We start from the raw sequence: 72,089 nt of genomic DNA, 5'->3' as shown, positions 1-72,089 counted from the left end.
TTTGTCACCAACTTTTCTATAGTCATGCTAAACCATACTCTTTATGGCACTCACATGATTATTTAACATACGCAATTTTCGATGGAGAACTATTCAACACAGTTCTCCGAGGAAATCAAGCTTCAGAGCTTGGTCTGCAGGCATATTCTCCGCCTTTCAGGCGCGACAGCCATGTACCAGCAAGAGATAAAAAATATTGGCTGAGTGACGACATTGCGCGTTTCGTAAAGAGGGCAACACTGTTTTCTGGAACGCTCGAGCTGTGTCCTCTGGACGGTCTCTGGAGTGCAGACGCGACATCTAGTCGCAACACCTGGTTTGAAACAGGCTAGATGCGATAAAGCGGACCTACACGCATGGGATCGCATTGTATTTTTTTTTCCTTGTTCGCCGCCGCAGATTCGGCAGCTGCTATCCCACTCTGTAACATGTGGCTTGGGGTTTATACACAAGTCTATTGCCGTCTGCACGTTTAGTAAAGAAATAAAATTGACTCATCTTCTATCCACTTAACATCATTGTGCTAATTCTTTTTACTATTAACAAAAAGAAACACCTATTGTCTGTTAACAATTACTAACGCATTGATAAACTGAGGTGAAATAAGGTTTTCATCCTCTGCGAACAAATGGTCGAAGGTAAGAATGCAAACATCAGCGTTTCCATTATTGCATTCCTGCAACAGCGCATCACTTCAGGTAGAGACAAGCGCTCGTTGCTTCGCGGAAAGTAAGCTTGAATGAAGCATAGCAACAAGTGTGACCCCTAGCGCTTGTAGGTCCAGCTCTCAGGAAAGAACATGGAAGTCTGCTGTGGCAATGCTAAAGCATTCTGCGCAGTGCGATTCCAAATAAAAAGCGTCTCAGTGGTCACAAAAATAGCTTTATGCTGTGGGAGAACGCTACAGCGTACAAAACATCTTCCAAACGATGAGGCCACGAAAATACCTAGATTATACAAAGCAGTCTCTGCAGAATTTTTTCAAGCCAATAGGCATAAATGTAGCACGTCGAAAAATATACATTTATATCCAGCATAGTGTAGCGCTTCTCTGACCTTCTTCTTCTGTCCTTCTCAGGAGCGCGCGATGAAGCTTGGGAATGACATCTACCTTCCCGCTAGTCTTTTTCGCCCTTAACCTAGCGCTTTTCTTCTCCATGGGAACGACAGCACGATTTGTTTGTCATTCCTATGATTTATACTTAGTTTTTGAAATTTTTCTTCAGGTCTTTTCGATTCCCATCGTCTGAATTATTTCCTTGAGAGCGGAGGGAGGGAAGGGAGGAAACACAGGCCCGAAAATAAAATATGTAAAAAATTTCAAAATGAATTTACAGTCATGCACATAAGTTGGCGGAATGCGGTTTCCCGGAAAAAAATTTATTTCTTAACTCTCTCGCTAGCCAGTTAGGTTTAGTTTTGTTTCCATCGGAATGAGCACGCATGCATCCTCATACATCTATGTTTTTCATTGATCTGATTTTTCTCATCGCGCAAAAATTTTTTATCGCAAATCTGCTTCCCGTGTACAAATGAATATAACTTATTAGACCAAATATGATGCGCGATATATGCCACAAGCACAAAATATAATGTGGACTCTACTCAGTAGGACTTGGAACTAAATGAAACGGACCACTGACCTTAAAAAACTGTCCTCAAAAAGTACTGGGAGCCTGGGTGGGTCTGAAAAGTTCTCTCTCTGGCTTCCAGTCGAAAGAGTATATATATTTTCAGACTTCATGCATGCTCGTTTTCCTACCGTGCATCACTGCACATTCACTTCTTTAGAGGGAGAACCTGCGCGTTGCAGGTCATACTTAGACCAAAGATACCCATTTCCCAGTGACGCGAGTCCCAGTAAGGCTACTGGGACTCGGTGAACTTCGCAAAAATATGACCCGATGACACAGAATAACCGTGTGATCATGGCCATGATAAAAACAAAATACAGGGGAAGGAAATGAGAACAATACTGGAGCAAGAAATGAAATGTGTTCATAAAAAGGCAAAAAAGAACAGGCCCAAAAGGGCCCCGCTGTCAACATAAGCATCCAGTGGACGCGAAGAACTGCCACAGGCCAGCCTTGTTTTCCGCTTTGTCGCCATTCATCGGCTCCGTCCACGATTCCGCTACCCTACACGCGGATCGAAACTGACACCGTCAACGCCTCATCGCCTAATGCCGACCACGCTACGCTGCTTCTTCGCCTGGCACTACCACTGTTTCGCTTACACTGTTATCGTGTCTTCTGTACTTCCAGGCTTTCGTGTGGCACAGCTTTAAATGTGTGAAAAGGAGAAACGTATTCCCTGTGACTGTCAAGACTTTACTTTGTGTAAAGGGCTGTTACTGTACCGTAGCTGAAACTCATGCTTCTTCCTTTAAGGCTCGGCATTTATAATGCAACGAAAGGCACTGGAGAATGTAAGACACTGAAGTTGTTCGGCTCTTTCTTCGGACTGCAGAATGCATAGAAATAATATGTAAACACTTAGTTGCGCAGCACTATTACCACCGAATAACATTTGTTACAGGAAGTATCTCCCCCTTTTTTGACCACAGAAATAAAACGCCCACATTTCCTCGCAATATCCGGTTTTACCCGCGTCATAAATTTTCGCAAAAGGGTAAAACAAGGGGAAGCTTTGGGCCAGTTGGTCAGACATGTTGGGGAGGGGGGGGAGGACAGGACCGCTCGTCCTGTCCTCTTCTCGATCTTCAGTCCTGTCAAGTTTGCGGTTATTCCTCCTCCCCAAAACGGTAAAACACCTCGCAGTGAAGAAAATGCAGAGCTTGACGCTTTTCTGAAATCTACAAGGGTTTGGTTCGTTACACACCAGGTTGTCAACACATGAGGACAGCTATGATGACGGTCTACGCGCTCTAACCCAATACAGGCTACGCGCTCGCAAACTAGATTCTTTAACCGGCGTGAAGTGCCAATCCCCAGCCTTGTGTCGTAAGTGTATAGTGGCTGTGACCAGAAGACAATTATTTTTGTCAAATATTGTCAAGCTGTAGAGTAAAAATATTCTTCGGAAGCCTACAGTAACCGGATTTAAAATGCTGTAAAATTCAGGTTGCGAACAACTAATCCGCTTTTCACGGCGCGTGTTTTTGTAAATAATGAATTGCTTTTTTTCCTTTATTACATTCGCTTTTCATCCCACTTCAGACTCTCGAAGAGTGCGGTTTTTCAAACAGTCACTATTCTTTTTGTTAGGTTTCCAGTTATAATTACTTAGTTTTTTACCGGTTTCCCAAGCTTAGCTCGAACTTTGCATGTAAAGGGTATAAAGAAATTTGGTAGCGAGAGCTACATTGGCCGTATTCTCGCCGTTTCGCTGGGACCGGTGGCGATACCGCGAGCTGAGCCGCTGCCTAGTAGCAACCGCCGCGAGTGGCAGCGCCGCTCGCCGTGCCGTCTGGCATGACGTCAGAGGAGGAGCCTGTGAAACAGCGTTGCAATAACAGAGGAGGTGCCGGCGTTGCATTGTATATATAGACGGGGCGGCTCGGTGGAATTCGTCGGCAGATATGGGAAGTGAGTTGGAGAGACTGAGAGAAGCTAGACTTCGTCGTTGCCGAGGAACTGTGTGTCGTGGCAGGAGACTTGGACCGGACCTCGCACTCGCTTAACGTTCCACTTAAAGATAAGTTCAACTTGGATCTGGCCAGTGACCCTAACATGCAGACTACTCAATGGAGAACGGCGATCGACTTGGTTTACCAGAGACAAACCTTGGACTCAAAGTACTGTGTTGCCATTGAGACGGCTGCTTGCTACTTCACTGACCATCAGGCCGTCTTTGTGGCAATTGAGAAACAACAAGATGAAGACTGAAAATCAATGCGTTACACTTTAAAAATTTCTAGCCTTTAATGTAACGATAACTTAACGATAGGTAACAACAAAACCTTAACACTGACGCGTATCAAGCTAAACAATAAAGATGTAACCGTAGAGATAACCAAGCTAAACAATAAGATTAACCGTACCTCTCGCTACGCACATCCACGCGTAACTGAGTAAAGCCACAGCCAATTTTTTGTCAGAAGAGTGGCGTGTAAGGACTCCTTTACGCTGCGCATGGAACACGTAGACTGATTTGAAATATTTCCACTCAAGGGGAGTGGCCCAACAAGCTTTTCGTATCCGTCCGGCCTTCAGGACTGAAAATTAGAGGACAGCGATAAGCAAAAAGCTTACATAACGGGTAGATTAGCTTCAGTGTTGTTGTTCCAGGATTGAGCTCGCCAGAATACAAAGGCACACCTTGCTACCGCGCATTTGGTAACAAGCAACTCTCAAACCAGACAACACTGCTCAATGTTATGCTTCCAAATGAGTCGTGAGTAAAACCAAAAATCTATGAGTTTCCCCGTCTCCTAAAGCAAAGAGGTGCTAGCAAGAGGGGCAGAATAGCCATTTTACGACCTGCTTCTGACAGTGGGGACTCCCACTCTAATAAACTACTCCAAGGCCCAAGAACTGGTTACAGTGGTTAAGCAGAACGAGACGAGGCGAATTTTTGCAAGTCCCATTGGCCATCCGCTGAACGACGCAATTCCCAGATTTTATTTTCTACGCCGACGCCGTTTCCTTCAGAAGGAAGCCTCTTTATAAATATCATCGTAAAATAACCATACCAAACCCCAAAGCATGTTATGGTTGAACAAAATAGTTGATGCAACAACTGCCCTCAAGAGGACAAATCAGGAAAGCACTCAAACCCAAGGATGATTCTGCGCGAAACCAAATGCAATACATCGATTGTGGCCTCAGCCTGGTTGCGACCGATTGCGGTTTAGGAAGCCAATCTTAAAAGGTTTCGTTTATTACCCTGACAGACACACGGCTAACTCGACGGAACCATGTACGTCTCATCAAACGAGGGTCGATCTTCTAGCGTGGTGGGGTTAAAAGATGGTGGCGCAAGCCCCCGCCGCCGCCCAAGCGTGTTGCGTGAACGTGGTCGGTTGCACTCGACAGCGCGTTCAATACCGCACTAGAAAGATTGGTTTGTTGCGCAAGTGATCGCTTACACGTGTAGCCGGACTAAAGCAAAAACCCGAGCAGAAGGCCGAGAGGTGAAACCAAAATAGCAGAGGTTGTGCACCAGGGCATAGAAGTCTGAGGAAACGCTTGCCTTCCTCTCCGAACTTAACACAATTTCTTCTCAAAAAACATAAACGCTGGGCTAAGTGAAAATGTATCGATAGCTCAGAGCCAGCAGGAACGTGGGGATATTCACATGTCATTTTGAGATAGTTTCCATGAATAGAGACAGCCACGCAGTGGTGACAAAGTGATTGTTTATGTAGTTCATTCTTTTATTATGTACTGCTACTTATAAGGATGGAACTAAACGCAAGGTAAGAAGTCCTTAAAGACAATGAACGAAGGGATTCTTGCTGGTGACCAGACCCGAATGTCTTCCCGAGTGCTCAAGTGGTTCACTTGTAACAGCCTGTTGCTTTTATAATCATACGATGATCCTTAATTACCCCCGTTGTGATTCATCTTCTCATCAGAATGATGCTTTGACTGGTGGCCCTGTGTGGAAACCAGGCAGCTACCGCTCTCTCCCTTCTCTTTCGTTTGATGGGTACTTTCTTTGAGAGGGTAGGCGGATGCCTGTCGGCAACTAATTAGTGATGGCACAAGCGAGTGCCAAGGTAACACTAATGGCAGTCAGGTATGCTGACCAAGTCTTTTTCTGCTCATGTTTTTTTTTGCGCTTGTACGTGTCTGCTACGCACCAACTAGCCCAAAGGTCTGCGCTTTTGAGGTCTGTGGGACCGGCTAATGGTATATGGTTATAGTTTCAGTAACCAATATAGACGCGGAATGCTTCCTATTCATCTTGAAGACAGCAGCCATTCCGTCGGAACCATGAAAGCCTCCTCAGAATAGAATATGAATTTTTTACAATTTTTTTTTTCAGACGCAAAGCATAATTGTGCTCTCGAAGCATTATTTCGAGTTTTTTTTGCTACATTTCGCACCCCTGGCTATGTGCTGGGTGTAGTTCAATGAAAGAAAACTAGTAAAGTTGCTAAGAAATGGTCGATTTTGTGTTCTTCTTGACCTGTAACCAGAGCTAAAAGATGTTATAATTGTGTTAGCGCGTGATAAAAATATGCATCAGTCCTATCGATTTTTTTAATGTCGCCGTAAATATTGCTCACGTTGATTTCCATCTTTCTGAGTGGTCCAAAAAAGAAGTGAACTGATGCCACTTGGAAAACACTCACTTGATTCTGAACGAAGCTGAGAAACTGCTTTTTCATGACTTTCATGAAGTCATGAAGCGTGCTTTCATGAGTTCCATGCTTCCCAATTTGTTGGCCAACACACAGGACAATTTTTCCATCGCTTTTCTCAGGAAGATATCTATAGTACCACATGCGCCGTAAGGGTAATATTCGGGAGCGTAAAAAAGTTTACTGAGATACAATGTAACTCAGGTACAGCGCCTTATTGAAAGAACCCAGAATCTGCTAAGCTCTGCGCAAAGAAAGCGAACCACTTGAGCCATGCGCCACAGTTGTAGTAGATGCTGCACTATTTCACCTAAAGAAGCAGGTACGACAGTTATGAATCCTTTTATTGCGTGTGTTTTAGAGGTGCACTTTATATGTTTCGTTCTTAAGGTTAAGTTTTAGCCTGATGTTCGAAATAAACAAAAAGTTGTGAAAATATTCTTGGTTGCACTCCAGAAATAGAGAGAATAAAGACGCGATGCTCCGTCCAAAGTCTCATGCATAGAGAACAGAGGTTTAAGTGGCTATTGATCACCGTCTTCAGAAATGACTGGATGGGAAAGAGAAGAGCGTTTATAAACCTTTTTTTTTGCCCACTACCACCTTTCGCGGAAGAGGTCGCTACCGTTTGAACCACCTGAGCCAGGTTCGAACAATGCGTATCCGTGGGACAGCGGGGTCTTTCCCTCGCGGTGTCGCGAAGGCGGTGTGCCAATGCTGGTGGAAGCCAGCCGTGCCAGCAGCCGTAGTCGATCCCCAGTCCAGTGCCACCGGATACCAAGCGTTGATATCATGGGTACAAGCTTTTTGCTTATTTCTGCACCGGCTTACCTGGAGTGAAATGTATGGGGAATGGGCTTTGGATCCCGCCTTGTGTAACGAATATACCTCGTGCCATTGCTCTCTATGGCCAAAACTTCCCTTGTGACATTAAAAATTCCCCATTATACACATAAAGGCCAGCTCTGAGGTCTGTTAATGTTTCCGGGTGTGTATTGACTATGCCAGAGCAGACGTGGGGACGCTCACAAACATTGTTTCATAGAGTTCGACAAAATTGAAGCAAATCAGTTACTCCATGCATACGCACAAAAGAATTGACGAGTCGAAGATAACAGCTTTAGTTTCGCGCAGCCAGAACGTAACCAGACGATGCAATTTAAAATAAAAGCAGGCAGCTTGTCACTGTTTCCGCTACCCTATCGACCGCCACTTTAAATCCTTTATTCCATTAGACAAGCTGCTGAAGTCCTTTCAAAACAAGTAAAAGTGAGAGAGGGCGTGAAAAGCTCGCGGGATAAAACGTTCTCGGATGCAGCGATCTCGTTTTCGTGTTGTTATTCGCACAGCGTAATTGGTTTGAACACTGCCTTTAGAAACTTCACCCTCCCTTCTCCGTTCCCTTTCATGCTGCGTTTCACCAAAAATATTCTTCAATTTTTAAAACTGGGGCTTTTGAGTCAGAAGAGCACTTCTTTCGACAGAGCATTGCCAGTTGTGTAGCGCATCAGAATAAAGCTAAGACGAGCTAACTAGTAGGCTGATTAACTAACACCGAGTAGTTAACTTTTAACTATTACTGTTAGTATCCTTATTTATTTAGAGGCGTGTGGCCCACCGCAATTAAAATTCATAACAGTTTTTGATTATAGAAAACGCAGTTATCCTGTGCGCAGTGGCTCAATTATATTTGCCTACATCGCGACAAAATAGATGCGCTTTCGAAAAGCTGGCCGGTTGAGCAACCTCTTCTGTGCACATAAGTCGTCCAAGTAGCCACTGTGCCGACGCTAACTGGGCTCAGCTTCACCCTCACCCGCGCCTGCTAGTGCTAAGAGATCCAAGTGCGCCGGCACTGAGCATTTCCCTCAGCTTTCAAAGTCCACCGCCACCCTCACTCGGGCGCTGCACACGCGTGCATCTCGAGGAACACCCCATGAGGAGCTGAGAGAACTCACTGTATGCAACGAATAAATAATAAAGCAAGCAACGAATGGCACCATACACTGCGGATGCATGCACGCTAGTAACCCTTGAAAAAAGAAATTGCCTTTGAAAGCTGGGCTTATAACATACAGAACACGAAATTATAAAAAAAAACTTTAAACGAAAGCGTGCGCATAACCTAATTTTAGTGCGGTTATCCAGGGCTGTTTAAGACACAGAGCAAAAACGCCAACCTTTGTCAGCCGCTCACGAGAACCCGCAGAAGTGTAATTAAATATGTGAGCCCACCCAAACTACGGTCTAATTGTGTTGGAATCATTCAAAAGATACAACGCTCGTCTGGCCCTTAGAATTTTGCTAGTGCAACAAGGGTTCCGCTTTACTCATACACGGTATGCTGCTTTTTATTAAAATTATAATGACCCTCGCTTCTTATGGCTTTAATATCATCCGTGTAATGATAGCGGGAAGCCACAGGCCTCATTTTTTTTTCCTGAAATTTCTTTTTGTCCGCAATGGAACCAGTAGCACCCATATGTTTTTGGGCCTTCGCCCAGTGGCGCTTAATATTATCTGGCGGAAAGTGCGTTCAATGGGCGCATATGCGTAGGAATTAGTTTTTGAAAGTATCTTTTCACTAGTTTTCACTTTATTTTAGGAAACTGAAGCTGAGAGAAGCCACCAACAAGAAACGTTTTCAGACTTGGCATTCGGGAGCACAAAATCTATGCTTTCAACCTATTTTGTTTATTTACATATATGTGGGAAGCATATCAAAGAGCGCAATCTCTAATGCATTTTTCCTTTCTCTGGCTTTTTTACAGAGCTTCTTGCACTGAATATTGTCATTAGCCACCGCGGCACATTATAGCGATGTAGTGTAGATGTCTCCCATTTCTCCGAGAAGAAAGGACAACCATTAAAGTTCTGTTAGTGTTTTATCGGAACCATTCATAGAATTCTTTCCGACAGCCCACCTATTGTCAAATAAACTTGCGTAGACGCCGTTTTTTTTATAGTTAGCTTATGCAAGCCCGTGAAGTAGAGCTAGATGGCTGTCCATATCCGCAGAATTAGCGGGAAAAAAATGGGACGTAGAGATGCAAAAAATGAAGTGAACGTGCATGTTATATCTCCTTTTCTTTTCATTCATTCCTTGCGCTAGTTCGGCAGTGAAAGGTTATTGTATTTTTTGCTTCACAACAACCTTAACAAATTGAGCCACAAGTTTCAAGTAATGACCAGCCCAGGAGCAATTTTTCGCAAGACACTTTCTGTTTGGCCGACATTTTGTATCTCAGCATTCTGAATATAAGCCAGGTCATCAGTTTAAGATAAGCATGCAACGCAGCGAGGCTGAACTGACAATGGACAAAACGTAAACCTTTTTCCTTTTTAAATATACTTTATACTCAATATTACAGATTCATGGCGCTATAATAAGACAGGCTCATGGGTGCGAAGCTGCACAGGAGAAAAAAAGTTTTCATTTCAATTTTCCTCTCTGCACTTTCCGATTATAATTTCGCAGCCATTCAAACACACGTTAAGGAGATGATAACGGCTGCTGAGGTCTTAACGAGCATCCTGACCAGCTCTGATGCAAAGCGGTCCTATTAAATGCCATGGCCGGACTCTTTACTAACTGCGCCTGCTCCACATTTATAATCAGTGTCAACAAACCTGATACAGAGTATGTGGGCTCTACCTGTTAGAACATAAAAAAACAACGCATTTTCTGTGAATGCCTCTTTGCTCTATATTTACCCCGCAGCTATGGAAATTAACCCCTTTCTCTAGCTTTCTATGTGGAATGTTTGCATGCTATATAGACTTTAAAATAAGGGCGTAGTCCCTTTAATCAAAAATAGCAAGCGTAACGTTTGCGTTGCTGGCTATAATGCTCGCCGCATGAACTGAAAAGATATCAACAGACTTCTTGTTATTTTACTACTGCATTGTTATATTACTTTGAAATCATCCGGAGGAGGAATTACCGGTGCCGCTTATGCAAACAGAGCGTGAAGTAAGTGTTGCACAGAAAAATAATCGACAGGTCTGGCGGGTACTCAAATCAACTTCATGCTCAATTTACACTTTCGGATGTTAGGCTTCTTGGACAGGTGCAGTACGTTGCAGAAGAAAGTGTGTGACGAAAACAAAAGCAGTCGGTTTGAAAAAAAAAGTAATAAAATTTTTTACGCATGGCCCAAATCTTTTCCAAATTTTTTTTGAAATTGCCGCGTAAACAATTCTTGTTATCAAGAACACTGAGCAAAATATTTGCCAAAACCACTCACTGCAACTCGCACGCTTTCTTGTAACGTTATTAGGAATAAATTTATCCGTTTGGAAAATATGTAGTCGCACGCTTACAGCAAAGAAGAGTGTAATACTTTCATGGAGGAATAATCACCAGCTAATGGTACTGGTTACATGCAATATGTAAAAAGCAAACCCCATGGGCTGTACGGTTTTGACGGGGGGTATACCTTGCAAGAAGTGAACCAACTCGCCATAGAAAAGTATTAGTGAAATATTGGACTACCTCTGCGTTCATCAGTCGATATTCAACCCCAAGTTTTAGCGTGCAGTGCAAATAAAACATTAACATGCGAGATATTTACGCAGCCTTCTCTTTTTCAGCCATATCACTCTTGCGACAAATTGCTCGATTCCCTTGGCGATTAATATTCGATATATATTATGCCGTCAACGGGTTGTTTCTGCCTGCAGTTTAGTTCAATGTTGCTCTGTTGGAAAGCGTCGACATTAATTATCTTTTCTTGAAGCACTTTCGGGCACTCGTTGTGTTACTTGCTTGCCTTCCTTGGACATGCTACGGCTGATAAACTACTGCCAGGGTGTGGTGTGCACACCGCGTTATGAAGAACGAGCAGGTTTTGAAACGAATTGCGCGAGCGTGTAGCTAGTGCAGGGGCACTCATTAGATAATGGAGGAACTCCAACCTGGGAGGAAATGACTGGACAGAATCCTCGTTAGCATGTACCTTTATGGCGCAATTAGAGCTCCAACGCCATATGTCAAGCGAAACGAGCTTAACATTGATATGTATATAAAGTAAGCGGACGGAAGCAATAATACAGCCCTGAGATGTGCTTTACTTCTTTCTAACGAATATTGTTGAAAATTGGCGCGCCGACTATTAATCAATCCTGACGCAGTTGCATGGGACGGCTCAAGGATCGCAGTCCGCTTTAGAGCGTGGATGTGCAGTGCCAAGTTACGCAACTCATTATGGAGCAAGTTATGTAACTAATTCTAATGTCACGGTTCCTGTTATAAAATCGACTTAGATTAATAATGCAAGGGAGTTTTGCCGCAAGAGAAATAACCCTGCGGTTGTTTGCATACCACAGGCTACGCGATCGTGCTTCACATATTTCCAAAAACACATTGAGTTCAAGGTGCAACACGCATTGCCGCATTGCCGCATTGCCAGCATTGCCAGCAGCACGCATTTGGTCACGTCGTCTTAGAATGAATCGGCACATTTTTTTTTTTAATCCTGGCTGAAGTAAGCTAGGACACAGTGTTTATCGAGGGTGTTTCAGCGAACACTTTCCAAAAACCTTGAAGATAGGCTTAACGCGAAGAAAAGAAAACCTCTAAAAGTGGAAACCTTCACCTGCAGCGGACGTCAGTATACGGAAAAAAATGTGCTAATTAGATCCATAATACCCTAAATTTACTAATGGAGCTTTTAAATAACGGAGGTTTGGCGATTATTGCCAATGAGGAGATTGTAGCCACGGAGCGAAGAAAAAGTCAGTATAAAAAGTCTTGCAGGGAATCCAAACCCAAACTCAGTGCATCAGATGTGCCGGAGGTCTAGTGCAAACAGGACATCCGCTGGTGATGTGTTCCAATGACTGCCGCTGCCAGTTTGTATTTGACGCGCCCTTTTCCTTGGTTAGCAGTCTTCGTAGCAGAGCTTAGACCGCGGCCGGCGTGATCTCTTGCTTCGTTGCTCTGCGCAAGGAAAAGGCCAGTCAGCGTCAAGTACGAGGCCAAATAAACGCTCTTCCTGTTAAATTACCTCCCCCCCCCCCCCGCGAAAGCAAGATTTTTTCTTTTGTTTTATTTATTTTTTCAAATATACAAGATTGGTACATATGAATATTTTAGATGGTTTCATCATGATTCTGGCACTCTCCCTTGAAAGAATATCATTTGCGCCAAAACACATAATTATTACATGATGTACTGAGATTGCTTTCTCGCTATTGCAATGCACACAAGGTGGCCTTTCACGCCCTTCAGTGCAGGAGGGGGCTCCGTCGTGTAGGAAGCACTTTTTTTTTTCGGCACTACAAGTGCGAGCCGTGAAGCAAATTCAGAGATGAAGCCCTTTAGAACGCTGTCTCTGTACTTCTTTCCAGTTAGGCATCCGCTAATGCAGCAACAGCCAACAACACAGCCGTTATAAATGCCACAACAAACATTTGCTGGCCATGTTACCTAATGCTTGTGTTCACATAGCCAGTGTGCGTTCTGGTAACTCCAATAATGGGCAGTGCGCAAACTGATATTCGAATGACTGCAAAGGAAGTTGTCAGTGTAAATCACTCTGCGAAGCAAGTCCAGGTCTTCGTGCTACTGAATCAGGCACCAGTTGCAAAAATCGAGTCGTTCCTAAAAGTCATTTTTACTCAGCTCCTGGTGAAAACACATGGTATGATTGGTAGCTTTGTATTAAAAGTGCCCTCTGAACTAAAGCTTGGCCAGTGGACTTAAATCGATTAAATATCAATATAAATGTGGAAGAGGGGTCACGCGACGGCCAGAATGCTGAGCAGCATACAGTCCGGATGCCAGCTCCGCGTCCATTTGCGCGCTCATACTACCCATAAAAACATCCACCTTCTCAGCAACAGACTGCTGGAGTAGCGCCGGCGTCACCATTCTCACAATATTCTCGCTGCGACGTTGACGTTTTGGTGTTTACGTCGGTGCGGTTACACTTCCGCACATTTACGTAATTTTTAACCCAGACACTGCAATGGTTATGTAGCGCGCACCATCAAAACAAGCACCTCAAATGCGAACGTCAACGCTTTTTGTGAAACTGGTGCTACTAAACACAATAACTCTTTAATGGCCCACAACCACTGCCGTGCAACCTCTGCTTGTATTGTGGACGAAACTTTGTTCGTCGGATGCACTTAACACGCAGTGATTATACACGAACAGTAGCCACACCTGGTGAATAAATGAACGAATGATGATGCCTCACATCTTGTCCCGCATGATAGTCGCATCAAAAGCTGAGGAGGCTAAGAAAAAGAAAACTGCAAGCTGCGCTTATCAGGGCTCTTAGAATCGACAGCCCCATAGCTAACTATGACAAGCCTTACTCTTGCGTCCAGCGACTAAACAAAGGAAAACGCCACCTGCCTTCTATGCTGAGGCTCCCTGGTCGGAGAAATATCCACAGACGTTTCGAGTTGGCCGTTGCAGTGATTGCAACACGTCGCCAGCGCACGTTCCGTTTCCACTAGACTTACGGCGCTAATCAAGCGCGGAGTTTCGGTTTGATATGGAAAGAAACCGACTGTCTCGCTCTGTAGGACTTGAGAAAAGGCCTTTTTTTTGCTTTAAAAAATGATTCCACATCGCCTAATCCTTTGCTACAAACTAGTCATTGGCATTAACCGCCTACTTTGTGAACAAAAGATAATAAATTCTGGTTGTTCACCTAGCTATATAGCATTTTTTTTTTTCTAATTCATGACGTCCACAGCAGCTGGGCTGAAAGTTACCGTTTTTTTTTCGAGTCTATTTTGAAGAATGTTTTAAAGTGTTCGCTGGAACACCGTGCGTGTGCCCGTGCGTGTATGTGTGACAGCTTGAGTGTGTGTGTGCGTATGTGTGACAGCATGCGTGTGCGTATGTGTGCGCGTGTGCATGCGCGCGTGTGTGCGTGTGCGTATGTGTGCGCGTGTGCATGCGCGCGTATGTGCGTGTGCGCGTGTGTGCGTGTGTGTGCGCGTGTGTGCGTGCGTGTGCGCGTGTGTGCGTGTGTGTGTGTGTGTGTGCGTGCGTGCGTGCGCGTGTGTGTGTGCGTGCGTGCGTGCGTGCGTGCGTGCGTGCGCGCGCGCGAGCGCGTGTGTGTGTGTGTGTGTGTGTGTGTGTGTGTCTGTGTGCGTGCGTGCGTGCGTGCGTGTGTGTGCGTGCGCGCGCGTGTGTGCGTGTGTTTGTGTTCGTGTGTGCGTGCGTGCGTGTTCCCAAGGGTGCATAAGCTGGACTTGCTAAAGTTTACCTTCGACTTCTGTCATCGGTAATTGTTTGAGAAAAATACGTGTTTCTTTACAAGCAGTTATTTGGATCTTGTTCCCTGCACAAACTACTTTTACCTGACCTGGCAATGTTGTAAATCATTTTCCGCGAGGCAAACCTACATCGTAATGCCTTTGCAAAATGCTGGTTCAAAGCCCTCCACAGCCCGCATACTACTTGCTATATGCAGCCCAATTTCTTTAAACCTTAGTCATCAGAAAACTGGCTCCCGCTACGGCATTATGATGTTTTACAGAAATTGTGTTTAGTGCGCAATTATAAATATCATGAATTTTTTGTATATTCATTTCCCTTGGAACCAGTCGCTATTAGACAGCGAACGGCTTCACCGATTTCCCTGATTACCGTGGTAGAAACTTGAGAAGCTCAACTACATGGGGACAGAAAAAAGCAAAGAAGTACTCAAATTTGCACTGACAGAACCCTTCTTCTTGGAAAGAAAAAGCAAAAAAATACACCCGACGAAGAAGTGTAGTTTGGCGCGAAAAGTGCGAAATCCTGCTTAGAAACCTTAGAAATTAAAGTTATTTGAGACTCAAGGGGATGCTTTATATAAAAAAGATTGTGAAGGCCCGCAAAATAGTCTAGACGCGGTAGAACTTTGTTTTTAGCTTTACTCGTTCACGGCTACATGCAGCAAGCTTACGTTTCCTTCTCCGGATGATAGAAATCATTACAGCTCCGGCGCGTCATGTGTCCATGGAGTGTAAACTGAAACCACACTCTCTTCTATGTTTGTAGTCATGGTTTACGTTAACTGAGTGCAGTAACGTGCGCATTATAGTGCTAGCTAAAAAAGACACTACATATTTTGCAGCTACTGTTAAAAACATCCTTCCTCGGGGAACATAGACGAACTACCGCGCTTTGATAAATGTGTCCCAGCCTCATACGCGCATGAGCAAGAGAAGGGGAGCGGGGCCTCTCTTCCCCCTAAAAATTGGCTGTAAAGAAGCTTGGTTTGCACTCCCGTTTGAAAGTTGGTAAGGAGTTTGCGGATAAATAAGAACAGCCATGAGCTACTGACCAAGATTGGGACTAGCTGATTAAGTAAATACTTTTTTTAAGAAAGCACGCGCTTTCGTTTTGTTTCCAGATAGAGACCGGTGTTGTTCCTGTAGATACAACGCGCGAAAGTAAAAAAAAAAGGGGGGGGGGGCACACTCAACCTCCGCCTTAAGGGTATGACGCGATAGCGTAGTGGGCTAGGCTTTCCATTCTGGGCAGTTTGATAGCTTTGAAGGCAATGTTCATTTTTTAATTGTTTCAATTAATTAACAGATCAGCTTCAAGCTCCAAATTTTCGTAAGTAGCATCCTCACGCACTAGCTTTTCATTCTGAGCATTATGACACCTTTGAACCCCTTTTTATAATTGTTTTCTTTTTTCACTTCTTTAATGAATCAATTAATTACAATAATTTCATCAACTCGTCATTGTCTATCACACACCAATAAATCATTAGTCACTAGAACCAGAAATTATAATGATGCGATTTTTTTCGCAGCCCCCAATTATTTCCCATACGCGATGCCGACTTCTACTACGTCGACGGCTTTTTGACCGTAGAGCTATATACCCTATCGCGAAAAAGAAATGACCAGAACGTGACAAAGTTCCCAGAAAATTATTCTTTTACCAATTTCTCATACACCTCTCCTAGTCCGCACCCCAATCCGTACTCCCTTACACCTCCAATCTATCCTCCCCACTCCACGCTTCCAATTTAACTCCCCCCCCCCCCCCCCTCCACACCTAAAAAAATCTAGCTTAGCACAGCTAGCGGCTCAGCGGCAGTTGCCGATTCATGCGCTGCATGCGAGATGGCACTGGTGGGCATGTGCACTACGCTGTCGTACAGAGAATAGCATGGCACTTGGTTCTGCAGGACACCACAGCTGGCCACGTCCGAGCATCACCGCCATTTGCAAGCCATCGCTGTACTTGAACGTGGAAAGTGGCAGTGGGACGCTTCGTTGAAGGCTTTTGCTCTGGCTTTCGAGCAATGAAAACAAACAAGCAACAGAAGCAACAGCTAAGCAACAGCTTTTGCTCACTTCAGCGCGCTACGCAGAAGAGCGCGACTGCTCCATAATATTTTGTTTTCGTTTATTTTTTTTTAACTATTAATGCCTCAGATATCGCACATGTTATAAAAGCAAGTCAGATGCGACAGGCATTGAGTCTTGAAAAAAAAAAAAACTTAGTAACCTCCTACAATGAAACGGAGAAGAGTGACAGAACACACGATTCATTTAAATACGCGTGCTGGAATGAGAACTCTGCGTAAAACCAGAAGTGTCATTTATTTGCATAATTCAGGGCTTCGGAGGAATGGATCTAGGAGCCCCAGCAGGCTACGAAAATTCCTGCAATATATCTAGAGACCAGCACGCAATCACTAAAAACTTCCAAGAACATCTGCGCTCGTGAAAAGCCATCCATCGCACGTGCGTCGGCTCTTCCACCTGCAAGAAGGACGAGTTTTCGAACAAGAAGAAGCAGAGTCGGGATTTTGTAGCGTCAGCCTAACGGCAGAAAAAGTAGTTCCTGCAGCAGGCAGCATCCGCATACGCGTAAAGCTGTACACCCAGAGCGCAGACAGGACGTGTCAGGAACTCCCTTGCACTGCATTTATTTCCATCCTCTTAGGCCAGCTCAGGAGTTCGGATCCGCACGGCAGTGTATTTGCGCTCTTCGCTTGACAGACACTAGCGAGAAGCGTTGCGTTGTTTTCTTTAGCAACTTGACGGCTGCTCCATGTGATTCCCTTCCAGCTACGGGCAGGTTCTGCGCTCTTCCTGTTGCGAAACTTCAGGAATTCTTTCGCGACGCGAACCGGCTGCCTTCGGCTTACAGATTGGTGAGTAAATCGGGCAGACGTTGATATCTTGTGACTAGGCACTAGGCTTGTTGGACGCCCTACCCGTCTCCTCAGAAGTGAGACTTCCGGTCTTGATTGAGGTGTGATATGATTGTTGCTCCTCGCCTTCCTCACACACTTTTATGTGTGTTGCTGATTGGTGGTCTTCTTGGTGCCTCTTCTTTTTCAAAATACAAATAATAAACTGCTAATGTTTTGGTGTGGATTATACAGTGTTTACGGAACAAAAGTATGACACGTTTTTAATGAAAATAATACACATTTTTAGGCTGCTCCGCATTACGTTCCCGAGAATAAGGCCACCAGTGAACAAAAGCTGTTAAATGATTTGACGGGTAACGCGGCTCTAGGTAGAGCTTTGCTCCAAGAATAGAATCCAGAGTATGCTCGTAAAAAAAAAAAAAATTCTGCAATTTCAACCGATCGGTGTGAATTAGCTGCGGGAATGCATGTGTGGTATTTCTACAGTTTCCGCACCTCCACGATAACAGCACCGGCAGGGGTCAAGCCAATTGGTATAACGTGACCACACGCAACGTATTTACGAGGACTCTCACTCGCGGTCCCACCTGAATACTAATCCTATCGGCCTGCTGATGATAGCGGGAGTTTTCAGTGTACAAAACACTTAGAACCACACTACCGTGGAGCTCACTTTAGGAAAACGTTCCAATATTAAATTTACTGGAAAAATTGTGTCCTCGACCTTGAGCTTGACCTTTAGTCCTTCGAATGCTCCATCTCCGTTTTTTGTTCCCGCAAAAACCAAAAATGTAAATGTTTGATCAGGCGGTCATTGTGGCGTTCTGTAATTCATAAGTGTTTTTGCTGTAGGCTGAGCATGATGGCGGGGCTAAATGTATTCCAGGTCGCGTGTGCTTCGTCGTGCGCAAACGCGGGCAAGTTATGCAAGATGAGTAAAGTAGACTGTCTGCAACTCATACTCAAAATCGATCATACGTTTTCTTTTTTTTTTTCGACAACGGGGGAATGCGCTTTTGAATCATGGAAACATATGTTCCGCGGCCTTGAACTCTGTTATGACACTGCCGTGCGGGCTATCTTTGTACGATATGTAAGAGCAGTTTCAGCTTCTCGCAGGTTCCATACAAAACAAACTATTGAGAGAACTCCCTGGTCTTGCTTGCATTCATAAACTTTTGCGCTCCTATACTTGATGAACACAACAGAGTTATTTTATTATTTCAGGTTCTTTTGAAAATGTTGCAGCATGAGCCTATCGTGGTAGCTAAGATGCTTTTCGCAACGGAAGCATTTGTTGCATTATCCAGTGCTCATCCTGCTTTATGACTCAACTGGCTGAGCTGAGACGGTCGCAGCACTGTAAAACGTAAAAACCTCTGTGCTCTTTGACAAGACTGTGTTGTTTCGAAAAGGTGGACAGAAATTTTCAACTGGTTGATAAGGATTACTGCGCGGTGTCGCATTGAGACTGTGCGGTGTCTATCTGCAGCTGATACGCCTCACAAAAGTGGCTTATATTGCGAAGGCAAGAAAATCAAAGAAAAACAAAGTTGCCTTCTTTGCTGTAAATTTTTATGCTATGATGCAGAAATATTATGCTCCGATCGATATCTAGTAACTGTTCGTGGCCACTCCCTTTCGCGCTGACGGTCTCTTTCTTGCCTGCCGCTGTTTCCACGGCCCAGTAACCGGCAAAATAGGACACAAGCAGAGCGGCGAATCCCGTTTAAAAACAAAAATCCTTCTGCCCTCCCAACTGCATGACACCGTCGTATGATGTTACTTTATAAACTAAATTCTTCTGTGCATTTGCCCTTCGTAGTGTTCGCTCACTCGGTGGACAAAGAGGTTTCGCTTTCACTTCCCCCTGTGACTCCGCCACTTTCGCCAGGCCGCACGTGCTTTCAAATTAGAATCCGTACGTGTCCCTTTTTTCCGCTCTGCAGAAACTCGCGCGCTGAGTGCCACTCGGTGTTCGTTAGGCGAGACTGTTCCTGCGCTAGTTTTACTTCCTCGCCTGACGGTGAATTCACGGTCCAAGGTGATGCCTTAATATTCCTAATCCGGTGGAGTGGGAGATTGCGGAGGGAGAAACAGTTATATTCTGGCTTGGAATGATGCTTCTATAGGAGTCCTCCTCACAAAGGTAGCACAAAATAAAAAGATCAATATGCAGTGGTGAGAAAGACATTTTGATTTACCAACCGCGCTGGAGCATTGTCACAAACGATCGAGAGAGCTTCGCACCATGATAGCATACCCTAGTAATGGCGGATAAATCAAGTTTTATTGCAGCGATAACAAGGGCAGCTAATGAGTTTTATGACGTAAACAATGTAGCCGCCGCGGTGGCTCAGCGGTTATGGTGCTCGGCTGCTGACCCGAAAGACGCGGGTTCGATCCCGGCCGCGGCGGCTGGAATTTCTTTGGAGGAGAAATTCTAGAAGCCCGTGTGTACTGTGCGATGTCAGTGCACGTTAAAGAACCCCAGGTGGTCGAAATTTCCGGAGCCCTTCACTACGGCGTCTCTCATAGCCTCAGTCGCTTTGGGACGTTAAACCCCATAAACCTAAACCTAAACCTAAACCGTAGACAATGTCGACACGATTATCTTGACGACACCACATGCAGCTCCCAAGCCCTAGCAAGTATGCTCAGCCATTCCTCTTCGTCTGACTGCAGGCCAGCGTCACCACCCATTGATCACAGTGAAGCACAGAACAGCCAAGGTTATCCAAAGACTCGTCACTAATAGTTCTTAAGTACTTCTTAATTGAAACTTCTCGTCTGAGGTGGAATACGCAAACATCCTCGTAATTTTTAGAGTGGCTCCGGCCAACCCTCGCCTCTGCGCGGTGAGTCACTGTGGCTTCGCGGTGCGTAGAATTCGTTGCCTCCCACGCATTCTACCACCGGTAGGGTGCTGTCGTCCACATCAACTCCAGCAACGCGGGCAGTCGCACCCAGCTCACTCAAATTTAACCCAAGCCCCTTCACTATTTCACGTCTCCGTGAAAAGACCATCGCGGCCACCGAGGCAGGGATTTAATCTTATGGTTCACTTGTGCAGCGTGTGACTTCTTCGCAATCGCGTATCCGCTGCTGAAATACGGGAACTCTGATTTGCCTAGGGCATACAGTGTTCAAATTTACGAAAGTACCTCAGAGTTGCCCTCTTTTTCGTGAAGAGTAGGTGGATGAAGAAATCGAGAATTAATTTGAGATTTTCTGTGAAGCACAATCATCTTTGCGGAAAGAAAACAGCGCTGACAAAAGTTTGGAATGATTGATATACATATCTGTCGCAACTTATTATTTCCCTTATTCTTTCATTTCATGCGAAGTTGAGCAAGTCCGCCTAGGAGAAGTTATTTAGCGACTAAAAATGCCATATGTGAGAAGCCTCTTTAGCTAGGGCTCGATTTTTTTCGAACTTATTTTCTATCAAAATCAGAGAGCGGGGATATTGGTACTTATTTTGGAATAACCGAGAATACCATTTGCTCCCAGTGCGAGAGAAATGGTTTCAAGTTCCAGGGTACAGATGAAAGTGAAACTCAAGCTGCCTTCAGTAATATTATGTTGTGGTTAATGCTAATAACAGCTTCATTTTTGCCGGCATGCTTGCGCTTTCTTTTTTAATAATTATACTTGCTTTCACAAGCAAAAGTTAGCACGAGTATTTATTTACTCATTTAAGGAACGCGAACGTCTGGACTACGCTCTAGTTTTCGTTCACTGAGCTTACAACAGAACATTGTTATAGATCGTAGCAATTTGAGCCCCTCCAGTCGGGAGCTCTTTAATGCACCATTAATAAATATGGCACCAATTGCAAACGAAACCAGTCGTCAGTTGAAGCTGTCACTGTGGGATACCAGTGTGTGATCAAGCCTTCATAAACAACATTTAAGCTTATGGATACCATAAAAGAAGGTCTTTTTTGACAAAGGCTTGTAGGAAAAGAAGAGGTGTTCAAGAAAAATTAACTGCAGTGGTCTCTTTAAATGTCTTCAGGTGGCAATGCTGTTAAATTTTATTCCCGGCAAAAAAAAAGGCTAGCTATTTAGTTCCTCATATATCATTAGGTATTGTTACCTCTCATTCTACAGTTAGCGCTAGTCGGTAACAGCGCTAGTTGTTTGCTGTAGTTTTATTACATCTGATAACTTGGCAGAATTAGTGATAGTGCAAGTTTGCTAACCGTGATTTCTTCTTGAATGACTGCGGCCAATAAATTCTCACACCTATTGTCGGCAAGGCAGGCGGTTTCTCTACAAGCTTCCACGCGTAGGGCAGCATAGTGAGTGTTACCTAGTTAACCTCCTAATCTTTCCGTACTTCTCTCTTTCTCTGTCTCCACGTAGAGCCTAAAGAGCACGCCACCCAAAGCAAGGGTCATTCTGATTCCAGAGGCTGTCAAGTGCTCCTGGCTCTATCTACGCCACTCCCGGTTTTCTTTGTCTTTTTCTTTTTCATTCGGAGGGCGCAATTCGCGCACTGAAGCTATCAGTGGATCTATTCGCCTGTGTGGCTTTTCAACTCACTTTTCTCTAGTCATTAGCAACATTGCAACGATAATATTACAAGTTCCTTGCGCTCCATTCTTTCCCATTCTAATCGTCGCAAAATGGAATTCGAATGGAAACATTATTCAAACGTTATGTTAGCAAGGGCCATATGTTTTAGACATGTCCAGGGTCGGCAGTGCAACTGTTACCGTATCGACATTTCTCTATGTTCGCTGTTATCTCACGCAGGGCATGCACAAAGTTATCTGGCCTACAGTCGTTAACCTTTAATGAAATTGATTCTTGATTTCCTAGCAGTCTAAAGCACCTTACCAGTCCAAACCTAGCAGTCCGAACCACCTCAGCGCTCTTTCCTGTCCCTTCTTCGTTTCGCCTTCGGGCTTCTTTCGCGCTGTTTTCACTCATGTCACAATGAACCAACTAGCCCAGCAAAAAGTTCTGCTTGACCACCTTACTCCTCTCATGTTGGTGTTGACTACAATGCAAGGGTCCTGGTTCCCAGTCTGTGTTCATCGCAACCGTATAATGGGATGACATAAAATGCCACGATTTTCTATATTCCTGAGAGAAGAAGGTAGGTTCGTTACGGAAAACACTTTAGCTTATCGCAAGCGAATTCTTTTGGTGTTGCACCATATGGCGAAGCTCAAGTGTTTTGTTTTCTTCCTTCGTCTTTTGTAAGGCAGGTTGTAAACAACCGATCCAGTTACAAAGACAAGTACTCCTCGTGCATTTGTGTTTCTATTGCCCTGTTACTTTGCAACAACGTTATGTAAAATGGGGACACTGTTTGATAACAGATGTGAGAGGTGGTTCGTTTTTTTGCTCATTCGCGTTGTTACGGGGGTGGGGTAAAGGAAGAAAAAAAAAGTAAGGGTTAAAATCTACGAAAGCATACAGCAAAGGCTGATATCAGGTGCCACAGCTTTTGCTCGAAGTAAACAATGTTCGTTAATGAAATTATGGCCTCGTTTTTTTGTGATTATCAAGCGCACTAGCACTCGGCTATTGCGCACTTCGAACGGAGTGCTGAAGAACTGATTAGCATCGACCGAGAATGCAGTATCGGGCGCACCCGGGTGGAGTTTTCGAAAGCCTACAGTGAACCGCGTGGCGAAAATAGTACGAGCTGGAACCGAACGCCTCGAGTATATCCGCCGATGCTGCTACTGAGCCCAGAACTGCATTCATGGAAATGTGGCTTGGTCGTTTCACGAGCGACCTCACTAAGGGTGTCACTCAGCTGACATTTCAAGAAATTACAACTTTTTTTTCGCTTCCCGGCGTGTGGTGTACAGGTTCCCGGGCTCTTGAAGGTTACAAGCGCCAGTGACTTCTGATGCCTCATTGTTCTCATATCAGTGTAAGCCTCTGCAAGTGGCGCGAGGCATCAAGCGCACACCGAGGTTGGTGAGCGTTTGTAAACTTTAATGCGTAGGTACACAGGGTGATTTTTTTCAACCTTTAGAGATGTTCATTTTAAAAACTGATAGAGACATACGTGCGGTTCATTGAGCCGGAAAGTAGCCCAAGGCGAACATTATGTACCTCATAATGAGCAATAACAAAAAACAATTAACTGAAATTAACTAGTAAACCTTTAAATCTGTGAATATAGGGGTCAAGTTTATATTGCGAGATTAATGGTTTTCAACATCAAATGTGAGCGCTAATTTTAAATTTTTGTAATCGCCAACGAGATTCAAAATACGACGTAAAAAATCCGCATTTGAATGCTTACGGCTTTCAAGCATCACCTGAATATAAAATGGCGTCGCTGCTCGTGGTATCTTCACCAAAATTAAGTTAACTTCTTCGACATGAACAAATGCATCTACTACGCCTGTATTTGATGCAAACGAAGTAGTTGAGATGCCAGTTCATAATTAAGCAATCCAGGAAACCCCAAAAAACTATCTTTCAAATGCGCATTTGTGGTGTTAGATATTTTGAACAATCTTCTCGATTAAGAAAATTTAAAAAGGGGGATCACCTTCGTTGTTTGCGCCCATCAATTTCGCAGTACAACCTAGCACCATAAAATAAAAAATAACAAGCATATTAGATAATTTTACTAGGTTACTTGTCTAATTATTCTCCCATATTATGCACTGTCGGGATGAATATGAGTTCCAACGTGCGAGCTGTGCCAGGAGCTAAGTTCACGAATAATTCATTGGTGTTGAAAACTGATGCTTTCATATCTCAACACTAAGAATACAGTACATAAAAGGATTGTGCAGGGTGGGTGCTCTCTGTGAAGCCGCATTTATTTTCTATAAAGTGAAGACTTCACGTGTCGCCGCGGTGGCTCAGTGGCTATGGTGCTCGGCTGCTGGCCCGAAAGACGCGGGTTCGATCCCGGCCGCGGCGGCTGAATTTCTTTGGAGGAGAAATTCGAGGCCCGTGTACTGTGCGATGTCAGTGCACGTTAAAGAACCCTAGGTGGTCGAAATTTCCGGAGCCCTCCACTACGGCGTCTCTCATAGCCTTAGTCGCTTTGGGACGTTAAACCCCATAAACCAAACCAAACCAAGACTTCACGCTGCTCACTTCGCGGTCGCTGCTAGTCAAATTCCGCACGATAGCCAGCAATAGTTCACGATCTAGATCAACAGACTGCACCGACGCATATCTTACAGTTGTAACATAAAAATCTGTAAAAGTTAAAAAATATTTCCGACGATTAGGTTACTTCCTAATGCGAAATTTGAGCGCAACTCATCAGCTGTTCACGCTTTTCTGTAGATTGAGGCAAAAGAATTCGAGCAAGATATGTATGTACAATTACAGACAACTTGTTATTTTTCACACATATTGCTTCCTCAAGAAACACATCCACTAACAGTTCTTGATTGTCACGATGGAAGCTTTGTAGATGGATAAATGGATATATGCTCGACATGCTGCACCAATTCCTGGTTCTCAAAGATGAGGTCGGCGTAAGTATTTCGCGAGGTTGTCACAGCTATGGGAGCCGTTACGAGAGAGAAGAACGGGATGTTCTCCCACATAAGTGGTAAGGAGTTCCCGCTTGCCCTTATATCTACATTAAAGTCCCCACCCACCCTGCCAGCCTGGCAGGTGGCAGCGTTTCTGGCACAACGTTGTCAATGCCATGCAGCGCACAGCTGTCACTACCGTCGCGTAGCTTAAAGCACGATTGAGGCGTCCACAGTTCTAAGAGGGCAGTTATACGCCATCCCTCTGGTTCAGGTGTCCACCGAGATGTGTGAGACAGGTACTGCGCATTTCCTTTCCTCAAAGACCAATTTACAAATTTTACCCTCTGCTTTTCAAGCCCCCGCTCCATTGGTTTCGCAGCTGTGGGAGACAGGTACCGCGCATTTCCTTTCCTCAAAAAAATACCGAAGACACTTTGGAAATTCTTAAGTGTGCTTGGCGAAAGCCTTGTGGTCAACCCCCTGCCGCTTCCCCGAACCGCTTGGCGCGGAGTCTCTGGGGCGCTTCGGAGCCATGCGTCTCACTCACTCGACTGCAACGAGACGTCTGGCGAAGGAGTGGCGGTGTAGCTGCTACCGCCGACACGCGCGCGCTCGTTCTACCGCTACTATGTGGCGTCACGGTTGCTATGCACAGCTGCACCCCCCACTGGTGCGCCGGTTGCTAAGCAGTGGAGGCGGTTCCACATTTACTTTCTCCTTTCCAAGCTACCGCTCCATTGCTTTCGCAGCTTAAAGGGTGTCCACAGCTGGTTACAACGGACAACGGCGATGGCGACGCCGCGAAATGCGGAAACGGGCGCCTAGGAGCTGCGCTCTAAAATCGCCCTGTATAAAGCAAGCATTTATCTGTGGCACACCGCACGTCGAGACCATGCCAATCTAGTTCCAGTCGTGTCCGAAGGAGCGTTTGATGCTAGACAAGCATACGGCAGGAACAAGAGACTGGTTGCGTAGAAGGATGGCTAACCTGGCGATGATGTCGCCTTGGCAAGAGGAATGCTTTAAGTGAGCGAGAATGGAGTGAATCCCGCACGCCAAAGTAGGCTTGTGGGTGAGAAGTGTAGAGACAGCTGAGTGCAGCCGCCTGAAGGTCACAAGGTTTCAAGGCCGATCGTCGAAGGTGTGAGACGTTGTTGGTCATGTTGCATGACAAAGAGAAAGTATTTTGCATGAGGTATTAGAAATATTCACCATACTGAAATGCCCAGCACGAAGGATGTAGCATGGCAAAAATGAGCTACCGCCTTGCATGATATAAAGAGTTAATTATGACAAGCCTCACTAGCACGGTGATTTCAAGTTATTTGAAAAAGACAGGGACGGTATGAGGCTAGAACGTAGGAAATACATTTACGAACGTATCCAGGGACGATACTGTCGCGGCGCATCGTGGTGTGGCGTCGCACGGGTCACCACAATCTTGAAGATGAAGTCACTAATCAGGCGACCATGGCCAATTTATTCCTTTTGGAACAAAAGAGACATAGCGGCGCAGCTATCGACGGTGGCGGATGAACGACCGGACGAAGCCAGAGGTTGTTGTTTTGAGTCGTGTGAGGATCAGAGGCACTTCGTCTTCTGAAGTGAGGACACTAGACGATAACATAAGCCCCGCTGTTTCTTCGTATCGTGCCGTCTTCTTCGGCAGTGTTTTTTGAGTCTTCGTCTCGTGCCCCCCTCCGCGTTCGGCACTTTTTACTCCGAATGAAAAACCAACACACTCAAGCTGCGGTCCTAGTCTTCGTGGATGCGAGCGCTATACACACGCCTTGCGGGTTGCAACTAAGCGTAGGCGCCAGCCTGCGTGCGAGAGCGGACTCTCGTGGAATTCAACCGTATACATAGGAGACTGCATTCTGCGGCCGTGCTGGTGCGTCCTAAGCTGAGCTTAGCGCTTAAGCCCGGCTGCCAAGCTGAGCCTCTGAACCTCGGCGCCTTGCGCGACCGAACCTTCAGCCTCTCGAAACTGTCTAATATAAACCTGTTTCACGCTTAGGCTAACTTTGCGGTATAAGCTGTAGAACGCATTTCGCTCGTTTCGGCATGCGCAGAAAACTTATGGGAGTTGCCTGCTGCGCAGGTACTGTCGTGAGTAAAATTAGAAACCCCGCCCCCCCCCCCCCCCCTTTGCCCCCCCCCCTACCTCCAGCGCTCACCAGAACATGCAGCACTGCATGCGCGTGCCGCCTGGCGAAGCACCCCTGGTGTCAAAACCTCACAATGTTCCCCATAGCGACGTCTGTAAAACTTTCGAAAGCGGATTTTTCCCACACACAATCAAAACTTAAGACAGGCTCCAGGAATTATTGCCCTGCCAGGCTGAAATTTTTCGTCACACATTGTTATCTGCTCGTTTTATGTCGGATGGCATCAATTTACTAACTGTCCGCATTTTCAGCATTTAATAATTTCTTCGATTTGGACGTTTATTTTTACTAGGAACTATCAGTTAGGCCCTGCTCCGAATGTGATTCATGTTCTTTTTAACATCCCTGCCTTCCCTCTTCCTCTTCATCCCTCATCTCAGGTTTTATTCTGTAAAACGACAAAATACACAGAACATGCACACCGGGCACTCTTCTAAGAGGCAAATTACACCTGCCTAACAAACACTCCAAAGAAGTGTAGTGTTTGGTGGCTGCGACGATGGATGGCTTCACAACAAGTAGGCTGTTTTCTAGCGCACTTGCGGGGTGATATGTTTGACACTGTCCTGGCCCACCTCTATATCGTTCTTATGTGTCAGTAGGTTAACACGCGGTTTTATACTCAGCTACAACCTGTTTTAATAATGAAAAGTAAGGTAGAGGGGCGAAGCATCTGTAACTACGTCACTTCACCAATACCTCGGCATCAGGACGGCCGCCTGGGAAGTTTCTCGCTACATGGTAGCTTAGCTCCGTCGTTTGGAAAGCTGGCGACATCTACTAAAGCCTCTTGGGACCAAAAATACATCAAGAATTTTAATAAAACATTTTGCTTTCGCGGCAGTTTCTAACCTCAAAATTGGGCAGGTATGTTTGAAATATGCCCAAGAACGAACGTTATATGCAAAATACATTTTAAAAGTAAACTGTTAACCTCAAACAAAGGACTGTATTCTACTGCACTGGAATAGAGTGCGTGTTTCGCCTCTGTAGGTTTGACTAAACTGCCAAGAAAGGTTTTTGCGTATTCCAGCTCTTGACATACGCCTGGTACTTGTCGACACCTACTACCTTATAGAGTCCCCAGAAACTCCACAAAACGCTTCTTATTAGCGGCTCACAGAAATATAGGAATATAGAGCACATATCATATCACGATAACATAGAAAACCGTGGTGAAATATAAGAATTTCCACACAAAACTTTTCATTAGGGATCGACTTCGAGATCGCGCGTAAAATTATTTTTAATCCCATTCATCGCCGTTTTACATCAAACTTTTTTTCGCATCCTATTCCACATATATTCAATTAAAGCGGACAAAATAATTTAATGCATTAAATTTTTAATACAGGTGTAGTCCAGTCAGGTTCTTATTTTTTAAGGAATCTTGTTTTTGTGGATAGGCAGCGTGTAGAAGGAGATGAAGGCAGCATGAAAAAAATTACTAACGTCTTCTCACTATTCTGTCCGCAAATCCAACGCACACGCAAAAGCATTCCTTCTTTACGCGAACGAGAAGCAAATTTTCAAGCCACAAAAAAAAAAGTATGAATATCATAAAACTGATAGTATAGTAAACAGAGCAGTTTTAGCATCGTAGAAATTTTTTCGGCAGCAATAATATTCACGACCAGATGCTAGAACAACAGACCAGACAGGAACGAGGGGCGCCCTGGTTTGTGGGTTAAAAATACAGTGGCCGTCGCTATCCGCAAAGGACAATACTGTAAGCAAACGGTGCAAACCCGTAGAGCGAAAGAGTCCGAGTACAAAAAGCAGAAACTCCGAAACATAAGCCAGACGCCGTCGTTACGTCGCCGTCTACGCCGAGCCTCCATAACTCTCGATTACTTTCCCATGAGCGCGCTTCCGCGGCTCGCTCCCTTGAGTCACATACGCGTGCTCTTTACAACTTTAGCGACGGACTCACCGGGTCGTAAATTAGGAAGGCTCAGACGCATCTTTCTGGGAAAGACATTCGCCACCGTCAGAGGCAGCCGCGCAGAACCATTGTGTACGCTCAGTGTATAAACACCTCTCGGTGGCCGGTTGAATCCACAAAGATGGCGTCTGTTCTCCAGGAAGCTGCGATGCTTTGCGCGTCGCTGCTTTCATTTCCGGTTTGTTTGTTTGCCTAAGATGTTTTATTGCTATTCCTGAGCATGACCGTAGGCGCATTACCTGGCATACATTTTTTGAACAGTTCAAGAAAAGAAGAGGCGAAGTTGCCCAAAAGGCTTTTTGAATAGAAATCTCATCATCGAGCATGGTGACTCCTATTTCTCTTTCGGGAGAGAAAAGCGGTCCTGGAACAACCTATCTGCGGCACTACTTGCTGTAAGCATTGGTATCGCTCTTGACTTTAGCTATCCCACCACCTAGAAGTACAAGCAACAATTTTTTATTACCACTTATTTATGTAACTACATTTCCCCTAGGAAGCATTGCTGTTTGGCGGGATGGTACAGAAAGCAGCCGTGGCAAGATAGTGATGTGGTACACTAAAAGGAAAAAAAGTAATGGCACTGGAATCAACAAATACGCGATTACTAAGGCAAACAGATAGCCACAAAAATGGTGCCGGGATCGTCGGGGGCTAATTTTTTTTCCTGAGTGTAATGAGCGAGAAAAGCAGGGAAATTTCGTATCACAGTAAAAATATTATTCAATGAGTTGCTCACATGCAAGTTCGTTTCGTCCCTGCGTGGCACCTCTGCGCTTCCGCCTTTCGCATCATGCCAAGGCACTGGTTTTTGCAAAGCCATCTTGAAGGCAAACTGTTGGGCCTAGACACCCGGTGTCAAATTCATAAAGTTCATAAAGCGTAGGGGTGGCAGTCTTGCACTCTGACGATAGCTGGCATGTGCATCTTGTATTCATCATGCTGTATGTCTAAAAATGCGCCTCGCTACCCATGGCTGCCATGAATATCTAAAGGCGACAATTTAGACTACGCCGAATCTACAGCCATGAAGAATTGGTTAATTGCATGCCATGCACATGGCGTCCGAAGCAAACGATCGTATGTTCACTGATGCGCGGCAAGGTCGGTCACACTGCAAACTTCTAACGAGTCTTAGGTAAATACACCACTCAAAAGCATTAACACACCTCGGCATGACTCGGTTGGTATTCGATTACTTGGAAAGCTATATCATTCGTTGCCATTGTCACAGTCTACATCAGTTTCATTCCACTTCAGTTATTATCTTCATTGTTCTTTCCTAATTCAGTGGCCTTACTGAAACACTGTAAAATGCATTTGACTGTTCGTGGAAAAATCTCAATAAATAAAGAAAACAAAATTGCAGAGAAGTGGTGCTGTCCCACGAGAAAATAGACAGCCCAGCCAGTTTTTTCGCATCATCCTAAAGCACAGAATAAAAGTGCCTCGAGAATACATTCCGCATCTTCGTCTAGTACTACGCAGTTCCTAATACCTGCTCATCTAGCTGCTGCAATGCAAGAACGCTGGTCTTAATTACCTTCAAGGCTGATTTAGCTTTTCTATTCCGTGCAATAGCAGAATACAATACGCACAGTGCATCACTCCAAAGCAGATCCAATATGAAATGGAATACGTCATGCGCATGCAGCCAATGATAACTACAAAACTGCGTGAGTTTGACAACGGCTACGAAAGTTCTGCACCGTGTGACTATCACCACCAGAGTGAGAATTAAGGGTCCTCTGATGGTGAAGTGACAGCGTCTTACCCAGGTGAACTCGTATCTGAACAGAAAGCTGCACAAGCACAGTGACAACGTTGCCCCCGGACGCGCCGTGTCGCAACGTACCTCAAGGATTTCGTGATCTGATTACATACTCGTTAATGCGGGGCGTGCGAGCAGGACTGCGGGCTCTGCCCTGAAGCAGCACACATGCGAGTGTCATGAAAACGGGAGAGTGACAAATACGTACAAGCAGCAGTCGTACACAAATAGTCTCGCTGTCTACACCTATCTTCTTCTCGTGTACACTGGCCACATACAATTGAACAGCATGCTTTTTCTTTTGTTATGGATAATTTTCCTCTGGCGCAGAAAGCCCTGAAGCATTTTAGGCCTCGGTATAGAAGTAATAATTGAATCAGTGCTGATGTGCAATCTCATTGTTCCCTTTCATTTTGTAGCTTCTTGTATATGCACTAAGTTAATATAGTACCAAACAAAAACACAATTTTGTTGAGCGTTCGTACATGAAAGGAAACATACAAGAGGCGCCAAAGGGCACTAGCAAGGAACAGTGTGAAGAATTAAGTGGAAAAAAAGTATTCTAGTGAATCGCAAAATGTGGCTCCACGTGTCAAAAGCTTGAGGCTAAGTAATCCCCACGCGAACATTTTTTCCCCTAAAGGGAGAGTTGGAGATCAAAGACCATGAAAAAAAATTAATTAAGCAAGAATGGTAGCTCTGCAATCCTTTTCCCGGCGAAAATTAAAGAGAATGGTAACCAACTCAAACTTGTGATAAAGTTCTGTACCTGCCCAGGTCTGCAATGGCGAGACTCCGCACAGACAATGGTAGATGTGCCGGGGGCAGCTCTGGCAGGTTTGGCATGAACAGGAAGAAATTGAACCATGGACAGCGGTAGCTTTCAGCAGCTCAACCTTTATCTGTGGCATGGGTTATGTCATTCGCTTTGTATTGCCTGCCACGTGCCTTCGTATTGCGCTCGCTGGTCTATCGATCGCACCTGCAAGCGTCAGGCATGGTGGGCGCTCGCTTCAACTTTATTGTCTGTCCTGTCTATGCGCTTATTTTTCCACAGTGCCCAAGGCGTGGTTCCTTCTTCCAGACACGTGCCTCCTAGGTGATCGCACCAAGCTTTCTGTTTGCCTCTCTTAGCGCCCAATTTTACCTGCAATTGTGTCCCGCAGGTGACGCGGAGTTTGAAACGGCATGTTAGAAGTAAAAACCTCTCGCTACAAAATCTAATTATGCTCTGATCAGACAAAGAAGTCTTTAAGCATCCCAACATGTTGGCAAATGAACGCGTTCCGGCTCTGCATAGGTGATCTTGGCCAGGGCTTGAACAGCTGCCCCTGTGAGCAGGGGTTGGCGTTACATGCATTCATTGCTATGGCTTAAAGGTTGCGAGTTCTTTGTCAGAAACACCCAGTGCACTAACATAGCACTTGTTCTCCCATATATGGTTTGGTTTATGGGGCTTAACGGCCTAGACCGACTAACTCTATGAGGGACACTGTAGCGGAGAGCTCCAGATAATTTCGACCACCTGGCGTTCTTTAACGCACACTGATGTCGCACACTACAAAGATCTGCAGCATTTGGCCTCTATAGAAATGCGACCACAGTGGCCGGATTCGAACATGCGTCTTTCGGGTCAGCAGCCGAGCACCATAGCCATTGAGCTACCGCGGTGGCTCTTTCATATAAAGGCATGTGGTGGCTTTTAGAGATCTCTTCCCGAGGACTTCACGCCGTAACCATGGCTTTATGAGGTATCTTCCATGAAATCGTGTTGAATTCAGCTCCAAATGCCTTCACAAGTGAGGGTGGTAACTCGTATAATGAGGTAATGGTGGCAACCGGTTAATCCAGTAAACATATGCAGCTTCGTGAGCGGGCAGTTCTCTGATTTCTCGAGGCCATTGTGTCCTTCGGGCTCATTCATTTTTTTTTCTATATCTGTTATGCGTGGACTTTCAAGTTCGGAATCATTGAGGCGTTCCAGGTATCAATATTTCCGGTGACTTGCGCTTCTTTGCTCTTAATAGTATGACAATCTGGTAGCTGCGAATGAAGTGCCATTCTGGGAACTCGTGAGGACCTATCCCAACGGCGGCAAAAAAAATAAGAGGAAACGCTGCGGCATCGCCCCTGGTAACGTGAGCCGCACAGGCGGTGCGCTTAACAGAAAGAAATTTACTTGTCGCATTCAAAAACACCGAATGGATGCGAGATGTAAACCATTCTGCAGATGGTTGGCAAAACATGATGGTTCGAAACACCTGGATGTCGGATCCTGTAGTTTCCCCTCCAGAAATGTAGTCTCCAACCGGCTGGTAAAAACAGAGCTACCTTCTTCGTTTGCGGATGTCGCGGAGCAGACTTCTGTCCCCGACTGCACCTTAGAATCGCTTCAGCTAATTAATTTTGTACGGTGAATCAAGTAACATGTGAAAGACAAATGCTGGCTGGCTTCTCATGGTACGAATTGTAATTGCCAGAACATTTGAAGAGAAATATCACGTTTGGATAATAACAAATTTATTTTGCAGTAATATTATTTGACCTAACTGTCAAATCAAATAGACGATTGGCCACGTCGCACGATTCTTCGCAGCATTCACAGGAAGCAAAATCTCATTCGGTCATGCAAGTGATTTCGGATGTTGAATGCAAACGCGAAAATCTGACATGGAAAGCCTTAGCAGTACATAAACTGTCCGTCCTAGGGTTTGTTACTAATCTTAATCACTTAAGCTCCATTTCCTCTTTGGCTTGTCTTAGAACGTTCGCTTTCAAGTTCCGTGGCGCAACGAAATAGGTGTGTGTACGGTCGTTTGCACAATTTGAAGAAACTGTGGATGACTCGTGCGCTTTTTGGAAGTGGCACAGTTCTCATACGGCATTAAATGTATAGAAGCTGAAACCAAAATTTATCCTTCTCATACTTTCGAGGAATTTTTGCGTCTCGCCTCTTCAAAGAAATGTGTCGCCTTAGCCGCTACAATAATGGATGTGTGTAAAACTCTCTTGCGCCAATTGCCGCTCTTTTTTCATTCCTGTGATCATTTCTACTAATATTACGATGCGCTGTGATGTGCCTTGCTACATGCATTGCTAAGGAAGTGTCACCAGTCGAAGCGTAAGATTCAGGAGTGCTCTTGTTACTAAGGGCGGCCTTTCTAAAAATAACTACGCCTTGCAAGACAATCTAGCGGCAGCAAAAACACAGTCAGAAAGCTTTCATACATAAAAAGTATAACGCATTCAGAAGTGGTGCTGAGAAGTTGGTGGCGCGTTTCGTATAATTGGAGGATGCTAGAATAAAGTTCAACGTAAGGGGGGAACTAAAGGCAAAGCACGAGAGGAAATCAATTTTATTTGCATGACCGCCTTGCCTGCATTCTCTGCGGCAGTGCCCGTGGATTGCCTTCCTGAAAGGGGAAGAAGGGAAAAGAGCCTCGATCCATCACTCCTGCCAAGTTTTCGCAATGCCCATTAGGCATTCTGCACGAACAGATCTGTGAAGTCACTGAAGGGGAAACTGCATATAGAACCTCCTTTCCGTGCCTGAAGATAGAAGCTCGGTAAACGCGCTCACTTTTGGTCGCACTTTAGGCTTTTCTTCTTTCTTTTCTTGTTTTTGGTTCCGGGAAGCTAAGCTGTGAGGCGCATTGAAGCGAGAAAGAGATCCAGGCATTTTATTCGGCGCTTTAGCCAAATCTTTGCCGACGGTCGACGCCTATGAAGGCCATCGTACCTTATCGATTTGGATTAGGCGAGAGTTCTGGGCCGCTCTCCTTCGAGCTAACTATGTGCCAACTATTAAGTCTTCTTTTTGCAACAAGATACTGTGTTTTCCATCAGACTTCTGTTTTAAAGTCATCTCGGTAAAGACCTTCTTGCAACCGAATCATCTCACTCCGTGTACCTGCGGAAAACGCCGTACTGTTAACGGCAGCAAGTAAGTACTCAGCTAGTATCAATCGGCGCACTGAAAACATCGTTTTTCATTATTACTTAAGAAAGCTTTTAACTAGCAATCATCACAATTGGAAACTCGCCCAACACATTAAAATTTATATTTTTGGCCCTTTTTATTATACAAATGCGAAAAAGAAATCCCAGGTAAAATTTTTACATCTGAATGTATCTCGACATTTGAAGAATAAAACAGAGGATATAAGCCTTCAAGCATTATGCAATACACCTTGATGCAGAAGAGCTGCGCCATTTTTCTGTGTGGTGAAAAACAGGTCGGTATCCGAAATAAGCGCTTTCTACACTTTTTGCGCTTTCTACACTTTCTGCGCTTACTACAGTGGCGTTTGCGATAGGGCTCTCAAAAACAACGCTGAAAAAGTTCAATCCCTGAAAATCACTTTATTCTTTAGACAGAACACATTTTTCTCCGCCTATTGAGCAAGTATCACTCACATTGCAGGTTGGGAACATTGGGCGTTAAGCAGCCGGAGAAAGGAGGATAAGGAAAACGAAAACTGAGCAAAAGATATAAGGAGCTGGAGAAAGGCGTAGGGCTGCAAGTGTTCTTTTACTCGTGACTGCTGTCTATACGAGCCAGCCAGCACTGCGCAGCGGCAGCAACCCGGTGAAGGTGCATACATATATGTTCTCGCATGCAGTGATGTAGGAACTGTTGTTCCAAGACTCACTATTTGAAGCTCAGTAGGGGCAGCCAGAAGTCACCAGCCCGATTTAAAGAGATCCGCTCGCGTTCGGCAGATTAAATTGATGTCAACTGTAAACCTACTAAGCTCAAGTTTAAAAGTCCAATTCATATTATCTATTTTGGTGATTTTAGGGTCAGGTGAAAAATTCTTTTGGGAAACTAGAGATCTGTTAAACAATCCACTAAATAACACTGACGGCGCCTCAGCTGCGCACACGGAGCATACACTGTGCTAGAGAACCCTAAAATGCCTTTTCCAGCTTTTTTTTTTTTTTTCTCAGCGCTTTCAACTTAGTATATACAAACCTTTTTAATGTTTTACGTCCTATAGTCAGAACACTTCGCAGCTTTGCATGCATGATAGCACTGATCACTACGCAAAACTGGCGCTGCAGCTCATTGCCTCCTTTGTCATTTTTACTGATCTTCAGAAGTGTAACTCTTGCGTTACAGCTTCTATTCAAATCGCCGATTTTGAACGATGGAACGAATGCCTCATTCTGAACAATGCTTGCCGCTTCTGGACGCATAACGGGAATGTGTATGTTGCAAAGGACTATATTTCGGTTTCGAAACTGGTTGTTTTTTATCAGGCGCGTGGATAGTGTTTTTAAACTTCGCACGAAACCTGCCAGCACAGCGTGAACACGCAAGTGAGACACGGAAAGCGGCGTCCTCTTCTCTCACTCACCCTGCTCAGCAGTGGCGGTGTTCTGTCCATTTATCAAAATTCACTTTTGACTCTTTAGGTGCGAGCGACTGCTTCGTGCGAAAAGATTACGTCCATTCGTTTTATTTCCGTTTGGACTGATGAAGACTGCTCCTCCCAGCCCGGACTATCGACAAGTGCCTGTCTGTAACCTTAGTTTCCGTTGTTGCCGAGGAGATTCACTCTTTTCAGTGCGTCTCTAGAGGTATCGGGCATGTTCTGAACGATTCAGTGTCAGCAGCAGTATAGCAGATACAGTTATCTCCAGGACCGCCCGGGATCCACCTTGAAACTCCTATGCGGAGAAGCACGAATTGCTTCGTGCGTGGAATTGATTGTATTTTCCCTGACCACAAAGTTTAGCCTGAAGAATTTTGTAAATATCAATACCCATTTCTGGCATAGTAACACACAAAACGTATATTACAGACTTTTTACTCCAACTAACTGACTAAATGCCACGCGCCCAACGCGCCGCGCGGCCTCCGCGCTGAGTCGAAGACGACGACGAAGCGGCGGTGGGCTCTCGTGGCGCGCTGTTCTGTTCGGTGTCGTGGAAGCTGGCTCCATAATTAAAAGAAGGCTCCCGGTCTTAGGTTCTTCCCGACGTCTACCTTCACGGCTCCTCTGGTCGTGACACTGGTGGAGGTGCGGCCGATGCTCCCTACTCCTGAGGACGACTCGACGCGTCCGCCTCTTGTGACCACCCCTGTCCATCGTGCCAGCCGGAGGATCCGCGGCCTGTCCCCCGAGGCCCTTCCTATTGTCAACGCGCCTTCAACTACCACTCCACTCATGGCGACGCCACTGCCCGCCCTGCCTACGACTGTCCCTGCAGCCAGCCCCACCTATCTCACCCTTCAGACTCCACGCACGCCTAAGCCCTTTCACGGCGACCTGTTTGAAGATGCCGAAGACTGGTTGGCTCAATACGAACGGGTCGCGACCTCTAACTGCTGGGACGACGCTACAAAGCTGTGTAACGTTTACTTCAGCCTTGAAGACTCTGCACGAACGTGGTTCGAAAACCATGAGACTACTTTCTCTACGTGGCCGGACTTTCGACGTCAGCTCCTGAGTACGTACGCCAACAGCGACCGCCGGGAGAGCGCAGAGCGTGCACTGTCCTCTCGAATTCAGCTTCCCAATGAGGGTGTTGCCATGTACGTCGAGGATGTGAAGCGTCTTTGCGATCGCGCCGATCCGGCCATGCCTGAAGAAAAAAAGCTGCGGCACCTGATGCGCGGCGTAAAAGACCAGCTCTTTTCCGGCCTCGTGCGGAACCCGCCCAACACCGTCGCTGAGTTCCTGGCCGACGCCGTGCACATGGAGAAATTGCTGCGGCAAAGATCCCATCAGTACGACCGGGAACTGCGCCAAACGTCGACTCTATCAACGTTGGACCGGTTCGACCATGCTCCCAGGACGAATCCGGACTCCCTTCGCGAACTCATCCGTTCCGTGGTCCGCGAGGAGCTGCAGCACCTTCAAGCCACCTTTGCCCCTCGCGTCGATTCCGTCACCAGCGTCATCCGCGAGGAAGTCCGACAGGCACTCAGGGCACAAGACGCTGCAGCTGTGCCGGCGCCGCAACCGACCCCATACGATCCCGCGCCGTACCCGACTCCTGTCCAGCCAGGCACGTACGCGGACGTCGTGCGCCGCGCGACCCCATCTCCCGGGCCTTCGCCTTACACCGCACTATTGGTCGCGGTGCACTCTGCCCAGCCGACTCCTTACTGGGCGGATAGGCGCCAGGCACCGCGGAAGACTGACCTCTGGCGCACTCCGGATCAACGCTCGCTCTGCTACCACTGTGGTGAGGCCGGCCATCTCTACCGGCGGTGCCCCTATCGCGAAATGGGACTACGCGGTTTTCCTGTCGACAGCCCCCGTCCACGCCCTGGAGAGCGCCCTCAAGACATCGCCGAGTATGTCACCCGCCAGCGTAGTTCACCATCTCCTCCGCGCCGCGAGTCGCGATCGCCCTCTCCACGCCGGTCTTCGCCCTCTGGGTCCCGTTTCGCCTCGGGACAACGTGGTTCCTCGAGCCCTCGTCGGGAAAACTAGCTCCGGCGGCCTTTGGAGGCGAGGCCGCCGAACGCCGTTCCGACGCAAAGCTTCCACCGCCGCAGCAACTGAATCGCCCCGACGTCGCACGCCGCATCGCTGCACAGTTTTCCCCGACGCGCCTTTCGTATCGCCGCGATGCCGCAACCCCAATCGCCGACCCGCTTCCGCCGCCGCACCGACCCAATCGCCCCGACGCCGAACGCCGCATCGCCGAAGAGTTTCCCCCAACGCGCCGCTTGAATCGCTCCGACAGCGCAACCCCAGTCGCCGACCAGGTTCCGCCGCCGCACCGACTGAATCCTCCACAACAGCCATCGACGGGCCGTGCTGAAGGCAGGGTCTCTTTGGATATCCCTGTTCTCGTCGACACAAAGGAGGTCAGCGCGTTGGTTGATACGGGCGCAGATTACTCTATCCTTAGCGGACGGCTTGCGACGGCCCTGAAAAAAGTGACGACACCCTGGGACGGTCCCGACATACGCACGGCAGGCGGACATCTTGTCGCACCACTCGGCATGTGTGCGGCCCGGGTTACGGTTCGAGGCTGCACATTCGTTGCCACTTTTCTCGTTCTCCGCGAATGTTCTCGCGATGTCATCCTTGGCATCGACTTTCTTCGCGAGCACGGTGCGATCATAGACCTCCCGAACCGCTTGGTGACGTTTTCTACCGCAATGGCCACAGAAGAGCCTGCGCACCAGGGTTCTCGGTCCGCCCTGCGAGTCGCCGATGATAACGTTACGGTGCCACCACGTGCCAGCATTCTCACGCGAGTTACCTGCGACTAGCCACATAGGGGACTCCGGGTTGTCGAGCCTAATGTCTCCCTCGTACTCACTAAGGGGGTTGCGGTGGCACGGGGCCTTGGATCCTTTCATGACGGTTGTACAGAGGTCCTTCTCACCAACTTCTGCAACGAACATCGACATCTGTTCCGTGGCACAGCCATCGCTTACGTCGACCATGTTCAGGAAGTGGCCGAATGCTTTGCTTGTGCGGAGGACACACCTGGGGCTGACGCCGAAGCGGTCACCAGCGTAGACATAAATCCTGGCCTTCCACCCACTGAAAAGAGGCAACTCCAGGACCTCTTGCGGGAGTTTGGTGCGTGTTTCACGTCGTCGTCCAAAGTGCGCCAAACGTCGATAGTTAAACACCGCATTATCACACATGAAGGAGCCCGACCAATCCATCAGCAGCCCTATCGTGTGTCCCCTCGTGAGCGAGATGCTATTCAAACACAGGTCGAAGAGATGCTCACAGACGGCGTCATCCAACCGTCAAGCAGTCCGTGGTCGTCTCCTGTCGTCCTCGTGAAAAAGAAAGACGGGACACTACGGTTCTGCGTCGACTACAGGAAGCTGAACAGTGTGACCAAGAAAGACGTGTACCCGCTCCCGCGTATCGACGACTCCCTCGACCGACTTCGTCAAGCCAAGTACTTCTCTTCGGTCGACCTCAGAAGTGGTTATTGGCAGATAGAAGTTGATGAGAGGGACCGTGAGAAAACCGCCTTCATTACACCAGACGGGCTGTATGAATTTCGCGTCCTCCCATTCGGGCTCTGCTGTGCTCCTGCCACGTTCAAAAGAATGATGGACACCGTTCTCACCGGTTTGAAGTGGCAGACCTGTCTTGTTTATCTTGACGATGTCATCATTTTTTCCGCAACGTTCACGGAACATCTGCACCGCCTCAGGACTGTCCTCAAAGCCGTTCGATCCGCCAACCTCTCCCTCAAACCAGAAAAATGCCACTTTGGGTTCACCGAATTGAAGTTCCTCGGGCACGTCATTAGTGCTGACGGAATCCGCGCTGACCCAGAGAAGCTTGCTGCCGTTGCTGCCTTTCCGGTCCCCTCCCACAAAAAAGCAGTCCGACGTTTTCTGGGCCTGTGCTCCTATTATCGCCGCTTCATTAGAAACTTCGCCCAGCTCGCCAGCCCTCTGGCGCTCCTAACCCGTGATGACACCTCATTTTCCTGGGGCAACGAACAACAGAGTGCCTTCGACGAGTTACGACGCCTACTCCAATCACCGCCCATCCTGGCACATTTCGACGAAGATGCCGATACGGAGGTGCACACGGATGCGAGCAACGTCGGTCTTGGCGCCGTTCTAGTTCAGCGGCAAAACAGTGTCGACAAAGTAATTGCCTACGCCAGCCGCGCACTGTCGCCTGCTGAGTTGAACTACTCTACCACGGAAAAAGAATGTTTAGCGGTAGTCTGGGCCGCCGCCAAGTTCCGCCCATACCTCTATGGCAGACCGTTTCGTATCGTCACCGACCACCACTCGCTGTGCTGGCTGAAAAATTTAAAGGACCCTTGCGGCCGCCTAGCACGTTGGGCATTACGCCTGCAGGAATTCGATTTCACCGTCAACTATAAGTCAGGCCGGAAACACACCGACGCTGATACCTTGTCACGCGCTCCCGTCGAACCTCCTCCGCAAGACACCACCGACGATGATAGCTTCCTTGGAGCGGTCAGCACATCTGAGCTCGTTTCCAGACAGCGTGCCGACGCCGAGCTCCGTCTGCTCATCGAACATCTCGAAGGTGGGTGCCCTGAAATACCACGAAACCTAGCTCGTGGACTATCGTCGTTCTGCCTGCGGAGAGGGGTGCTTTATAAAAAGAACTCTACTTCAAGTCCGACAACTTACCTGCTCGTCATACCGTCTGATCTGCGGGATGAAGTCCTCCTTGCCTGCCATGATGAACCGACTTCCGGCCACCTTGGAGTTACCCGCACCTTATCCCGAATCCGGCAGAACTATTACTGGCCCAACCTAACTTCAAGTGTCAGGCATTATGTCCGGACATGCCGGCAATGCCAGCGGCGGAAAAAAACCGCGCTCAAGCCTCCTGGACTGCTTCAGTGCATCGAGCCGCCACAAATACCATTCGACAAAGTCGGCATGGACCTTCTGGGGCCATTTCCTCTCTCGTCGTCCGGCCACAAGTGGATCGTAGTCGCCACAGACTACTTGACCCGCTACGCTGAAACGAAGGCCCTTGCGCGAGGTACTGCCGCCGAAGTTGCCCACTTCTTTATGCACGACATCGTGCTTAGACACGGCGCCCCATCGGCCATCATTACTGACCGAGGCAAGGCGTTTACAGCCCGACTCCTACGTGACATCTTAGAGCTTAGCCATACTGCTCATCGACCAACAACAGCGTATCATCCCCAAACCAATGGTCTAACGGAACGGCTCAACAAAACATTGGCGGACATGATCTCGATGTACGTCGACGTTGAACACAAAACCTGGGATGAGGTCTTGCCGTACGTCACCTTCGCATATAATACCGCGACGCAGGAAACCACCCAGTTCACCCCGTTCCGTCTCGTGTATGGCAGAGAGGTCCGCATGATGCTAGACGCCATGCTGCCGTACGGCGACGCAGAGCTTCCCCCTGAAGCTGGCCACTTCGTGGAGCAAGCAGAGCAGGCCCGTCAGCTGGCCCGCTTCCACATCAAGGTCCAGCAATCCGCCGATGCCCGACACTATAACCTTCGGCACAGGGACGTGCACTACGAGCCGGGCGACCACGTGTGGGTGTGGACACCAGTGCGCCGCAAGGGATTGTGCGACAAGCTTTTAAATAGATATTTTGGCCCGTACAGAGTCCTGCGCCGCCTGAACAGCGTCAACTACGAAGTTGTCCCCCATGGCACTGTGGTCGCCGGCCCTCAGCGTCAACGGCCTGAAATCGTGCATGTAGTGCGCTTAAAGCCGTACTTTTCGCGTGACTGAGCGCTGTGTTCACGCTGTTTCATACCTTTTCCCCTTACCCCACGTGTGAACTTGACTCTCCCTGCATGTTCATCTAGCACGCGCTGTATAGTTCACCTCACCCCCAGTCTTTTTTTTTTTGTTCCTCCTCCCCTCACTGTACATAACCCATTCCACATCGAGACGATGTTTGCTTTCGCGGGGGGGAATAATGCCACGCGCCCAACGCGCCGCGCGGCCTCCGCGCTGAGTCGAAGACGACGACGAAGCGGCGGTGGGCTCTCGTGGCGCGCTGTTCTGTTCGGTATCGTGGAAGCTGGCTCCATAATTAAAAGAAGGCTCCCGGTCATAGGTTCTTCCCGACGTCTACCTTCACGGCTCCTCTGGTCGTGACAATATTTTTGGGACGTATTGTGCAAGTCGCCGAAACTTAGCCATTAAAAGATGTTGTTTTCCTAAGCAAGATGTGTTCTCTTCTTTTTCTCTAGGTCACTAAAAATATAATTATATTAGCTACACTATGGTGCGCTGCCATTAAAAAAAGCTTTCAATTCTTAGTTCCAAAAATTTCCTGCTCAAACAGCGACGGCTATCCCTGTTAAAGAACGAGAAGGGCAGAAGCAACGCGAGTGGCACGAATGAGGGCACAGCTCACAGTGCCGAAAGGCAGTTTTCTGCTGACACTGTTTCTTTGCTCATCTCCGTACGTCGATTATCACCGTCTCGCCTCTTTCTCTATTGCTATTGATCGGACCCTTCCTGTCCCAACTGCCCCTGTATCTATGCGGACCTTGCCCATTGCCTGTTCTGTTGCCCGGCTGCTCAGCAGTCGGGTTCCTACCCCCCACCTTCAGTATTCATCACCACCTGGCTCGACTGGCTTGGCGCTGAAGGGGACGAAGAACAGCGACTTCTGGTCGCCCAGGCGGTCGACATGCTCGGCCTGTAAATTTTGGCCGAATAAAGGTCTTGCACTACTACTACATGCAAGCGAGTGAACGTTCGACTACCTTCGGCTTAGTAAAATAGCTATGCAGGAACGCTAGAAGAGAGGGCAAACGACACGCGCTTTTTGGAAAAAGGTCCCGAACTCCAGAACGAGCAGACGCCTTGTATTGCGTATTGTCTGGGTAGACTTGTATTAGTTCAGAGAGTCGACGTTTGTGTGCACTGAACTGCTTTTTGGTTGTTGCTCCCACATCAGAGGGGCATGAAGGATGCGTGTATTTAATCTAGTGAAATACAAGACAAGTTGAAATGACCATTCGTATACTTATTTTCGTTTATTTTGTTGAACTACTGTGCGATACGTACAAAGAGAGCTGCTACTTCTGTCTTTCAGGAAGAGATGAGTTTATGCGTGTTTAAAACGTGTGGAACAAGGTTGTGCTTCCCCGGAGTTCCGGTTAGCCTTTCGATTCGTTTGCGCTTCGTTTCGATTTATTCGCATTACCACGCTGTTCGGGCAGCATTGTGTCCTCAAATGCTTCCTTTGAAGACGCGCTGTTCATCGTCCTCTCCATTCAAGATACAGAATGCGCCGCGAATGCAGGAAGTGAGCGTCGAACCTTAAAGCACGTTCCGTTCGGCCTTTAAGACCTAGCCAACAATGGCAACCTATTGTGCTCTTTATTTTTAACGTGCTTTCACGACAAGCGCGAACACTTTGGCCAGCTTGTGTAGGAAAACAAATACGGTGTTGGCTTGTGTGCCGTTCCACTCAGATCAGCGCGAAATGTGCATGTTTAGACTTCAGACCAGTGCTTGTGGGTCCTCGGCTCTTTCGCAGAAAATGGGGCCCCATTCACGCGGAAATCAAGTTTGGACTTCCTTCAGGACAACTGAGTTCTGCACATGAGTTCTTTCAAGAATGGTGCCTCCAGGTGCTGGCGCATTGAGCGTCTGATTGAATGTGCACTGCATTTGCAGCGCTTGGGATGAGCCCGTGCCCGAGAAAATTGAACGCGAAGGATATACCTTCACCAGCAGCAGCGCAACAAAACACTCCCTGCGTTAAGCTTTGAATCCGGTTTGAAATCAAGGCCTCGGAACACTAGGGCTTGCCTGATTATTCCGGTATAGAAACACCGGAAGGCTATTTCGTCTAGCTCACTAAATTCTGTTTCGCTTTTTCGTGAGGCAATAGGCGCCATTGTGGCGACCATTTTTAAACAAAGTTTTAGTTAAACTAACCACCCTGAATGTTAGATAAATTTATGCACTTAAAGGACACATGGTATAATGTATTCAACTATAGCGCAGATGTTAACAATTATGGCTAAAAGAAATCTTGAAATCCAATGTAGAATCCCTTCAACACGTTACGAATGTGCCCTCCTATCATTATCACTTTGGCATGGAGTAACACAATTGGCTCAAAGTGGTCAGTCGAATGATTTTGATTTGTAAACAAATTTGGGCTTCGTAAATAAATTTCAGGTTAAGATAGCCTGAAACGATACGAAACGCTTCAACTGCTATTTTGACTTTGCTAGTGCGAACGCTTCCCGTATCAGTCCTCCGCTGATGTACGCATCTCGCATACGCCGAGAAAATAATTGTTACTGAAATCGTGTTCCTGAAGCCCTGCCTTTGTTTTCTGTGCCGTGTTTTGCGGTTTTAGTGCATATAACGTTTTCGTTTTAGTGGGAAAAATGAAGAAAAGTTTCGGTCGTTAGCGGAATCGCGGCCGTCGTGGTTCGCTACAGTATACTGATATCATTTTGATCCTTTTTTTATCTCAGCAAACTAAAGGAGGACAGATTAAGAGAGTGACCAACGTGTATATTTTGATATTCCGATCTTTAAACTCACGCGAGAAGTTTTCGAGCTATAGTGATGTTGGTAACATCGGGTGCCAGAAATGACGTGAAACAACGCTTATCTACACTGATTCTATATGTCGTGCCCATTAACGTTTGCGCAAAAAGAAACTAACAGGCTATAATGCTGCGTCAGGCTTTAGCAAAAGTCTTTCTGTTCTCTTTTATTTTGTTTTTTTTAATGGCAAAAGACCTTAATGTACTCCCATTTAGCTGCCTATGTTGTATCCATGTTTCTTTTTGTCGGCTGGTTTGTATAGTCAAGAGAAAGATAAGCATATGTGAAGAACAGGATGAGCTCACGGGCTAGTTGGTTATTCATAATAATTTTTCAACAGCGCATGCTACACAAGGACACAAGACGAGGAAACACACACACGAGCGCTGAACTGCAACTTATTTGAGAAAAGGCGCCAACCTCTACATATATACCCTCAAGGAACCGCCCACTAGGGTAAAACTTAAAATCACTGCACGTGTCAAGCCACAAGCAAGAAAAAATATTCAAGAGTTAAGCATACAGTACAAGGGTGACCAAGACCGCAAAAAAGAAGAAAGATTACAAGAAGCAGCGAGAAGAAATTATTTCACTTGGCCTTTTTTTGTGCGTAACAAACAGTGAGCAGAAATCGTTTTTAAAAGTGGTAAAAGCACTAATCGCGGTAACTAAGCATGATGATGACCGAGGCGAAAAACATCTGAAGTGCATGAGGGCCAACAACTAACACGGCTAAAAAAGAGGGTGGCAAATAAGATGTAAAAAGTGCTAACACGAAGACTAAAAGAGATAAAACAGAGGTACAAAAAGGAGGGTAAAAGCAAAAGTAAAAAACGAAGGAAGAACTACCGGAAAAAACCAGGTCAAAATCACATAAAACCAGACAGGAACGCTATCTCTTTGTTTGAAAGAGAAACAGAAGGTGTACTAACGCATTCACTCTTGAGGTTACAAATCTTGGCTGCTTCTATTATTTCGCGAGTCAGCTGGTAGGGGCATTTCTTCAGAATGGTTGTTCTTTTGAACATAGGGGTGCATTGTTCATTAGAACCTAGTTTGCAATTCCTACAGTGCACTGGCAAGTTCCTGAGTGATGAACCAGATAGATCCCTACGATTTTCCATTAATCTTTCATTAATACATCGGCCTGTTTGGCCGATGTACGCCTTCCCACAAGAAAGAGGGATCGAGTATACTACACCCTCAGCACACGTGACCAAGGGATCTCTGTACCGCGTGGTACAACCGGAGTTAATTTTTGTCTTTGCATTGATTCTCCGGCACAGTCTGGAAAGGCGCTGGGGGGCCGTGAAAACGACATCAACACCTGCCTTTTTTCCTATTTTTTTAAGGTTATGCGATATTGTGTGCATATATGAAACAACGGCGACATTTTATTTCGCTGCCGCACGTCGGTTGAAGCGTTAGTATTCGTGCGCTGAATGCTTCGGAACATCTTTTTCGCCACAGAAGTGAGAACTTCTTGTGGATAACCTGAGTTAGTCAGCCTGCACACCTTTAAGTTAGTCAGCCTGCACATTTTAAGTTTTACCCTAGTGGGCGGTTCCTTGAGGGTATATATGTAGAGGTTGGCGCCTTTTCTCAAATAAGTTGCAGTTCAGCGCTCGTGTGTGTGTTTCCTCGTCTTGTGTCCTTGTGTAGCATGCGCTGTTGAAAAATTTTTATATGTGAAGAAGTCTATTTTTGATGTTTTGAAGCAGGTACTAGACAAGAAAGGTTTTGGGGTAGTTATAAGTTTTGAATTAATATGAATCGGATAGCGATTACTAACTTAACAACACATTTTCCAAGTAACTTTCTTGAAGTACAATTTTGCAGGCACATGCGCCCTCCCCCCCCCCCCCCCCCCTGCCTCGTCCCTTCCCCCAGGAAATTAACAAAATTGATTACGGATACGCGACGACTTCGACAGCAAAATGGAAAATTGGTGGCGATGCCACGAAATTTGTCCTGTAGGTGTGGAGGTTGTCGTTACTCTTATGAAAGATGCAAGGAACGCGAGGCCTATTTGAGCAAAACATAGAGCTTGCATGTCGCACCTTCGCAGGCTCTACAGAAGAATGACAAAAACATAATGCACTCATTTTGATGTTACTTTCATTGCTCTCAGCCCTGAATTTCATTTTTCGCTTTCAATACCTCCTTTTGAAGATACTCGTACATCTATTTAGCTGCCAGCGAGTCAAACTGTTCCAGGCTTGAAAAAGAAATCAAGCTTTATCTGCACTTGTATTCTCGAAAGCCATCACATACCTTTTCAAAAGTGGTAGGAATAAATTACTGTGCAATTCATGTTCGCGCGACGATATGCTTCTCTTTTCTTACATATAAAGGACGAAATATAACGGCGAGATTCTGTTTGCAGCATAATTTCCTGTTTCCAAATGCTATAGTCGTTATGTCCGAGGAGAAAATTTTGTCGCTAAAGCTACGGGCAGCCCTGAACTGTTAGAATTTATGCTGAAGCTCTAAATAAATGATTGAGAGTTTTGGTTCGTATAAAAATGCTGAAAACTGAAGGTGTTTAGTCTTCCTTGTAAGTGCTCGCCTTTCAGGATTAATGCCGCATCTTTCAAGACATACCGTTTGAGTCCTAACCAATAGTTCGCCTGAGCTGTTTCAGTTCATGCAGCGTAAGAGCACACGAAGCATTCTGCGTCTCCATTTGCGAGTCATGGGTCTTATTATGCGCATAAATAACCTCCTGTGCAGCGCCTTATTAAGGCCTTGAAGGTCCAGTTTTGGAAGTCACATTGTAAAAAGAGAAAATGGCTGAGGCTTAGCTAAGGTTAAGCCTAGTCAGATGCGAAGCATATTGATGGCTAGGCTTGGTAATACATGGCTTTCCTTGGTTGACGTTCATCCCGCTCTTCATCGATCTCTATGGCACGCTGAAGCTTTCGCTTCTCGTTCAAATCAGCCCTGCTTCTAGGCGGCATCCCAACACCTGGCCGCCTCGTAAGTGCCCGGAGAGCGAGGCAAGCTCAGCTTTATACCGCTGCTGTAGCGTCACGTGGTCAGCTGCAGCGCCTCTGATGTGGAGCCTCCACCGCCGCGGCCGACCGCGCGAGCCGGCAGCCCATCTCTCCTCTGCTGTGACGTCATGTTGTCACGTGGCCAGCCGCCGCGCCTCTGATGGGGAGCCTCCACCGCCGCGGCCGACCGCGCGAGCCGGCAGCCCATCTCTCCTCTGCTGTGACGTCATGTTGTCACGTGGTGTCACGTGGTCCCGCTAAAGGTCAATGGTAGCTCCGCCGCCGGATCTGCGGTCACTACCTGCCCTAAGTAGACATATTCTCTTACTACTTCCAGCACCTCGCTACCAATTGCGAACTGCTGTTCCCTTGCTAGGCTGTTGAACATTACTTTGGTTTTCTGCATGTTAATTCTTAGCCCCACCGTTCTGCTCTGCCTGTCTAACTGATTGATCATGCTTTGCAGTTCTTGTCCTGAGTGGCTTAGCAAGGCAATGTCATCAGCGAATCGCAAATTACTCAGGTATTCTCCATTAACTCTTATCCCCAACTGTTCCCATTCCAGTCCCCGGAATACCTCCTGTAAGCAGGCAGTGAAGAGCATTGGCGAGATCGTGCCTCCCTGCCTGACCCCTTTCCGTATTGGAATTTTATTGCTGACTTTATGGAGAACTATAGTAGCTGTGCAGTCGTTATAAATATCTTCCAATATTTTCACATAACACTCTTCTACACCCTGATTCCGCAATACCTGCATGACAGCTGAGGTTTCCACCGAGTCAAATGCTTTCTCGTAATCAATGAAGGCTATATATAAGGGTTGGTTATATTCTGCGCATTTCTCTATCACCTGATTGATAGTGTGAATGTGGTCTATTGTCGAGTATCCTTTACGAAAGCCTGCCTGATCATTTGGTTGACTAAAGTCCAAGGTTGTCCTGACTCTATTAGCGATTACCTTAGTAAATACCTTGTAGGCAACGGACAATAAGCTGATTGGTCTGTAATTCTTCAAGTCCTTCACATCTCCTTTCTTATGAATTAAGATAATGTTAGCGTTCTTCCAAGCTTCTGGTACTCTCGAGGTCACAAGGCATTGCGTATAGAGGGTGGCTAGTTTTTGTAGCACAATCTCTCCTCCGTCCTTCAACAAATCTGCTGTTACCTGATCCTCACCAGCTGCTCCCTCTTTGCATTGCTCCTAAGGCTTTCTTTACTTCCTCCTTCGTTACTGGCAGGATGTCCCATTGCTGTGCTTGACTGCCTCCCTCAGTAACTTGATGATTACATTCGCTACTGTATAGATTTGTGTAGAACTCTTCGGCTAATTCAACTATCTTATCCATATTGCTGATGACATTGCCCTGTTTGTCTTTTAGCGCATACATCTGGTTTTTACCTATGCCCAGTTTTCTCCTCACTGATTTCAGGCTACCGCCGTTCCTTAGAGCATGCTCAATTTTCTCCATGTTAAACTTTCTTATGTCGGCTACCTTGCACTTATTTATTAACTTCGATAGCTCTGCTAGTTCTATCCTGTCTGTGGAGTTAGACGTCCTCATGCGTTGGCGTTTCTTAATCAGATCTTTGGTCTCCTGAGATAGCTTGCTGGTATCCTGTCGAACCATCCTACCACCTACTTCTGCGGCGCACTCTGTAACGATAGCTGTAAGATTATCATTCATTGTTTCAACACTGCGGTCATCTTCATCAGTTAAGGCGGAAAATCTGTTTTGCAGCGACATTCTGAATTCCTCTACCTTCCCTCTTAATGCTAACTCATTAATAGCCTTTCGCTTCACCAGTTTCCTCCGTTCCCTCTTCAAATCTAAGCTAACACGAGACCTTACCATTCTGTGGTCGCTACAACGGACCTTACCGAGGACCTCCACATCCTCTACGATGCCAGGGTGTGCGCACAATATGAAATCTATTTCATTTTTAGTCTCACCATTGGGGCTCTTCCAAGTCCACTTCCTGTTTGCTCGTTTGCGGAAGAAGGTATTCATTATCCGTAAATTATTTCTATCTGCGAACTCTACTAATAACTCTCCCCTACTGTTCCTAGAACCTATGCCATAGTCACCTACCGCCTTGTCTCCAGCCTGCTTTTTACCTATCTTTGCATTAAAGTCGCCCATCAGTACAGTGTACTGTGATTTTACTTTGGTCATTGCCGATTCCACATCCTCATAGAAGCTTTCAACTATCTGGTCATCATGGCTTGATGTAGGCGCGTAGGCCTGCACCACCTTCAGCTTGTACCTCTTATTAAGCCTAATTACGATAGCTGCCACTCTCTCGTTAATACTGTAAAACTCCTCGATGTTGCCAGCTATATCCTGATTAATGAGGAATCCCACACCTAGTTCTCGTCTATCTACTAATCCACGATAGCACAGTACATGCCCGCCCTTTAGAACTGTATACGCCTCATCTGTCCTCCTAACCTCACTAAGCCCTATGACATCCCATTTAATACCGGCTAATTCCTCCAGTAGCACTGCTAAGCTAGCCTCACTTGATAAGGTTCTTGCGTTAAACGTTGCCAGGTTCAGTTTCCAATGGCGGCCTGTCCGGAGCCAGAGATTCTTAGCACCCTCCGCTGCGTCACAGATCTGACCGCCGCCTTGGTCAGTTGCTCCGCAGCCGCTGGGGACTGAGGGCCGAGGGTTAATTGGTTTGTTCATAGAAGGTTGTGGCCAAGTACTACACCAGGGTGGCCAAATCCTGTTCTGGTGAGGAAGTGTGTTGTCGGTTCTGGTCACCGAAATCAGGCCGCACTCCAAGCCTGCATGGTTATGCAATTCCATCGACACGCGGAGTTTCTTTTTTTTTTTTAATCCGGTGGAGAATTGCGTGGCACCGGGATTCGAACCCCGGTCCTCTTGCACGCGAGGCGGATGCTCTACCTCTACGCCATCGCCGCGTAGAGAGAAATCATGAGAGATCATGAGAGGGAAATAACTAGAAGAATACGAATGGGGTGGAGCGCATATGGTAGGTTCTCTCAGATCATGAATGGTAGCTTACCAATATCCCTGAAGAGAAAAGTATACAACAGCTGTATCCTACCGGTACTCACCTATGGGGCAGAAACGTGGAGGCTAACAAAGAGGGTTCAGCTTAAGTTAAGAACAACGCAGCGAGCTATGGAAAGGAAAATGATAGGTGTAACGTTAAGAGATCGGAAGAGGGCGGAGTGGGTGAGGGAACAAACGCGGGTTAATGACATCTTAGTTAAAATCAAGAGGAAGAAATGGGCTTGGGCAGGGCATGTAATGCGAAGGCAAGATAACCGCTGGTCCTTAAGGGTAACGGAGTGGATTCCAAGAGAAAGCAAACGTAGCAGGGGACGGCAGAAAGTTAGGTGGGCGGATGAGATTAAGAAGTTTGCAGGGATACAGTGGCGGCAACTGACAAAGGACAGGGTTAATTGGAGAGGCATGGGAGAGGCCTTTGCCCTGCAGTGGGTGTAGTCAGGCTGATGATGAATGATGAATGAATGGATGAGCTCCGCCGCCGCGCTCGACGGGCTGTAGTGTAGCTCTAGTAATATGCTTCGCATAAAAAATTTGAAAGGTTCCTGAAACAATCCCGGTTGCATTAGTCCGGATAATTTAGGAACGGAGTAAAATGCCGAATAATGTCTTCGTTTATGAATTTCCTCTTTGTGTTGGTTTATAAAAGAGGCTACACGATACTGAGGCAACCTCTTTTTATGCGAGGTATTCATTCTTAATTCGGCCACCCCGGGAGGCACGGCTCTCCGCCACCACGAGTACACAGCGCCATCCTGTGAGGTGGGCGTCGTCAACTTCCAGCCGAGCAACAATAAGCGCCGCATCAGCCGATCGAAGAAGCGTCTCCTGTCGACCGCCGCTCTGTCCCAGCCAGCCGAGTACTAACCTCATTTCCCCGTTCCCTTCCGCACCCAGCAAATTTTGTCGGCATTGTCATTCACGTCTCAATACGGTTCCTGAAGCTGATGCAAGTACTTTCTATCGCAACCCCACGCTCCACGAAAACCAACAAAAAGTCGGAGTAGCAGCTGAATCGAATCTGCAAATAAAACCTCAGGAAGGGCTTTTCATGTCTTTAAGAAATAATAGAATTAGCAAGTTCCAACTGCAGGAGACAGAGTTTTGAGAAAATCAGGTTTTTCTTCTCTCCAGAAAGTTGTGCATTCTCTTGAAGTTACGCGCTTGTTCTACAGATTCATATATATTCTGTGGAACTTAATATATTATGCAGCAGAATCGTTTCGAAAAGAAAGCGTCATTAGTCGGCCCTGAGATTAGAATTGCATTAAAGATTTCGAACATTCCTTCGGCAAGGCCAGTAAAGAGCCCTGACGCCGTAACGTCGGTCACGCACTTGACGCTTATCGGTAAAGACGGCAGAAAACGCGTGGAATTGTGTCACTACTCGTTTCGCCACTCTACGTATTTTCTTTCAGTTATAGGAAAACTACAGAGCTGCTGCAGAAGCAAGTCTTAAACTTGACTTTAATTCTAGGAGAGGTCTCCTGTGCTCATTAGTTCCATTGGCATCATTATCGCCAGCCTAATTACGCCCACCGCTGGACAAACACCTCCTTCATACCTATCTGCGGCTTCGATAGCATTGCAAGCACAGGTTAGAGGTTTGGTCCGCCAGGGTAATAATAAGTGTTCTGAGTCTCCAGAAAGGAAGTGCGTTTTCACAGTCGGAACTACAGCACCAAGACAGGCAGGCTAAAAGAACAAGGTGCTTAATGTTGGGCGACACTGATCCGTTGTCGCGGTTTGAGCTCATGAAATGCAAATTAGCCTTGTCTTAGCCTGCGTTACAGCCAACAATATTTCTTTATTGGTGCATGCTATCACTAAGCCCGCGTCATTTATTATTTAGCGTCTGCGTGTCGGCGGCATCGCCGTCTCGAACCTCCATCCTTCCTCTCACGGTTAGCCAGAAAGCGGTGGTTACCGGGGGAGCCGATTTGGGGAGAAAGGCGAAATTGACCGGAAACGCGTCCGGCGGCTGCGGCGGCTGTGGCGAGTAGCGTCGTACCTCACTGGTGGAAAAGCGAGGAAGACCGCGAGACCTAGCTGCTCTCAAAAGCAGCACTCTTTGCCCGACGCCCCGACTCCCTTCCCAAGAGATTTCCTTCGCTTTGCCGAGATGGACAAAGCACCACTTTGTTGTTACGGCGAGGATGAGTGAGACGCTGACGCCCCTGGAGCTTGAAGGGTGCTTTGGAAAGCCGCAAGGCGATCATTTCTCACGATTCTCCCTCGCTGCTCGTCCAGCGTGTTCTCGAGTTTCTGTTTCTCAGAGTAACTTTTTAGAGCCTGGAGATGATCTACCACGTTGATTTATTTGCTCAACGAGAAATGAGGGAAAATATTTGGGTCAAGCGAAAAAAAGGAAATCCTTCTTCCATCCATATATTTTCTTTAAAGAGTCAGTTTATTTTTTTTCTGCGTGGAGATGTGCACTACAGAAAAAGTTTCAGGAACCTATGCATTAGACATCAAGCGCCTTCCAACCCTATCAAGCACACATGAGTTCAAATTGTTTCTTTGTAGCACTGTGGCGAAGTTGTGGCAGATTCTCCGCACGCGCAATGCCCTTGCTGAACAGCAATCAGTTGTCAGTTCAGCGCCGTGTCTGTGTACTCCTTTCGTCCTCGTATTTTTCGCCGTAACTTTAATAACAATTTCCTCCTAGCTAGTCCGCTATGCAGTTAACTTAGTTTGCTGCTTCACATTTAAAACAGTGACACCATCCTCTTAGCGTGGTTCGTTCTCTTTAATTTTTTTTTATTGAACCCTGTTATGTGACACAGGATGGTTTTGAAGATGTGTGCCTTTCTAATTGCGCTGCTTGTTATTGTTTGTTTTATTTAATGTAGTTTGCATTTCTTGATTGCTCTACCACCTTCCAGCCCTCGATTATGTTGAAAGCGGTGACGACAAGGATTGATTCGATTTCAATAGCGAGAAGGTAGTATGGCGGAAGAGTGCACGCAGACGTGTTCCTACTGAAGGAAGCGAGAGCATAGACAAAATATACGAAAATTGGAAAGGTTAATTCTCTAAGTTTACTTCGGAACTTCTTGGTTCAAGAAGCCCAATTGGCAGTTGTTGTTATTAGCATTCAATAAACGTTTTCGCGAACTTAGGAGTAACGATAGGAGTGTTACAATTTGGAAAGCCTTTTCAATTTCATGCCAGTAGACGCGAAAAAATATCAACCGAATATCCTTTATTTCCACTAACTGTAAGCCCAATTTTATACGTGTAGTTCTGTTCGTCCTTTTGCGCTGTCATAGCATCTCGTGTCTTCGTCCCATCCACATGCCCCCCAAGGTAGGAACACGCAAAGGTAGGAAGGTTCAGAGCAAAAAAGTTAAAAAAAAGATAGAGCGACCCCTGCATTCTATCACCGGTGAAGGGCAACTTGGACAACCGAAATAGAACCGGAGGGTCTGCCGCCGCGGTGGCTCAGTGGTTATGGTGCTCGACTGCTGACCCAAAAGACGCGGGTTCGATCCCGGCCGCGGCGGCTAGAATTTCTTTGTAGGAGAAATTCTAGAGGCCCGTGTGCTGTGCGATGTGAGTGCACGTTAAAGAACCCCAGGTGGTCGAAATTTCCGGAGCCCTTCACTACGGCGTCTCTCATAGCCTTAGTCGCTTTGGGACGTTAAACCCCCTAAACCAAACCAAACCAGAACCGGAGGGTCTAACCCGGACGGTGATGCAGAGTATACTGTAACTCCGCCACAAATCCGCCCACTCATTGACAGGCTACTGCAGCTCCATTTAAGCTGGTGAGCTTGAATAGTGGGGCACGAGAGACATAGAGAAGCATACAGGACAGTAATGCGTCCTGTCTGCTTCTGTACGACGTCCGTCTCTATTAAACAAGGCTATCGCGGGATGGCTGGAAAATTTTTGAAGCTCCTTGGCCATGAGCTCGGCTTTTATAAAAGGCCAGCATAACGGTTAGCCTTGCACAAGAGCGCGATCATGCACAGCCATGCATTCTTAAGTGCGACAACGAGCGCCTAAAAGGAAGTGCCTACGGCTGTTTACATTTCTTTGCTGGTAAAATCTGTTTTCTTACATATGTGGCACAGTGTGAGACGGTAATGTATGGAACGTAACGTAACAGTGCAGTACTGCATGCAGCGCAACGGCAAAGCATTGTATCGTATCGTATGGTATGGCATGGCGTGGCATGGTATTTTGCTGTAGGATGTGGTGTGTGTTGATGTGACGTCCTGTGGTGCAGCAGTGTATGTGGCACGCTTGGTGTCGTATTGTATGGTATGGTATTCTATAGCATGGTATGACACAGTACGGCATGGTATGATGTCGTATGACATAATTTGATGCGGTATCGTATGATATAACATGTAAGCGGACTGAGGCCACCGGCTAGTGATTTGAGCATTCACCGCTCATGCGGAAGGTGCGAGGTTCAATCTCCAGCGCTGCCGGGTACGCACCGGTGATACAACGTGCACAAGCTTTCCCCTGGCCTGGTTTTCAGATTCTTTGGGGTGAAATGCTCGAGAAATGAGTATTTGGACCCAAATTTGAGTAGAGTCAAAACACCCAGTGTCATAGCGTTGTTAGTCACAGACGCCCTTCCACCATAAAACTTCATCATTATCACGTATATAAGTTACAGTATAACTCAATGTCAGTTTAGCGCCCTGAAGGAGCACACGGGCCAAGGCTGATTTACCAGTTCTCAGGCCAAAGAACGCGCACTAATTTCTAGTACTTTGGGTTCTCTAAAGTTCACTGACAACGCGCATCTCAAGGATGTTTTTTCATCAGACCCCTTTAATATGAACAGCTACGTCGCCAGACCGTACTTATTTTCGAACCACCCAAAAACAAACTGGTAGTTTCAGGCCACAGAAGCTTCAGTTAAAGCCACGAGCGGCATGTCATGCAATGCAATAATGCTCACTGACGGCTAGTTAGGCTGCAAAGGAAGACAACTGAAGAAAAACATAAAACAACTAACTTGCAGGTTCTGCATATAGCTCGAACTAGGTGAACTTTCTGCGAGAAGTTTTTTAAACCCAACCGCGAACGCACCGATACTGACTTTTCAGCTTCTTAGAGTTCCTTCTAAGTTAGGCTTATTGTTAAGCCAACTTGACCTAATTTAAAAGGCGTCTGAGATTTGGAACTTTCTCTGCAAGTAAAGACACGACCGCAGAGAAAATGGCTGAAAAACGGACTCCTTCTCCGTCAAACACTGTTCGCTTTTTTACGTCACATAAAGAGGAAGTGTGCTTAGTAACAAGCACTCAGCTAAATACTCTTGCTGCTATTCAAGGTAGACACCGGGAACATGGAAAGGCGAGCAAGCCTATAAAATCAAGTGCAACACGTCCATGTGTCGTAAAAGCGGCTCTGCAAGGCCGTAAAGGAAGGCAACGCCATGCGAGACACGGAAGCAGCGGTGCGTTTCAACTACACGGGCTCTCTGTTAAAGGCACGAGTGCTCTCGAGATTCGACCGAGGAACCTTTAAACCCTACCCTTCTCTCCGTTGTTTTCTTTCGTTCGCTACGCTTCGAGTTTTTTCCCTCCTTAGGTTGTTTTATTTGAGAACTTAGATGTGCTGAGGTACTTATTTCGCACTGGCGCAGACCCGTCTCCGAGGTAGTCGCGAGGGGAATCTCGACAGACTTTGCCGCGTGGATCGATGGCTCCTGCGTGCAGTTGAAGGCGAGGTGTCGCTGCCACCGTTGCCGCATCAAATCTCCTCACACCCCGTGCGTTTCGTCCGGAGGGACGATGACGATAGAAGAAGGAGAAATGGCCCTGTAAGGAACAAGAGGATGTCGAGAGAGATGCCGTAAAGAACGGCACCATTTATTCGCCTCGTCCTAAAGTAAGATAAAAGAGCTGAGCCTAAAGCCCCATGAGCACTCATGGCATCAGAACAGCAGACGTGTTTCTGCCGGAAAGCGGCGACGAAAGTTATCTTTTCGGGAATTTGTTGTGCCAGCTTTCGTATGAAACCCAAGTTCGAAAGCGTATCCCCGGAGAAGAGAGCGTTTTTCTTGTCATCAAAATAGAAGCCTTATATTTATGTGCTTGCATGGTAGCTTACAGCTGGCTTTGATAAATTTGCGTCTCTTGTGCGTTTTTATTTACAGTTTTTTTATTCGATTGAGTTATGTGAGAAGACAATGTGTGTAATAAAAGCACGAATTTTTTCCAGTCTTCGATAGGACATATCACAAACCAGACTTGTTAGTTTAGGCAATTCATTCTGCACACATCTGAACGCTTGAAATAAGAACTCGTTGAAAAGATCCGCTGTCATTTTGCGCCATACTGAACGAACGTACCAAACTGTTACGAGCATGCTGCAACGAACCTACCAAGAAAGATTGTAACACTGCTGTTACTTGCATATGCTGGATATTTCACTGTAGAAAGTAAACTGCTGCACATTGTAGGACAGGAAAAATGTCTCAAAATAGCTCGATGTAACGCGATGAAAACGAATCGCTACCGCACTCGTACCAGAAATACCAAGAAACAAAAAAGTTAGTTTTTCTGCAATCTTCTCCGTTTCTGCACTGAATCAATCACGCAGATCTCTATATCCCTTCTTGGTACTACGAAAGAAATTTGTGAAAATACTTTGTGGTTTCTTGGTTATCTTCATTTAGTCAGTGTATTCTCCAGAATCAATAACGTTAGCCCGGCCAGTTTTTGAGATGAAATAAGCGCGATGAAAAACGCTCAGTATTTGTGAACCAGTTTCGCTTGGAGATGATAAATGGGAGCAGCCGGCGAATTTTTGTATTCGCCGAAGCTGATCCTCTGAACACGAGAAAAAGCGCCAGATGTATTCCATTATCTCCTCGTAGCGTAGCTTGTGTGCCATGGCGGCAGCCAGAGCGAGCTGGCTGCGCTACGATTAGCTCCCGTTTACCGCCGCGTGTGGGCTCCTTCGGGATATGTCGGTCGCTAGGCCGAAATATCTGTCCGAACTCGATTAGCACCGGATACCATTTTTTTTTTAAATAAGAGCCACCCGTGAACGGCACCAGGCAATGTTCGTCTACTGTTCGTCGGTAATTCGCCCATGTAGACCGGGCTTAATAGTATGAAAGTCGAAGCTTCACAGCATCGTTAATTCATTGAAGAACAAGTGTCTTATAGTGTGAAGGCCTCGCTTTTCAAGAAACGGGGTTCTGTTAGCCCTAGTCTCACCCGACTAGTAACACACCCACAGCCAGCTTAAAAGATACCGTTTTATTCCGGACCAAACCAACGCGCTTCCCAAGGGGCACAACATAGAACGTAGTGGTGAAGCAGAGCCTGGAGTCAAGACGCTCGAGAGCGCAATGCTATGGGTACTGCGAAACTTGCGCTAGCTCCTGAGCGCGGCAGAACAAAAACACACTGAGGCTCGAATGGGACAAAGCGGCACAGGTAAGGGCTTGAAGCGGTACATGAAACCAGGCTGCTCGCGCAGCAGCCACTTACGCCAAAAAGCTATTCCGCCTCCTGAGATGCCACTTCCATTTTCTGTCTTCATCCTCGTCGTACGGTGCCGCTCCGCCGTCCGCGCATACATCCCGACGGCTCGTGCTCGCAGCCGAAAGCATAACCGCCCCCCAGCAGCACTCCTTCCGGAACCGTCCAGCACCCTCCTTTCGCTGCCCTTTTCAAGTCATCACCGAAGCGATAACCTTCAACATCTCGCGAGCAACACTGCGGTCGTGCGCAGTTTCGCTGCACCCGTGCGCACTTAGACATTGACTGGAAGATGCGCGAGCAGTTCAAATACTTAAAAAAGGGCCGTAGATCCCTACAAGTGATAAGACACGTGGGCCTAGCAGGCGGCTTTCTTTTTTACACAGTGCTAGTGTTTACCTAGTTCGAGCGCTTTTCGGGCACCATCTCGGCTCGGTTGCAAAATACCGAGCCACTCTCGCATCGGCGCCGAATGCACTAGGGAATTCTGCACCGAGGTGCGACTGTGTCGCCCACGCGAATAACCTTCCTATAGCGAATGCCTAGTTTTCGTGAACGTCAGCTGACAAAGGCTGCATTAACTAGAACTCTAAGGCCCAGGCGGCATAATAGTTCACTAAGCGCTTGGTTGCTCTTTCATCATCATTGCGTATGTACAGTTAGCTCAAAATAGTCGACAGCGTGTAGTTTCAATGCATTTAAAAAAATTTATTGCAAGATTTACAGATGCAGGTGAGCCATTTACGTGCGTAAGAAATGCCCTAGAGATGCGCTGAAAACTCTCACTGGCACATTAGTAGTGCCTTAAGCAATAATAGATAGCCTCTGTAATGAAGCGTCTGTCGTTCTACGAAAGCTTAGACGCAGACATTAGGGCTTGATTAAAACAAAGTTCTAAAATTCTCAAAGCAAAGTCCATCAGAAAGCGCTGACGCACGAGCACAAGAATGCACCAAATATTATAAGGAAGAAGGAAAGGTGTGGTCAGGAATCTGAAATATTTCGCTCTGTAATCAGCAATTAAGTATCCTTACAGCACGTTGGGAGACGAGCCGGAAATTAAAGTCCTTCGGTTGCACCGTTAGGGCTACTGCAATATCAGCTGGCTGTAGTGTACTTTTGTGTGCGTCGTCAGCCTGAACAAAAATATAGAAAGCGCCTTCACTGCTGTTGCCTTGGTCTGTGGCAAAGCAACTTTCGTTCCCAACCATTCCAAACACGTGCTTTAACAAATGGTATACATGCTTAAAATACAGACGTGTTCCACAGGATGGCTGCAAGCCACGAGTAAAGGCGTGACCCCAAAGAAGCCTAAGGAACACCACTTTCGGCTTCCAGAACATCATGTATAATAGGCACTTGTTTGAGAAAAAAAACCTTGATCGATAGCTTTTCCAGACAGGCCATCATTCCCCACACAGTATTTCGTTATTAAGTAATGTCTTGAGCGAATGACTAGAACTTTTGTTCGTTTACAATAAGACGTAGATGTGAAATAAGAATGGATAAAAAATGCGCTCTTTGAGATTAAAATGAAAAATAAATGCAGCTCAGTCCGCTCATATGCCAAGGCAATATGGACAATATGGACAATATGGACAATACAGTATGGACAGTATGGACAATTTGGACAATATAGCAATATGGACAGATTTAAGGTAGAAATTCTCGGTTCTTTGGGAAATCCTCGGTTGATTTGAGCAGATGTTTGTTTACTTAAAAACGCAAAATGTGAAACACATCTGGACTGGCGTTCACTCGAATCTCCTTGTCCAGGACATTCGGCAGAATCCATTTTTTAATGCTCCACAAAGCTCTCAAGAGTCAAGCCTGTTTTGCCAGTAGCTTGAGAACTACTAAGCAAATGCTTTGGAGTGGCTTCTCTGGGTTCGACATCCCAAGGTGACCCAGGCTATGAGGGCCGCTTTATTGGAGGGATTCGAATAATTTTAATCACCTGTAGTTTTTTTAAAGTGCACTGACGTCGCACAGTAAACGAGCCTCTAGCATTTGGAGTCTATCAAAATGCGACCGCCGTGACCTGGATGGAACCTGCGTCTTTCGTGTCAGCAGCCGAGTAAGATAACCACTGAGACATCGCGGTGGCTTCACTAAGCAAATGGTAGCCAGACTTTTGGCAAAGATGAGTGTGAACAAAAAAAAGTAAACTGAATGGGTATTACCTCTTACAAAATACCATGGTGGACGGCAGGGTTTTCCTGCGTTATGATTACCAGTATTTCTATTCAAAGGAAGGCCATTCTGTGCGGAAGGTCGTAAATATTGTTTATTGTGATTGTTTTTGACATTCTGCGACGAAAGTGCACTCAGTTCCTCATTGCATCGTGTGTTGCAACATGTCTTCTCATGAGAACAGATCGTGAAGATGCATTTCTTCGAGCGTCCTAAGACATGCAAAGCCTAAGACTAGTAAATATCCTACACAAATGAAAGTTCTCAGGCCACATGCGGTTCGGTTGTTTTTTCCTCAATGTATAAGGCAGAGACGAACGGAAGTCGGCGCTATAAATAAGCTTTTCTCTACAAAGCCGGTCTGCGTTATTCAATTTGTGAGCATGGATCTCGTGGAAGACTGAACGCTCTGTGCATACGTTACGGCATCTCCCAGTAATGGAGGGAGGTTTCTTCGCAAGAGTGACGCTCCTTTAAGAGCTGAGATGCGTGAGGACCTTCTCAACATCTATAGAGAGGAGAATGAAACCACTCTACGGCTATTGCATGGCCGAAGGACCGTTCTTCTAGCGGTTGTAGTGTGGCGTTATCTTTCTATACTCATTTTTTTGTGTGTTTTCTTATCGAAATTTTCGTCATGCAGGTTGTTCATCACCATTGAAAGGCTGAGTTATCACTTTTTCAGTAGATTGTGAGTATTCATTGTAAACAAGTTTTTATGGCTCCTTCTTGCAAGAGGTACTTCCCGCGCGATAAGATACGGCATCACGCCTCAGGGGAACCTTTCATGGGTACCCGAATAATTGCGTTAAATGTCAGCTCGCTGGTTTTCTTTTTGCGGGCAGTATGTCGAGGTGTTAGAGTTTGAAAGGTGATTTTGTGGATTCGTAGTGTTGTGGCACAACAAGAACGGAAACGCGGACGTAGAGAGGACAGAACAGCTCACTAATAACTGAGATAATTTTCATTAAAGCACACAATATATACAAAAAGCGTTACACGAGCATTCGAAGTTATGACAGCGAAAAAAACACGCTTTGACCATGTGATTGCTTTACAAGTCGTGATGCTGCTTCACGTGTACAGACTAACGCGATTTGAAGGCTACAACTTTCGTTCAGGCTAAAAGATACGAAGAAATTTTTGCCTGGAGTAAGGGCCGCTTAGCCCGCAAAAGACACGACGGGGCAGGATAGAGGGAACCATCGTCTAGCTAAGCTCAGGTATTCGTTGCAGCCTTTTAGAGAAAGATAGAGAAATAAAGAGGAAGAGAACTGAACGGAAAGGCAGCAAGGTTAACCAGGCGATGCCGAGTAGGCTACCCTACACTTGGGGAGCGGAAGAAAGGGAGAAAAAAGGAAAAAGAGCGGCAATGAAATGAGTTTTTCAACTGTTCATCGACCACTATGTCAAGGGGATAGAGGGCGCGCACTAAAAACTTAAAAGTTCATAGACGGGAAAACAACCCCGAATAGATTAAGCCATAAGTGATCAGCTTCAAGTCGCGTTAGACTATTTTTGCCCGTTTCCAACCATGACTTGGACTGCGAAGTGTAGCGCTTTTTGCATATATTCCGTGCCATATTAAATTTTCTCTCTTGACAGTAAGCAATTGTTCCGGCCTTTTTTCTTATGCGTCTCCGTTCTCCTGGTGCCACGACTGTATGAATTCGTACGAACGCGCCCAAATTTCCCTCCTTTTGAATTTAGTGGACTTTGTTAAAAAGCGGAATTTTCGAAAACCGCTAATAATGAATTCTATTTATAAACACATGAACTGAAGTATCATTATGTACTTGAAAGATAACGTATTTGAATTACGACCCTTATGACACAGCACATGAACACATCAAAGTGTCGGAGATGGGTTCTCAAATAGAAAGAGAAACATACACAGCAACCATTTTACACCGACTGAACAAATATTTTGCAGGAAACAGAGGCACTGGTTGCATTAAACAAGTTACTACGCATTGCTTACTCAAATCTGAAACAGTGAGATGCCAGCGACTGAAAAACACCTCGAACAACCACAGTCCTGAACTTGCAACCAAGGTTGAGGTGCTAGCTCAGCATTGTGTCGGTATGAAGTGCTTCCCTGTAGCTTTTTCTGTCTTCGAGTAAATGCACGCTAAAAAAAATATATTGTGCGCATCAGCAATCTGTTTGCCATTTTCTTTTACTTCCTAGCATTATGTCCAATGTCTGCCGTCTGACACCAGAATGACATTGAGAAACGTGTTTAAAAAGCATTATCTGTGGAAGAGTGAGAGTGTCGGGAGAGTTCCACATTTTTTAGCCGCAGAACGGCAAAATACTCTATGATGACCAAGTCCCTAGAGGCCATCTATATATTTCTGTCAGAAATTTACATGTCTTAAAACTAATCAATGTAGCTATCCGCTATAAATTGGAGCTACTTTTTTTTAGCTATTAAGCATGAGTCTTCGGAGAATTGTTTGCTGTCACATTTCGTATTCATGAAAAAAGCGTGATAGATCCGGCGTCAGGTGAACTTCGATATCTACGTGTTAAGGTTGTGGCTGTTCCTACCAAAACAAAAAAAAATGTTGTGAGGTTTTTGCTGCATGAATGACCAAAAGATCACGTGTTCTGGAACGTGTTCTAAGCAAAACAAGCATCTGCGTCGGTCAGCTTGACAAACAGTTTTGGGGCTGCTTGACTGAACTTTTCAGTGACACCAAGTAGTGAACTCTCTTAATGCCATATTTATGGTCGGATGCGTTCCAAAAATGATTTTTCTTTCGTGCAAGGAACTTTAGTTTGCCTGTTACATTCACTTCATTTTGCTTTGAACTTTGAGCAAAACATTTTTAGGAATTTAGGCGGGAGTTATTTTTTTTTCTGAGTTAAACAAAGGAATTTTTCGCAAACTCCTTCTCTACCTTCTTCCCATTTTGTTTTTAGTCCACTAGAATTCCATTGCCTTACAGTTGGAGAGAAAAAGGTAATAAAATATAAGAGTTTAAGCTGGGGCTAAAATTTCGGCTACGAGGCTTTTTATTTAAAATATGTGTACTCGAGGAGCCAAGCGGGGCGCATAATAAAAATTTATTGATTTTTCAATCACAATGTTTTTTATGCACGGAAGACACTAAGCGATCATTAGCTACATTCCCTCTACTTGGTGCATCTGTCTTACTGCATTCGAGCACAATTTACGTGCGCTTTGTATTCTGTACATGTTCAACAGAACAGTGATTTTTGATGAAACAGCGCTAGGGACAAGGACATATTTAAAAGAAGACAGACAAAGCGATGTCATCAACCTCGTGCCCAGGTGTGCAGTCCGCAGCATTCCTGGAATGGTGAATTAATAATAGCAATTTTAATTCTAATTCTTGAGAGCTGTTACTATGCTCAAACTAGAATCGTGAAGGCTTCCAAATGCCCAAAAACCCTCAATTTCGAAATCAGTTTCGCGGTACAGCTTTAAGACAGTGGCAAAATAAGACGAGCAATTTGCTGCGCCCAAGGAACGATTTAAAATATTTCACATAGTGTTCGAGGTGGCCGGCGTGTGCGTTCCTTGCCTTTTACACGAGAAAAAGGCACTGTTTAAATGTTTGCGATGAGTTTAAGCCATGCAATTACGAAAATTAAGGTCGTAAAGGGCAATCGGCAATCGTTGCTTCTCAAGAATGTCAATATTGAATGCCTGTGTTTACAAAGACTATTGGGAAGAAACAAGTTAATGAACTGCATAAACGCTTTCAGAGGAGCAATCAGATCGAACTGCATTCTCCCAGCTGCAAAGGGATTTTGCTACGAATACATGCGTTTCAATGGTCTTGATGAGTGGTTTTTAATTCGCGAAGAACTGTTTTTAGTTCCATGCTTTAGTGGGATGGCACTTATTGTGCGCATTGCTATCATTTAGCCGTTTTTTTTTTGTCTGAAGGCTGCTTTGTGGCTGGCGGCCCACGCGCACATCGGGTTGTGAGCAACTTGCCATATGTGCAGGAGTGAATGAAGATATCTTGATTCGTTTTTCGTAAAAAATTGAGTATACCACACATATAAAAGATCAGTTTGCAATTTCCGAGTGTACCATGATGCAATATTGCCCTCTTCTTCCACCTGGAGTTCTTTGGAGCGTAACTGTTTGTCTTCAGTTCCTTTTCGATTTTCGCCCTTTCGTGGGCAGTTCTTATTGTGTTCATTGTCCGTCCCTTATAAATTATTATTAACCTGTTGTCGTTTTCAAGAGATACATTTTCTATTTATATGTGTTACTGCATGTTTATATAAGCAGTGGGTGGAGTTGCTTATCGTAACGTCATAAAGACTGCTTGAAAGTAAATATTAACGGCCAAAACTATTGGATGAAACAGCGTCACCTCCAACTGAATTTCTGAATAGCTCAGTGCGCGCATGCACAAGATTTGAAGAGATATAGGTTCAAAGGAGATTTGGATTATCGGTCTTCTCGAGAGACACGCCAGAAGGCCCAACCAAGTTGTCGGTAAAGATGTTATTCGCGCGAGAATAAAAATTCTCGATTGTCCGCTAGCGGCATTTCCGAAGATTTGGCCCCGGAATGAGGCTCTCTATAGTGGCTTCGCCGACTGTGAGGCGTCATGTGCAATGTACTGAGGCAAACGATATTTGTCCAGCTCAAACCCTGCGCATCTGTAGCTTTCCAGGGTGATGTAGGTGACGGGTGTCGGTAAGTGGCGAGTGGAAGAATGTGATTATATGAGAAGAATCCAGGTTCTTGTCATGCGGAAATAATGGCATTCGGTGTATACGCCACCTAAAAGCAATTTATATGCACCTCGTTATCAACTTCTCACGGTAAACCACACAGGCAGGGACGTAGCGGCACGAGGCGGGTGTGATGTGCCCACCAAACTTTGGAGGGAGTTTTTGGGACGCCGCGTGTCGGCAGTAGTGCGTCGGACAGCGGAGCGCCGTGCGTGCCAGCCCCGCGTGGCGCGTGTGCGCGTGTGTATGGTGTGCGCGAGGCAGGCACGAGGAGCCGAGAGCTGATGTTTCAGCGAACCGAGGTGTAGAGGAAGACACCGCAACACAAGTGTGGTCATTCAAGCGTGGAGGTGGCAGCGTCAGACTTCGGGTCTGTGCTGCCGTGAACTTCCCTTGAATCAACGACGCAGGCCTACTGCGTCCCTTTCCAGTTCGGAAGTGGCAGCAGATGGATTGAGGGTCCTTGCTGCCGAGGGTTCCTTGGATAGGCTGCACAAGCCTACGGTGTTTTGGAACGCCGTCGACAGGACCTGGCAACGGTTTTCCTGCTGCAGCTGCCCAGTTCTTGGGGGCGGCTGACAGGAGTTCGTCAGCGTCTCCCGTGTCCATCTTCGTTCCTCACCTCCTGGCTCTCTATCACCGCCTCCCTGGACGCAACGCCAGCGACGCATCGCAAGTCTCCAACCCGCGTCCTTGCTGCCTGCAAGGCATTCCCGCTCCACCTGGGACTCTTTGTATCCGGTGAACTCTCTCCTTTTTATCCGTAGTGTTGTACGCGTGTCTACTGTATGTTTTCCTTGGTGTTTTCGTTTTTTTACTGACTCCTTTCCTTTAAAGTATAAACACGGCTTCGTTTTGTTTTGTTTGATTCGTTTGTTTTCTTCTTCGAACCTGCACGCGAAAGCGTTCCCCTTCAGCGGTCGGGGACGCGTCATTCAATTCGCGACAGCGGGTTTTCTGCTCGTGGAGTTTGCCTCTTCGACTGAATTCAAGGTACCTTGAGAAAAGAAGTTTACCAGGGCATGCTTCAATAGGACATGCTTTCATCGGTACGTAAGAATCTAGGACTTGGATATGTGTTTCAACAGAATTACGACACGAAGCACTCTTCTAAGCTTCTCAAAAATTAGATGAAGAAGAAGACGATAGACTATGTGGAGTGGTCAAGCCAGTCTCTAAACCCTGTTCGAAACCCCGTAGAGGCAATATTTACTTTATTTCTCCTGATTGGCCAAGGTCACCCTCATTTATAGCTTCGCTTATTTCCCGTCATTTTCCACATCACGGGACTAACCCCAGAGACTTCAGCACATACCGGCATTTTCCAGGTCAGCCGGGGAATAGTACCTCCGCAATAAAAGGTCTGCATCCTGTCGATAGTGCTAGCCCGCACAGGCTCTTGATTTCTGCCATAAGTTCTTCCTTCATATCCACTGAAGTGTTTAATTCTTGTGCATATCGCGCAACAATATCCCACTTGGTGTTTTACGCTGATTCTGCATACAAAAAATGGCTGAGGCTTAGCTAAGGTTAAGCCTAGTCAGATGCGAAGCATATTGATGGCTAGGCTTGGTAATACATGGCTTTCCTTGGTTGAATACTTGGTCATTTTAATACAACCACTAGAAGTGTAGCAAGGATTGCAGTGGCAGCTATATACGGGATCATCGGTGAATTCAATGCAGAGTGTACAACCGCTGCCCCAGCACCGGCTACAACAGCATTCTTGGCACCCATGGAAAGTACATTGGAAAGCTGAGGCAAGCTCAGCTTTTACCGCTGCTGTAGCGTCACGTGGTCAGCTGCAGCGCCTCTGATGTGGAGCCTCCACCGCCGCGGCCGACCGCGCGAGCCGGCAGCCCATCTCTCCTCTGCTGTGACGTCATGTTGTCACGTGGTGTCACGTGGTCACGCTAAAGGTCAATGGTAGCTCCACCGCCGCGCTCGACGGGCTGTAGTGTAGCTCTAGTAATATGCTTCGCATAAAAACTACTTTTTAACGCGATAGCTTTAGGAAGCTCGTGTCGCAGAAAATCCGGCGTCGTCGTTGACGTCGGCGTCATTGCGTCAGCGTCGTCGGTGTCGGCGGCATTGAACTCGAGCGAAGATTTCCGGAAAAATCGTCCGAAAAGCAACCCATGAGGTAGGTGGGCAAGCTAGGTCACGTGATCTTGTGGCGCCATCACAACCTGCCCACCGAATGGCAAGCAAACTGCTCACCGCGTTAAATAAAAAAAAAGTGAAATTAATGATTGGTCACGAGAGGTTGGAGGGAAGAACACCCTGGTTCGCACGAGTCCCACAGGTGGCAGTACCTACCATCTCAGGGCAGTGGCGCATCGCTTATCCGCTACACCACTGCGCCAGGAGTGGTATCAGGACTCCTAGGGATCAATGAATGTGTTATAGTATGCCCATTGCTGCATATACGGGCATTAACCAAATACCTATTTCGTCATGCTCTCAAGGCGGAGCTTACGTGTCTTCTTCTATTCTTTGTTACTGAATTTCGTCCTTCCAATGCGGTAAAGCTATGCGCTTGTTCTGATTCCCTGCCTATACTCACTCAAATACCGTTACGCAACTGTCGAAATTTGTGACAAAACTGGTAAAAATACAAGTATCACTATATTTGTACGGCAACCATTGCAACGAATGGTGGGAACGCTTATAATGAAATTGGGATGACTCAACTAAACGCAAATAAATCGTGGTCAGTTTGTGTGTACTACTTAATCTTATTGATTAAACAGCTTCATCGCAAGATTAAAACAAGTAATTCAGAGCACAACTATCAAGTTTATGACAGAAATACACGCTTATGCCTAAACACACCAAACCTATAGCTTTAGCGTACAATCGTTTTCGGGAGCAACTTTTTAATGTATTATAAACACAGGCCACCTTAGAACGCGCTCAGCTACCGTGGGAGGATGAACGCGAACGCACTGAAAAGTCGGTATTAAAAGATTCTTTTAAAGTCAAGCACTGCGCTGGAAACTTTTTTGCTCGCTTATTGAGTCATGTTCGGTTAAGCTGTCGAAAGATGGCTGCTGGGTCAGAGCACAGAATTATCGAAAACCGTACCACACCCTCTGTTCAGCACATTTCAAGATGCTGGCAGTGATGCAAAGGTTTGAAAAATCTAGAAAAGGAGATATCTGGAGAGGTTGGCAATACCTGGTGGAAACGCCTCCTCCGTGTCCCTGTATTATTTTCGTTTCCACCAGCGAAAAAAACGACTCTCTGATGTCCAAAATACGACAAAATGCTGTGTCGTTTTATCCTAAGGACAGAGTTTTCCGCAGAATTCAAGTATTTTTCTATTGTGACTAAGTATTTTCTGGAGTACTTTTCTGTTGTTCTTTCGCTATGAACAGCGACAGCGCAAAACAACAAAATTTTTTGGTGTTGCTACAGTTTCATGCACAAAAGTCTTTAAAAAATCCGCTCTAATGATAAAAAATTTCTGTCGGGTTTTACAACTGAGATAATGTTGACAATCATTGCGTTCTTAGTAATACGCCGAGTCCGCAAGACTTGGCTTCTTCGCAGAGTCTGCAGGGACATAAACACAGAACAGGACCACTCGCTGGCTACTTTCCCGAGGGCGATCGCTGATCAAAGCGCCGCATTGCCTTTGTTCTTAAGAGACAAACAGAGAAAGATGCAGCTGACAGCAACTCAACGGAAAGAGCCCACTTCGATATAACAGAGAGCCACCCAAGTATATCTATGGCATCGGCAGCCTAAGTCGGCTGGTTTGTCACGTCCGTTTGTACCTTCAACTGCTCTCGGACGACGGGACATCAACACGCCCACACACAGAAGACAGATCGGACAACCTTTTGTCCCCTGGCGGAAGTCGCCAGATTGCAATGAGATTCCGCTCTTCACTTTCCTTTTAGGATGCTAGGCAGCCAGCCTGCGCCTGTCTTGATTCCTGATTGCGCTTTTTGAGCTTACGTTTTTTCTATACAAGAGCGAAGATGCCGCAAGAGAGCGAAGACCCTTCAAGTGATCTGGCTGATCATTACGTTTCGCCGACCACAGAACCAGCACAGGGAGCTGAAGTGACGCTGTGAGCTTCAAAGAGAAGTGCACTTCAACTGTTCTGCTGCCGGTGTCAGATACTCTCCGCACTGAAGATTTTACTTTTAGCTTTTTTTTCGAACTTGTGCCTTGAAAAAATAAAAAAAATGAAACAAACTGTTTTCCTGCATACTGCTGTTCGTCGCAAAAATGTTGAAGATATTAAATGCCATTGCTCCCAACGGAAACAGTGATTCTGTTTAAATGCACCAATGTACAAAATGAAAAACAGGCAGTACCAAATAACTCTGAAGGGCAAAATAAGAGCACAGACTGCTATGACGAAGACCGCGTTTTATAGACACAAAGCCTGTTTTTTCTATTGGGCAAAAATAACCTCATGACAACTGTATTTAATTTTTGCTTCAAATCAGATCATGAAATATCAATTTTTTTTTATGCTCTCTACTTCTAACTTGTTTCTGAAGAAGCTGTAAAATGTAGCCTTTGCTTGCGGGTACCCTTGAAATTAGTCTTTGTGAATACTGTGGTGTTCTCAATCAGCTGAACTGTCTTGAAGTGCAAATGGAGCATTGTCTTAGAAACAAGCCCATTAATGTTGCCTTGAGAACATCCTTGGGGCGGAAGAAACGTTTCGCGGATTTTGGTAAAAGATTGGACGGGAAACAAAGAGAAGCCAAACCCACAAATGAGCGGGAGTACCACGGCAGAGAAAAATGCGAAATCAGTCGGATTTTCACACGAAAACAAAACTTAAGGGCCTAGCAAACCATTACAACTCTAACGAGAAGCTAAACTGGAATGAGCGTTCATACCGTACAGGCATAAAGAGACTGAGCGGGTAATCCGTTATACGAGGGAAGAACAAAGCCACGCCACACAGCATAAAACAAGAAGAGGGATAGAGGACGATGGAAAACACATTCCAGTACTAAAAGGAGGCACACGGAAGACTCCAAAAGCCATAACTTCGTTCATTTAGTGCAATTTTGATTTATACTACACCGCCTCCCAAAATATGCTTTTATTGTGCAGCCGTATGTCAAAAGATTTCAGGGTCTGCCAGCAGCGTCTCCTTCTCGAGGACCGAAGTACTCCCTGCTTTGTTGGTCAATATGAAGGCCTCTGAGAAGGCTACCCTCTTGCAGCCACATCACGAAGTCTTGATGATGTGATGCAAATTGTTCTCATAAATGAAAGAACTGAAACTAGTCACTACCACAAATGAAGCACCATCCATGGGAGTTCCAAAAAATTGTGTGTGTGGGGGAGGGGGCATAAAGCTCTGCCTTAAATGTATGATGCTGCGACGTGAATGGTTATTCGCTAATTTCTTTCTTAATTATTGCATAATTCTAATAAAACATACTCTTTAGCGTACAGAAGTAGGCATACAATAATACGTATTGCACAGCACGGCACGAGAGGTCTCCCTTTAATCAAGGCGAATGAATATGCCTTAGTGAGTTAGGGGAGCGTGTTCGACTCGCAAATTAACGGTATTGGATTGGATTCGCGACTAACTAATCATTTTTGCTTCAGCGTAATTAATTTACCTCACATTTTTATGCGTCATAATGACATTTCAGTCATGCTACGCCCTCATAGTCAGAATTAACTCGTTTTTAATCACTTTCATTTCACAGCTTAACGTGAGGCATCACAACTCTCTCGCTATTTCTTAATTAGCGGAACACTCTCGCGTTAGAATTACCGGGCGACCATTAATGATGCTGCAATAAACTCCAGCTGTTGGGTCGAATTAGCCTCGCTGTGACTTAACTGTGTGTTGATTTTTATTCGCCCGCATTATACGGGGTCGGGGGTGCACAGGCTCTATCTGGATTTCAGCCACGGTGATATATTCTCTCTTTCAAATCGAACATTTTGTCATTGTTGAGTGTATGCAGCTTTCATGCTCCTTTCCGAGACTGAAGATGTAACCAGTGCGCTGCAAGCATCGAATACACTTGCAATGATCTCCAACAGATAAAATATGAAGAGGAGTAGACAGAAAGCCCTGGTTTCACTTTCTTAATAGAGGAAACTTTAGCAAGGCGAAAACCTTTAATGCCTCATCGTTGTCGAAAGAGGGTTCTCAGCAGAGGTCTCACGCTTTTTCTAGTCAGACCAGAACAAAAACCTTTGTGCACGATGGGATTCGAACCACCGTCCTTCCGTTCCGCGGCCGAGCGTGGCTACGCTACTTCCTGCCAACGCGTATGTAGTTCTCCTTGTCTAGGACGCTGGAGAATGTTTGCAGAAAGGCGTCGAAACAGACGGATGCCTCCCAAACGCCCTCCAGTGTCTCCAGCATTTCAGACTCACAAACAATTGTGTACTTAATTAACATCTTAACCACATATCAGTCACACAAGCAGCAACACCGCGCTAAAGGCTTTCCCCTCACCGCACTTTAAGCCAACAAAATGCCCCCCTGAATTTTTTTTTGTGCGTTGCTCCCATATTGCCCTCACTTCTTTTGTTTCTTCTTTTTTTTCATTTTCCACAACCCAGGTTTTACAAATAATTTTATTTTTCGTTTTGTGTTACGGCGTGAACAGTGCAGTTGCGCACTTTGTTTTTTGTTTACGACGGTAGCCTTTAGTATCGCAGCCACCACTGTAGCCGCGACCATTTGTCCGCGAACAGCTCTTCTTGCTAACAAAGCAGCTGACGAAAAGCATACCGTATGGGCAGGATTTACACCTCACATAGCCGCCATTTATCATTGAATCAAACCGAGAATTCTTCCACGGCAAATAACATTCACCCAAAAATTGAGTTCTGAGTTGATTACTGTACAGAAAATCTGCTGAAATTTCAAA

Source organism: Amblyomma mixtum, chromosome 6 (assembly GCF_055824585.1).
Source record: "Amblyomma mixtum isolate Tamu chromosome 6, ASM5582458v1, whole genome shotgun sequence".
Lineage (NCBI taxonomy): Eukaryota > Metazoa > Arthropoda > Arachnida > Ixodida > Ixodidae > Amblyomma > Amblyomma mixtum.
Note: the sequence above shows the minus strand (reverse complement) of the source record.